The 72,089-nt window shown below is 43.9% G+C and overlaps 3 protein-coding genes across 3 annotated transcripts; 1 reads left to right on the top strand and 2 right to left on the bottom strand.

Moving 5' to 3' along the window:
• Positions 1–29,980: 29,980 nt before the first annotated feature.
• On the bottom strand, positions 29,981–32,581 carry LOC123113962 (phenylacetaldehyde reductase). Its single transcript, XM_044535301.1, has 6 exons — positions 32,308–32,581; positions 32,026–32,201; positions 31,739–31,927; positions 31,229–31,391; positions 30,444–30,630; positions 29,981–30,328 (listed from the first exon to the last, which is right to left on the bottom strand). Exons 1-6 carry the CDS (start codon positions 32,438–32,440, stop codon positions 30,184–30,186), a joined length of 993 nt encoding a protein of 330 aa, XP_044391236.1. The 5' UTR covers positions 32,441–32,581; the 3' UTR covers positions 29,981–30,183.
• A 5,267-nt stretch (positions 32,582–37,848) lies between these two features.
• LOC123117456 (ubiquitin-NEDD8-like protein RUB2) lies at positions 37,849–38,777 on the top strand. Its single transcript, XM_044538204.1, has one exon. It carries the CDS (start codon positions 37,903–37,905, stop codon positions 38,704–38,706), a length of 804 nt encoding a protein of 267 aa, XP_044394139.1. The 5' UTR covers positions 37,849–37,902; the 3' UTR covers positions 38,707–38,777.
• Positions 38,778–44,803: 6,026 nt separating this feature from the next.
• Positions 44,804–50,437, bottom strand: LOC123113959 (multiple inositol polyphosphate phosphatase 1). The gene is made up of 11 exons (XM_044535300.1): positions 50,221–50,437; positions 49,948–50,032; positions 49,359–49,658; positions 48,662–48,820; positions 47,680–47,820; positions 47,545–47,601; positions 46,623–46,761; positions 46,166–46,270; positions 45,839–46,056; positions 45,366–45,407; positions 44,804–45,260 (listed from the first exon to the last, which is right to left on the bottom strand). The coding sequence occupies exons 1-11, from the start codon at positions 50,349–50,351 to the stop codon at positions 45,087–45,089; spliced, it is 1,551 nt and encodes a 516-aa protein (XP_044391235.1). The 5' UTR covers positions 50,352–50,437; the 3' UTR covers positions 44,804–45,086.
• Between the last annotated feature and the right edge of the window lie 21,652 nt (positions 50,438–72,089).

The raw sequence follows: 72,089 nt of genomic DNA, 5'->3' as shown, positions 1-72,089 counted from the left end.
GGATGGATGGTTGGACACCGCCTCGGGGGCTGCAACCTCTACGGTGATAGAGCCGAACACTGACCTTGTCCCTCATAAAGCTCGTGACTCCGAGGTGCCGGACTCCTTGCCGGACTCCGAACCTCCCGCGCCCCCTCCAATCGAATCCGATTGGGCGCCGGTCATGGAGTTCACCGCTGCGGACATCTTTCAACACTCACCTTTCGGTGACATCTTGAGTTCGCTAAAGTATCTCTCGTTATCAGGAGAGCCCTAGCCGGACTGCGGTCAGGACGGTTGGGATGCGGACGACGAAGAAATTCAAAGCCCACCCACCACCCACTTAGTAGCCACTGTTGACGATCTAACCGACATGCTAGACTACGAATCCGAAGACATCGACGGTATGGACGACGATGCCGGAGACGACCAAGAACCAGCGCCTACCGGGCACTGGAAAGCCACCTCATCATATGACATATACATGGTGGATATCCCAAAGGATGGGAATGGCGGAGGAACAGCGGAGGATGACCCCTCCAAGAAACAGCCCAAGCGTCGGCGTCAGGGGCGCCGCTCTAAATCCCGCCACAGCAAGAATGAAGATTCTAGCACCGGAGATAATAACACCCCAGACAGTGCCGAAGACAACCCACTCTAGCAAGATTCAGCACAGGAGGACGGAGACGTCAGCCCTCATGAGAGAGCGGCAGAAGAAGAGGTAGAGGATTATATGCCTCCCTCCGGAGACGAGGCAAGCCTCGACGATGACGAATTCGTCGTGCCTGAGGATCCCGTCGAACAAGAGCGTTTTAAACACGGGCTTATGGCCACGGCAAACAGCCTCAAGAAAAAGCAGCAACAGCTTAGACCTGATCAAGATATGCTAGCCGACAGATGGACTGAAGTCCTCACGGCCGAAGAGCATGAGCTCGAACGCCCCTCCAAAAGCTACCCTAAACGCAAGCTGCTCCCCCGATTAGAGGAGGAGGCATATGAACCCGCATCACCAGTAGACAATACGGCTGACCGACCACCCCGTGGTCGCGACAGAGAGGCCTCTAGGCCCTTCACTAGAACCGTACCCCGGCATCGCTCGAAAACCACAAGGCCACAGGGGAACGCTCTGGACTTGCGAGATATATTGGAGGATAAGGCAAGACAAGCAAGATCGATCTATGGATCGCGTGGGCGCCCCATGATACGTGATGACAACCATCGCGCCGGACACAGTAAGTCCGGCCGGGCCGAACAAAATAGACAAAGCTCTTTTGAGCTCCGTCGTGATATTGCCCAGTACAGAGGCGCCGCACACCCACTATGCTTCACAGATGAAGTAATGGATCATCAAATCCCCGAAGGGTTTAAACCCATGAATATTGAATCTTACGATGGCACAAAAGACCCCGCGGTTTGGATCGAAGACTATCTCCTTCACATCCACATGCACTAGTAGAAAAAGGGTCAAACGTGAAGCACATTAGTGCCGGTTTGTATTTGAGCCGGCACAAATGTATACATTAGTGCTGGTTCCAACGGCTAGCCGGGCCGCTCTCATTAGTACCGGTTCGTGGCTAATCTTTAGCACCGGATCGTGCCATGAACCGGTACTAATGAGAGTGGTGGCAGGATGTTGTCAGTCTGGGCCCCCTCCAGCACCTTTAGTACCGGTTCTTGGCACGAACCGGTACTAAAGGTCATCCTACATAAACCCTTCGTCCACCCGAGCTCGCTCTGTTCTTCCCCTTTCCCCTCTCCTCTCTGTTCTTCCCCTCTTCCTCTCGAGCTCATCACACATTTTGCCCAAAATTTGTCAAGATTTGAAGGCCCCCATCCATTCAAATGATCACAAAGGTTAGCAACTTTGTCCTTTCATCTCTCATTGCTATATTAGCTCTTGCAATGCTTTATATAGTTATTAATTTGTGAATTTAGTAATTTGGGAGGAAATATATATATGTGCTAGTATTTGATTTATATGCAATTTGAGGTTAAAATAACACTTAGTTTGCACATGTAGGTGTGGTTTACTTAGTGCCTTCTAAATCTCCGTCGTAACCACCATCGATCACCCGCACCGTCCCGTCGCCGGCACCACCTCGTGGTGAGCCTCTTGTTCATGAAATTTTATATAAAAAATTGATGTTTGTGTGATTTCGATATATAGTTACTCGTATAATAATTATCTTACCCGTACGTAGTGCCATGGTTTTGATATCCGTCCCCGTCGGCCCTCGTCCTTGTTATGATTCGGATGTGGTATATTCTCTTTTAAAACTATTTGTTGCATTTCGTGTTTATGACAAATTATGCCCATCAAGTTGACATAGATATTTTTATCTAGGAGGTATGTGAACCGGAAATTCCAACCGACCCTATTGTCGAGAGGTTAAATTTAGTTGAAAGAGAAAACGAGTACTTGAAAGAAAAATTGAAAAGAATTGAGGGGAGAAGATGGAATTGGAGTTGCATGTTGCCGATGTCATCGATGATCACAAGATCAAGAAGGAGAAAATGCGCTTGAAGATTAGAAAGATTAGAAAATATGCCATCGATAGTGAGGCTTGGTATCATTATGTTGTTGGATCAATTGTTACCTTAGTTGCGATCTTGATCGCATTTGTTGTTGCATTTAAATGCTTTAGCTAGAGAGTTATTTGTTTGTTGCATTTAAGTGTTGTATGAACTTTATGTATGAACTTGTATTAATTTGGTCTATTCGGTGTTGTGTAATGAAGATGATCCGGCAATGGATGTACGATGACCGATGCTCTCCCCAGTTCGTTGAGGGCGTGCATACTTTTCTGCTTGCGGCTGAGGCAAACAAGCGGGCCGATGGTTTTATGCCTTGTCCATGTGCTGGCTGTAAGAATGGTCGCAATTACTCTACGTCAAGAACCATTCACGTCCACCCGTTTGAGTCCGGTTTCATGCCCCACTATAATGTTTGGACCAAGCATGGAGAAAGAGGGGTTATGATGGAAGACAATGAAGAAGAAGAGGACGACGACAGCTATCCTAGCCATGGGTTCCCTGAATACGATGATACAACAATGGGGGAAGAAGCTGAGCCGGTAATGCGGGAAGAGCTGAGCCGGCAATGCGGGAAGAAGCTGAAGAAGAGGCATTAGATGAGCCCGTTGATGATCTAGGTCGGGCCATTGCCGATGCAAAGAGAAACTGCGCAAGTGATTTGGAGAAGAAGAAGTTGCAGCGCATGTTAGAGGATCACAAAAAATTGTTGTACCCGAATTGCGTAGGTGACAAGAAAAAGCTGGGCACCACACTGGAATTGCTCCAATGGAAGGCAAAGAATGGTGTATCTGACAAGGGATTTGGAAAGTTGTTGGTAATGATAAAGGATATGCTTCCAAAGGACAACGAATTGCCCGAGAGTACGTACGAAGAAAAGAAGGTTGTCTGCCCTCTAGGGTTAGAGGTGCAGAAGATACATGCATGCCCTAATGATTGCATCCTCTACCGCGGTGAGTACGAGGATTTGAACGCTTGCCCGGTATGTGGTGCATTGCGCTATAAGATCAGCCGCGATGAGCATGGTAATGTCGAGGGCGAGCGCCCCAGGAAGAAGATTCCTGCCAAGGTGATGTGGTATTCTCCTATAATACCACAGTTGAAACGTTTGTTCCAAAACAAAGAGCATGCCAAGGCGATGCAATGGCACAGAGAAGACCGTAAGAAAGACGGAAAGTTGAGAGTACCCGCTGACGGGTCGCAGTGGAGAAAAATTGAAAGAAAGTACGGGAAGGAGTTTGCAGATGACGCAAGGAGCGTATGTTTTGGTCTAAGCGCAGATGGCATTAATCCTTTTGGGGAGTAGAGCAGCAACCATAGCACCTGGCCTATGACTCTATGTTTGTATAACCTTCCTCCTTGGTTGTGCATGAAGCGGAAGTTCATTATGATGCCAGTGCTCATCCAAGGCCCTAAACAACCCGGCAACGACATTGATGTGTATCTAAGGCCATTAGTTGAAGAACTCTTACAACTGTGGAATGGAACAGGTGTACGTGCATGGGATGAGCACAAACAGGAAGAATTTGACCTAAAGGCATTGCTGTTCGTGACCATCAATGATTGGCCTGCTCTCAGTAACCTTTCAGGACAGACAAACAAGGGATACCACGGATGCACGCACTGTTTGGATGATACCGACAGTATATATTTGAATAGTTGTAAGAAGAATGTGTACCTGGGACATCGTCGATTTCTTCCGAGCAGGCATCCCGTAAGAAAGAAAGGCAAGCATTTCAATGGTGAGGCGGATCACCGGACGAAGCCTCGCCACCGTACTGGTGCTGATGTACATGATATGGTCAAGGATTTGAAGGTGATATTTGGAAAGGGTCCTGGCGGACAATCTGTTCCAAAGGACGCTGACGGACGCGCACCCATGTGGAAGAAGAAATCTATATTTTGGGACCTGCCATATTGGAAAGACCTAGAGGTCCGCTCCGCAATCAATGTGATGCACGTGACGAAGAATCTTTGCGTGACCCTGCTTGGCTTCTTGGGCGTGTATGGGAAGACAAAAGATACACCTGAGGCACGGGAGGACCAGCAACGTATGCACGGAGAAGACGGCATACATCAGGGTCATGCAAGCTACGCTCTTACTAAAGAAGAGAAGGAAATCTTCTTTGAATGCCTGCTCAGTATTAAGGTACCGTCTGGCTTCTCATCGAATATAAAGGGAATAATAAACATGGCAGAGAAAAAGTTCCAGAACCTAAAGTCTCATGACTACCACGTGATTATGACGCAACTGCTTCCGGTTGCATTGAGGGGGCTTCTACCGGAAAACGGTCGATTAGCCATTGTGAAGCTATGTGCATTTCTCAATGCAATCTCTCAGAAGGTAATCGATCCAGAAATCATACCAAGGTTACAGAATGATTTGGTGCAATGTCTTGTCAGTTTCGAGTTGGTGTTCCCACCATCCTTCTTCAACATCATGACACACGTCCTAGTTCACCTGTGCCAAGAGATTAATGTTTTGGGTCCTGTATTTCTACACAATATGTTCCCCTTTGAGAGGTTCATGGGAGTCTTAAAGAAATATGTTCATAACCGTGCTAGGCCAGAAGGAAGCATCTCCAAGGGCCATCAAAATGAGGAGGTCATTGAGTTTTGTATTGACTTTATTCCTGACCTTAAGCCGATTGGTGTTCCTGAATCACGGCATAAGGGCAGACTGGATGGAAAAGGCACGCCAGGAGGGGAACAAATAATATGTATGGACAGACATTCTCTCACTGAAGCACACTACACAGTTCTATAGAATTCCGCCTTGGTGGCTCCGTATATGGATGAACACAAGAATTTGCTACACTCCAAACACTCGGAGCGGTCTGATGACTGGATTACACGTGAACAAACTAGGAGTTTCGCCAGCTGGTTGCAGACACGTACCATGCATGACACCTCTATTGAAGATGACCTGTACTTGCTGTCCCAGTTACCATCTTCGAATATAATGACTTTCAAAGGGTACGAGATAAATGGTAATACATTTTACACGATCGCCCAAGATAAGAAGAGCACCAACCAAAACAGTGGTGTCCGCTTTGATGCAGAAACCAAGACAGGAAAGGAAACATATTATGGTTATATACAGGACATATGGGAACTTGACTATCGACGTGGTTTAAAGGTCCCTTTGTTTTGGTGCAAATGGGTCAATATGACACGAGGCGGGGTAACGGAAGACCCGCGGTACGGAATGACAATAGTGGATCTCAACAATCTTGCGTATGCAGACGAACCATTCGTCCTAGCCAATGATGTGGCACAGGTTTTCTATGTGAAGGACATGTCTACCAAGCCAAGAAAAAGAAAACATAAGGAAGCGAATGCATCATACGATGAGCCAAAGCGGCACATAGTTCTTTCTGGGAAGAGAAACATCGTGGGAGTGGATGACAAGACAGACAAGTCATAAGATTATGAAAAGTTTGATGAAATTGCTCCATTCACAGTGAATATTGACCCGAGCATCCCGTTAAGTGATGAAGATTTTCCATGGTTACGGCGCAAAGGGACACACCCGAAGAAAAAGTTTCACGCCCAAAGATCTGGGATGTGATCGGCTTCACTAGCTATCATCACTTTCTTCTGTGTTTCGCACCGAGAGGGGAATCTCTGTAATAGTTAGGGTAGTTATGTGTTTTGGCATTTGAAACACGAAGAAATTTTATGTGCAAACAAATTCTTTCATGCCTTTACTGATTTTTAAAGTTAAGTTATTCACAAACTAGTGATTCACACTAATTTCAAATGATTCAAAATTTAAACTATTCAAATTTGAAAACTACGGGCACTAACAGAAAGTTTGTAATTTTTTGTACCTAAAACAAAAATGTTCACAAAGAAACTCTAAATACACAAAAAAACACAAAAATAAATAAAGCAAAAAAATAATATAAAAAAACCCTAACAGAAAGTTTGTAATTTTTTGTACCTAAAACAAAAATGTTCACAAAGAAACTCTAAATACACAAAAAAAAACAACACAAAAATAAATAAAGCAAAAAATAAAATAAAAAAGCCCGCCTACTAGGCCAGAGTGGCCTGCATACGACTAGAAACCCAACCTGTTGTTGGGCCAGGATGCAGGCCCGCAAAGGCCAAGTGGGCCCACAGGGCTGCAAAGAACACGTAGGCCCAGTAAGCCTGCTTTGGAGAGGAGCTCGAGAGAGCGACCGCACGGGGGTTTATAAACCAGTGCGGTCGCCCCTCGGCTAGCGAGGTGGGACTAAACTTGCCACACCGCACCTGCGCCAGCGCACCCCCTTTAGTACCGGGTCGTGGCACAAACCGGTACTAAAGGGGGGGCCTTTAGTACCGGTTTGTGCCACCACCCGGTACTAAAGGGGGTCACTTCCCGCCGCTTGGCCTGGCCAAAACAGGCCTTTAGTACCGGTTGGTGGTTCCAACCGGTACTAAAGGTGCCTTCTATATATACAACGGCTACGAAAATTTCAGTTTCCCTCTCTGTTCGTTCCTCTGTTTCCGTCTCCGTCGCCGTCGCCGCCGCCCTCGATCGTCGCCGCCGCCCTCGATCATCTCCGTCGCCGCTCGTCTTCGTCGCCGCCCCCGTCCCCGTCGCCGCCCTCGTCTCCGTCGCCGCCCCGGGCACGTCCCCGTCGCGCCGTCCCCGTCCCCGTCGCGCCGTCCCCGTCATCGCCTCGCCATCGCCTCGCCGTCCCCATCGCCTCGCCGTCGCCTCGCCTCGCCGTCGCCGTCGCCCGCTGTGAGCCCTCCCCGAGCCCGTACACACACACACACAAGCATGTTTAATTAGTTTAGATAATTAGTCTTTAATTAGTTTAGATTATTTAGATTATTATTTTGTATGTTTAATTAGTTTAGATAATTAGTGTTTAATTAGTACACACACACACACGTATTTTGTATGTTTAATTAGTTTAGATTATTTAGATTATTATTTTTTCACTATTATATATGTATGAATGCATGTTAGATGGATATAATTAGTGTTTAATCAGTTAGAAATTAGTGTTATATAGAAATGTTAGAAATTAGTGTTATATAGAAATGTTAGAAATGTTAGAAATTTTAGTGTTATTTAGATTATTTAGATTAGCATAATTAGTGTTATATAGAAATGTTAGAAATTTTAGTTATCAAAATCCAATCATTGAAAAAATGTTACTTTTTGCGGGCATATAGCTAGTATTTGTTCTCGACGATGCCCGGCCCGCATCCTCGCCGTCGACCCGTCCGCGACGTCGTCCAGCCGACCCATGTCCGGGACTGGGCTCCGCCGGGCTGGCACTGGGAGATGCTGCCTGGAGGGGCGCGCCGCTTGATGAGGAACTCGGCCCCGGGTCCCGTTGTCGACCCTGATCTCGTTTGGTGGCGTTCGCGTGGGCCAGTTTCGGTGCGGAGGGGCCCGGCCCCGCCGGAGGTGGTACGTCGCCGTGTCAGGGAGGAGGACGAGCACGTCCATCGCTACATGGTTGCGTTAGAGGGCGGCAGGTTCTCCAATACCTGGCAGTATCTTCCGGGAATCTCACTTCAGCTATGATCCTGTGAGGGTTCCTTCTCTTTGGGTGTCCACCGCCCGCGCCGCAGGAACCGTGAGTGTCCTAGATTCTTCTGTAGTATTCGATCTTTAATTAGCTAGCCAGTGATGTACTATTCAATATTATATATTATTCGAGACGATGTATTCGAGATTATATCTATTATTCTAGATGAAGTATTCGAGATTATATCTATTATTCGAGACGATGTAATTTGAATACTAAATTGTTTTATATTTCTTTTGAATTAGTTAAATAAAAGCTATGGCAGACAATACCGACAGAGAGGGAGAACAGACCATGTTCGATATGATACGCGGGCCAAAATGATGATCAGAATGAAGAAGATTATGACGGCTCCGAATTTCTAAACAACACCGGAGAGGGTGATATGATATTCGATCGCGACGACCGAATTGATGAATTCATGAACTACGATTATGACGATGACGAAGAACATGTTGATCCTGAAACAACAAAGACCGGCGAGGTATATACATTTATATAAGCAGGTATCTGGTGATCATCACATGTTTTAAATGACTTGAAGATATATTAACGAATCGATATTTGTTCTTTCAACCATCCAGATCGAGCAAATCTTCAGGCAAAAGGACGAAACAAGGCCCGAACAAAAAGTTGAAGGAGGGCGTAAAGTACAATATCGAGGCAGTCAGACCTAATGGCGAACCATTAGCGCCTAAGAAGATTGCGGACAAGTTCATTCGTCAGTGCGGAGTTCTTGTGAAGGACCAACTCCCGATCTCCCTTCAAGAATGGAGAGAGCCAGGAAAAGACAAAAGACAAAAAGGCAAAGAGGACGCTGCTCCATGTTCAGATGTTACTTTTGTCGACAAGAATCAAAAAGATCTGCTTTGGGATACTCTCATGGAACATTTCACCCTACCAGATCATTTCACAGAAGCAGATGTGAAGAAAGTCAAGGACGCTGCTCTTAGGAGGATGGTGGTTGCATTCAAGAACCACAAGAATCGTGAATGGGAAAAGTACGTCAAGGGAGGAAGGAAGACTCCAGTATTCGAGGGAACACTAGAGAACCAACATGCTCATTGGGACGATTTCATGAAATTCAAGGATTCGGAATTAGCTAAGGAACGGTCGAGAATAAACAAAAAGAATGCCGAAAAAAAAGGATAAGTTCCATAAGCTGGGGCCAGGTGGCTATGCGGTGGCAATGCCTAAGTGGGATAAGTCTGAGAAAGAGATGGAGGATGCAGGTGCCACTCCGGTTACTAAGAGCTGGCCCCCAGGGTCAGGACTTGGTTCTATGCGCATGGGGGGGAGTTGGACCCGAAGACAGGCAATGTTTCGACGAGGGCAATTCTGAAGGGAGTCGACGATGCGATACTTGTTGCAATAGAAGAGGAACGATCAGGGGTGTTCCAGCCCAACAGAGAGAACGACGAGCTTACGCGTGCCCTGGGAAATCCTGAACACCCGGGAAGAACACGAGGCAAGGGCGCTATTCCGTGGTATGAGGGGTTCTCAGACTGGAACACCGACTACAGAACCCGTGCGAGAAAGAAGATTGCGGAGGAGAAGAAGAGGAATATGGAGGAGGAGCAGAGGAAGCGGGACTATGAACGCCTTCAAGGCCTAGAAGCAAGTCAAGCGGAATTGGTAGTCAAATTCCAGCGGCAGCAAGAGCAGATCGACTCACTTACCCAGCAAAGGGGGTCTCAGCAGCTGCAGCAGCTAGCAAATGATCCAGCATTGGATAGCACCGCCCCATCCATGCCGAGAAGCAGCGTGGGTTCCACCCCGGACGATGCAATGCTGGGTAGATACCCCGTGGATGACATCACGGAGAACACTAGCTGCGAGCTACACGTCAAAATGAAGAACATATCCATGAAGGTGGCGGACGCCGTTGCTTTTACAAATCCCCCCGAGGCAACCTTCCATTGCAACCCGATTCCAGCAGGCTATGCTCGTGTCTTGGTTGATGAGGTGGTGGACCCATATTCGGAGCTAGAGCTTGACTATCCTGGAGGTGACGACGAGCGCTTTCTCGGAGACGCCAAACATCGTATCATCCTATGGAAAAAGGATTGCATCATCATTCGAAGGCCACCGACACCGTGTCAGCCGACTCCTCATCGAAGTCCGCCACCGAGTCAGCAGTCTCCCGCTCCTGCAAGTCCACCGAGTCCGGCAAAGTGTCAGGCCACTCCTCCTCCAAGTCCGGCAAAGTGTCAGGCCACTCCTCCTCCTCCAAGTCCGCCACAGCGTCATACATCCACTCCTCCTCCAAGTTCGGCACAAGCTTAGGCCACTCCTCCTCCAAGTCCGGCACAAGCTCAGGCCACTCCTCCTCCAAGTCCGGCACAGCTTCAGGCGGCCACTCCTCCTCGTCCAACTCAGCCCCGTCAGCTGTCTCCGCCGCCTCAGCAATCACAGAAGAGACACCCCGCAGCTATGGTGCGTAGCGGTACGAGTCGAGGTAGTACAGGAAGTACAGGCGGAGGCAAGCGATATAAATATGGTCCAAGCCTCACGCCTCTTCCGCAGAGGTCTTATGACAGGTCCGAGGAGGAAATCGCAGCCATATCCAAGTCCGAGGTGGAAGCCCATTTTGCACCGAAACCGCCAACACCGCCAAGGGAGAAAGTGCCTGAGGAAATGATTGACCACTTCATTCGTATGGCTCAACCACCAGCTCCCGAGCCTGTTGACACAGACTATGAGCGCCACATCAGGAAGTTAAATCGAGCATGTGTACGTAAGGAGGCGAGCTCGGGATCGAGCAAACAAGAAGCAGCTGTCAAAAAATGCGGGAAAACCATTCACCAGCTGGGAGAACAGGCGGCGCAATCGATCCCCTCGCTTGTTGTGCCAATAACATGTGATAGTACGCGCGCCCAATATTATTGTGGGCAAAAAGTTTACGTTCCTGAGGTGGGCAATATGGTAATAACGGAGGAGCATATAATGCAGGCTGAAGTTCTCAAAATCACTGTTGGACAACTCCTCGAGATCAAGCCCATGCCTGTGCTTAGAGAGGATGAAATAAAACGAAAATATGTCCGGGGCCAACCTTTGGTCGAGCCAGACAAGGTCAAGAACCTCCCAACGAGAATGTATGAATTGCATCAATGGTACATGAACATTACCAAGATTTCCGATCGATTGTCCCTCATGGTGAATGTCAAGAAGGATCATTACTACCATGAGAAAGCTGTGTCCGTTGAGTATTCTGAATTGTTTCAGTTATACAATCAAGACGCACTCGACAAATCTATCGTCAGTTGCTACTGTCTGTAAGTGATTTCTTTCTGTAATTTAAGTCTCAAGCTAGCTGTAGTGATCCTTATCATTACCTGTAATTATCCTCACTATATTCTTTTCTGTGGTATTATATGCAGGATGAAGATGTATGAAATGAGAAAAGGTGGACGCTATGGCATTGGGTTCATTGACCCAAACACCGTTAATGAATACACATGGAAAATAGATGAACGTCATCAAAAGGCCGTAGAGGACAGCATGCTAGAGTTCTTGAAGCGCCTCAAATACAATGAAGATATACTACTTTCTTACAACTTCCAGTGAGTCACACTGTCTTGTACTACAAATTCTCTGTTTTTGCCTACTAGCTAGCTACATGTTTTTGCTTACATATGCCCGCTTAATTAAGCCATGCAAACATGTGTGCATGCAGATATCACTGGGTCTTGTGTATCATTAAAGTTGACGCCGGAACAGTTGAAATACTGGACTCACTACTCAAAGAAAAAACTGACTATAACATCTTGTTTGGGATAGTCAACAGGTAATTTCAATCATTATTAACTATATATCTCGGCCTATTTAGTTCGTCATTTCATGATATGAACTATTTAATAACCCCTTTATTCATTTTCTTTTTTGGCGGGCAGGGCTTGGGCAAGGTTCATCAGGGTCACGGATGGCGAATGGAAAGAAAAGCTTAAATGGGGAAGACCCAAGGTAAGTAATTAAGTAGTACTAGCTAGCTAGCTAGCTGCCATCTCTTTAATTATCATTCTTGATTAATTATTATCTGATCAAATTCCATTCTCGTAAAGGCCCTGAAGCAGGCGCAGGGGACTGATCTGTGTGCATTCTGCGTTTGCGAGAACATTCGCATGATGGCGTCCGAAAGGAGCAGATCTCAAAGACAGGAATGGGTACGCTTGTCAAAACACTATTCACAATTTTTACACCATTATCGATATCTAGTCACACAACTAATACACATGCATATTGATCTCCTTCTTAACAGTTCAGAGAGGTGCGGGCGAAGCTCCTAGAAACGGAGCGCGTAGAAGCACTTCAAGAGGAAATAGCGGGTTTTTTGCTCGACCAGGTCATAAATCCGAAGGGAGAATACTATTACCCGCTACCGCCCCCATGAAAACCACTTCCAATTGTCATCGTGCTCCGAAGGCACCAATTAGGCTAATGCCACTGGCTCCGAAGGCAACATGCATATGTAGGAGAAATTGTATATAGCTATACATGTGTGTATGTGTGAATTAATTAATATCATGGTTTGTGAGACATTGATGATATATATATGCATGATTGGTTCTACTAGAAATTCTATTTATATATATATATATATATATATATGCATAACGTGTACAATGTGTAGTATCGTAAAATACCAGAAAACGAAAAAGAATTAAAATGGAAACACAAAATTAAATGAAAAAGAAATCATAAAACTAAAAAAACCAAACCTTATAGTACCAGTTGGTCTTACCAAGCGGTACTAAAGGGCTCCAGGCCCCTGGAACTGGCTCGTGCCACGTGGTTTCCCTTTAGCACCGGTTCGTGCTGAACCGGTACTAAAGGGGGGGCCTTTAGTGCCCACACTTTAGTGCCGGTTATGGAACCGGCACTAAAGGGCCTTACGAACCGGTGCTATTGCCCGGTTCTACACTAGTGATGGCCCGAGGTGACGATCTTCACGCCATCAAATATCTCCCACTCAAGCTTAAAGGACCAGCCCGGCATTGGCTTAACAGCTTGCCAGCAGAGTCAATTGGGAGTTGGGAAGACCTGGAAGCCGCATTCCTCGATAACTTCCAAGGCACGTATGTGCGACCACCAGACGCTGACGACCTAAGCCATATAATTCAGCAGCCAGACGAATCGGCCAGACAATTCTGGACACGGCTCTTAACCAAGAAAAACCAAATCGTCGACTGTCCGGATGCGGAGGCCCTCGCGGCCTTCAAGCATAACATCCGCGACGAGTGGCTTGCCCGGCACCTGGGACAGGAAAAGCTGAAATCCATGGCAGCCCTCACATCACTCATGACCCGCTTCTGCGCGGGTGAGGACAGCTGGCTAGCACGCAACAACAACCTCAGCAAAAATTCTGGCAGTCCGGATATCAAGGACCGTAATGGCAGGTCGCGCCGCAACAAAAATAAACGCCACATTAACAGCGACAATAGTGAGGATACGGCAGTCAATGCCGGATTCAGAGGCTCTAAACCCGGTCAGCGGAAAAAGCCATTCAAAAGAACTACTCCGGGTCCGTCCAATTTGGACCGAATACTCGACCGCTTGTGCCAGATACACGGCACCCCCGAAAAGCCAGCCAACCACACCAACAGGGACTATTGGGTATTCAAGCAGGCAGGCAAGTTAATTACCGAAAACAACGACAAGGGGCTGCATAGCGATTACGAGGAAGAGACCCGACCGCCGAACAATAGAGGATAGAAGGGTTTCCCCCACAAGTGCGGATGGTGAACATGATATACGCAACACACATACCCAAAAGGGAGCGGAAGCGTCCACTCAGGGATGTATACGCGTTGGAGCCAGTTGCCCCGAAGTTCAATCCATGGTCCTCCTGCCCGATCACTTTTGACCGAAGGGACCACCCCACCAGCATCCGCAACGGCGGATTCGCCGCATTGGTTTTAGACCCAATCGTCGATGGATTTCACCTCACCAGAGTCCTGATGGACGGCGGCAACAGCCTGAACCTGCTTTATCAGGATACAGTGCGCAAAATGGGCATAGACCCCTTAAGGATTAAACCAACCAAGACAACCTTTAAAGGCGTCATACCAGGTGTAGAAGCCAATTGTACAGGCTCAGTTACACTGGAAGTGGTCTTCGGATCCTCGGATAACTTCCGAAGCGAGGAGTTAATCTTCGACATAGTTATGTTCCGCAGCGGCTATCATGCCCTGCTCGGACGTACCGCGTTTGCAAAGTTCAACATGCTGCCGCACTACGCATACCTCAAGCTCAAGATGCCAGGCCCTCGAGGAGTCATCACGGTCAATGGAAATACTGAACGCTCTCTCCGAACGGAGGAACATATAGCGGCTCTCACGGCAGAAGTACAGTGCAGCCTCTTAAGGCAATTCTCGAGTCCGGCCGTTAAGCGACCGGACACGGCTAAACGCGCCCGGAGTAACCTAAAACAAGACCACCTGGCATGTTCCGAGCACGCGTAGCAGTGCGGCCCCAACCCCAGCCCCTGCAAAACGTCAAGACAGGTCCTTCGCGTACACCATTACGCTTTGGAGATACCATGGGCATGGGGAGAGGGGCACGACCACGATAGGCCCAGAATGCGGCTCAACCACACCAGGGGCTCTCAAGTGTGTCGTTCTTTTTTTCTTTTTTCTTTTTATTTTTACCCACAGGACTCCGTTCGTTAGAGGCCCTGTCCGGCAGCAGACCTGCCGAACTCACGATGCAACAGCCAGGGAAGGAGAAAGGCTACAACGAATATCCAGGTGGTCTCCATTACGAGCATTAAATATGTTCTATACACCATTCCGCAGCCTACCCCCTGGAGGGGGACATGTTTAATAGTCCCATCCCTTGCTTATCGCACCATTTGTATCGTTCTGCATTCACAATAGTCTTTTCTTGAATAAGTAATGCAGCACCTTTTTGCTTCCAATTGCATTTCTTTCTTATACATATGTTCATTTATGACATGTTGCATCCGTACATTTTGGTACGGCTAAATACACCAGGGGCTTATGTTTCCCGCATCATGGTGTGATAAGTCCGAACACTTTCACAAGTGCGGCACCCCGAACTTATAGCATTATATGCATCGGCTCCGAATCATGTCTTGGGTCAATAGTTGGGTTTGCCCGGCTCCCATGTTTTGGTACCTTACATTCCGTTGTATCGGCTAAGGTAGCACTGGGAGAACCACTACGATTGCGCCCCAGTTGAGCTGGGCGAGCGCCTCAATGGAGAAAGCTAAAACTGACCATCATGATGAGGCGAGAGCCGGTCGCTGTTCGAGAGGTTTTTTGCGAGTCCCTAAAGACTTATGCTGCTTAGAGCGAGGAGCCAGCTTTGTCCGGCCCAGGCGTGGATAGCGCCCCAAATTCGGCCTTCCGGAGACTAGGGGCTTCGCCGAAATTTAAAATTATAGAATTCTATGGCTAAGTGAGAGTGTTCAAGCATTATAAGTCCGGTTGCCTTGTTCGTTGTGTTGAGCGCCTCCCTAGATGGACCCAAAAATGGGAACAAGAGTGCTCAAGTTTATCCCGAACACCCCAGCACTCGTGGCATGGGGGCTGAAGCCGACGACTTGCCATCTCTCAGATTTGATAAACAGCCGTACATAAGGTAATATTTTAAATTAACAAGCGTTGCTTAGCGCATATGAACTAAGTTTTCAGCGCACGGGATAACAAAATGCGAGTCTACTCAAATATTACATCTTTGGATCACTCACCCGCAATAATGTGGGCACCCTTCAGGACACTCTTATAATACATCTCAGGCGTGCGATGCTCCTTGCCCTGCGGTGGCGCGTCCGTCACAAGCTTTTGGGCATCCATCTTGCCCCAGTGCACCTTTGCGCGGGCAAGGGCCCGACGGGCACTTTCAATACAGGTGGAGTGCTTGATGACTTCAACCCACGGGCACGCATCTACCAGCCGCCGCACGAGGCCGAAGTAGCTCCCAGGCATGGCCTCCTTAGGCCACAGCCGAACTATGAGGCCCTTCATGGCCTATTCGGCCACCTTGTGGAGCTCGACCAGCTGCTTCAGCTGGTCGCTAAGGGGCATCGGATGTCCGGCCTCAGCATACTGAGACCAGAAGACCTTCTCCGTCGAGCTCCCCTCCTCGGCCCTATAGAAAGCAGTCGAGTATTCGGTCCAAATCGGACACGCTGCGGGGCAGATCTGCGAACGCTCCTGGAGAGCTCCGAATTCGGGTAAGTGATATGTAATTCACACTCACATGCTTACTTTGCATGAAAAACGCCTTACCCGTCGCTATTTTCTTCAACGCCTCGACTTCCTGGAGGGCTTAGCGGCTTTGGCACTCTCAAGAGTCGTGCAAGCTCGGACTCTCGAGTCTTTGAGTCACGCTCCAAACTCTCATGTTTTTTCATGAGAGCCTGGAGCTCTTGCTGTACCTCCGCCACCCGCGCCTCCTGCTTCTCTCCCTTGGTGCGTTCCGCGGCCGCATTACGTTTGGCCGCGGACACCGCCTCCTTCAGGGTCGCCACCTCGTTTATGGCCCCTGCTATATCCACGTTATCCTTGTCATTTTTTCTTGCAACCAAATCCTTTTCTATAAGGTACAATTTTAATAAGGTATTACTCACCTTCCTTGTCCTCGAGCTGCTTCTTGGCACGGCCGAGCTCGTTCTCGGACCGCTCAAGGCTTTCCTTTAAAGTATTGACCTCCGCAGTCAGTGCGGCAGAGGTCAGCAGCACAGCCTGCAATCCCATATTGACATATTTTTTATGACTCCTGCGTATATCTTTTTGGATCCTCAGTCCGGCTTTTCTTTCCGAACACCGAACCGAGCATCAGGGGCTACTGTCTATGCGGTACTATTTTACATATATCAAAATTCTTACCTCAAAGCCTGTTAGAAGGCTGCTGCAGGCTTCGGTCAGCCCGCTCTTGGTGAGCTGAACCTTCTAAATCACCGCACTCATACCAGTGTGGTGTTCCTCTTTGATGGAGGCGTCATTGAGCGCCTCCAACAAGCTATCCGGCGCCTCCGGTTGGACGGAGGCTGCCGGCGTCACGGTCTTGCCCTTCTTACGAAGGGGCCGCCTGCCGGACTCCGGAGCCACTATGGGTTCCGGGGCCGAGTCCGGTGCAAAGTCCGGGAGGTTGTTCTGCGACACCTCCGGGGCCTCCTCCTCCTGGTGGGTCCCTTCCCGAGATCCCACCTCGGCCTCATCCGCATCACGGGGGGTGGAGGCGGTCGGGAGAGAATCCATATCCGACGCACCTAAGGACCCGCTCGACGAAGTGGGAAGATCATCCTTGGGCGGACTGCAGGTTGTATGCGGCATTAGAAAGACATTATGCGGCGAAAAGAAAAACCATGAAGTTATTCGGGAGTCCGGATACTTGCGATCTCGCCAGGGGCTTGGCCCTTGGGGGCCAGTCCTCGTCGTCGTCACTGGTGTTGGCGGAGTAGTCCGGGGAAAGAGTTTTTCCCTTCTTGGGCCCTTCGGCCTCTCTCGTTGGGGAGGCCTTCCTTTTCTTCCCTCCCCCCCCCCCTATGCTAATACCTCTTCTATCTTCAAGAATGCTTGGTGGCAGTATCAGAATTACCTGAAGAAAACGTACTTCACCGGCAAAGAAACTCATCAAATTCCCTTACGTTCTCCTGAGACACATTTACTGGATGATGATTGGGAACCCCTTGTTCTGTACTGGTCCGGAACCAAGAATGTGGTAAGGTCTATGAGCTCATTTTATATTTTTAAGTACTATATTCTTGTGTCTTACTGTACTCTGTTCATGTAGAACAAGTCCCTAAACCTGAAGAACAACTGTTCTAATTTAAGATTCCATTGTTATCATAGTTCAAAAAAGCGCTAGGTGTTAATTGTGCGTTTTGCCACCGCCTTGCGCTTTACTGACCAAAGCGCATGCTTATGCGCAGTTATGCACAGATTAAGCATAGTTATGCGGAATGTGTTTTGCCAACGCCTAGAGCCTAGGCGCGCTTAAGCGCTCGCTTAGGCGCGCCTTTTTTAACCATGATTGCTATGGTGCATACTGCTTTGCTCTTGTATCACTGTATTTACTCATACAAACTTATTTTGAAATTGAAGGATCCAATCGAAACTTCAATGGCACAGCAGGTATGTTCACTCATGTTTCTTTAACAGGTTTGCTCTTATCAATAGCTCTGTTGATTTCAATTTCAATTGTGTATACAGTTGACTTCTCATATCATGCACATTACTAGCATCACAACAGAGCCAATAGTGTTGTTGTACATGTAGACCCGTGGTACCCATCTGAAATCTTGTTGTGCCATGTAGTTTCCCATGCTTTGTATTCTTTCACTGCTGCTTTGTCTTGAACTGATATGATTTAAACTGTGTCTCTATTTTGATTTGGCAAGACAATGCAGTGAACATAGGACATAGATATATTTTTGTTTGATGCTTTTATTATGTACTAGTACATGGCAATAGAAGACTTGGTAGTTTAATCATGTCCATCTTAGTAATGAATGGGTTCACCAAAATGAGTTTCATATACTAGTACATGCTAAACCTGTTATGTGTCTGCTTGTTTCTTCTTTTAGAATGCTGATAGAATATTGGGGAAGAGTGCCGTATTAAGCAATGGTAAAGGAAGTAATGCAGATAAGGTTCAGGATAGTGACACATCCTTGTTGGTCTCCAACAAAGCTGATAAAACAGCTAAGGGAGACTATCTTGAAGACAGTGAGACAACCCCAAAGTCCTGTCTTGGTTTAGTGTTCGAGTTACTGGCCACTACCGCTTGCACAAGCTATTCAAACTCACTGCCAGAATCAGTTCGGTTTCTTGAGTCTCGACTACAAGCTGAAAGACATCGATCAGCTGTGCTGCGACAAGAAGCGGAAGGACTGCAGAAGTCCCTGGAGCATTCAGATGCATAATTTCTGGTGCAACAACAAGTGTTGGAGGATTTTAGTGCCAAACATGATAAAGCTAATAAGCTTGCTAAGCTTATTGCTAGCATGGTGGATACCCAGGATAACATTTCTTGAGCTCTTCTGAAGTTGTTTCAGTTATGCTCTTGTTTTGCTGTCGCGTTTATTTGCACTGGTGGCCAATTTTGATGGCCAGTGTATGTAATATGATGCTTTGTTCCCTATATTTGCACTGGTGGCGAACTTTGATGCCCAATGGATGTAATATGTGTAATAGCGGTAATAGGCTAGCCTTAATTGCTTGCTTATTTATTTCCTTATGCTCTTGTTTAGTTGTTTGCTTGTAGTCACTGTAGTTCTTTTTCTGTGTTTTTCTAGTGGCCACAGTAACCTATTTTCGATAACTAGGCCAAAATAATCATGGCAACAAATGGACTGTTGTAACCATAGGCCTCCTGCGGGCCGTATGATCGATGGGCCTTCTACGGGCTGTAGGATCCATTGGCCTTCTATACAGGCCGTAGGATCCATGGGCCTTCTACGGGTCGTAGGATCCATGGGCCTTCTATGGGTCGTATGATCCATGGGCCTTCTACCGTCCATATGATCCATGGGACTTTTACGGGCCCTAGGATCCATGGGCCTTCTACGGGGCGTATCATCATTTCTCCAATCATGGGCCATACTATTCGTGGACCATAACAGGCCGTTAATAGGCCGTATTTGATAACTCTATGAAAACAGCCCAACGGGTTTTTTCTGACATGAAAACGGCCCAACGTATTAACGGGCCACAAACGGGCCGACTGTAACCACGGGCTAAATTTGGCCCACAAGCAGAAAATGACAGTAACGGGCCGTAAGTAACCGAATGTTGGAAATGAGCCCAAGAATAAATGGGCCCTGAGAAGGCCAAAAGATATATTGGGCTGGAAACGGCCCAATGGAATAATGGGTCGTTAATGGGTATAAAGTGATACACTGTTCATTACGGGCCAGTTTCACCATGGGTCGTTAATGGGCCAAGAGTTACAAAGGGCCTCATATGGACCGAAATACGTCATGGGCCATACATGTGCCAGAAGTTAAAATAGGTTGGAATCATATTGGACGACCCAGATGACACTACTGGGCCTAATTCGGAGAGGTCGTAACGGGCCCTGGGTTAGCGGGCTATAAATGGGCTATATGCGAACAGGCCGTTAACAGGCTTTCCGTGGGTCGGCCCGCCACCTTTTGACCAAGTCAAACGGGCTGGCCTTTTCACAGGAATGGGCCTGTGTTGGGTCGTGCCACGTGTCGACGTATTATAGGCGCCTTGGGTCCAATGAGTGGATGACATCTATCCCAACGGTGACTGACACGTGTTTCCTTCAGCCAATGATGATTTTACACATGGAAAATCCCCATTGGTCGGGGCTGTTAACGGGTTATCGGAACCAAAACCGGACCGATAGCTTAACTGCGTTCCGTTACGGTGGATGCCATATGTCGTTCACCCTTGACGAAAGCACTTCTGTGACGCTTGATTTATCGGCATGGAAGTGGACACTTCCGTGATGATAATTTTGGTAATGTCATGGAACACTTCTACGACAGCACAGGTATGACTATCTTGATTCTGTCATAAAATTGTCATGGATGTACATGCATCACAGAAAACGTGACCTACTGTGACAAACACGTATCATCACGGAAGTGAATTTTTTTTTGTAGTGATGACTCACATATCATATCGTCATATCTCAAGACCATTACTAAGAATCAAGTTTATTTTGTCCAATGATCTTCATGAAAGTTCTTATTATATCTTCCTTGGATATCTATCACTTTGGGACTATTTTCATATCTTGCTTTTGATAAGCTAAAACAAATATAAGTGAAGATCATGAGCATAATTTTTTTCTTTCTCTCAAATTAATCTAAGTGAAGCAAGAGAGAATTTCTTCAAAATGTATGAACTCCCAAATAAATCTAAGTGAAGCATGAGAGCATTTCTTCAAAATTAACAAAGGAGACCATGCTCAAAAAGATATAAGTGAAGTACTAGAGCAAGTCCATGGCTCTAAAAATTTAAGTGAAGCATAGGAGCAAGCATAGCATAATTTGTGGCTCTCTAAAAAGGGTGTGTCTAGCAAGGATTCGACACTTAAAAAACAAAGCAAAACAAGCAAAGACTCATATCATACAAGACACTCCAAGAAAAACTCATATCATGTGACGAATAAAAATATAGTTTCAAGTAAAATACCTATGGTCGTTAGAAGAAAGTGGGGATACCACTCGAGGGCATCCCCAAGCTTAGTTGCTTGCTACTTCTTTGAATATTATCTTGCGGTGCCTCGGGAATCCCCAAGCTTAGCCTTTCGCTTATCCTTATTCCTTCATCCATCGTAAGATAACCCAAAACTTGAAAACTTCAATCACACAAAACTCAAACAAAACCTTCATGAGATCTGTTAGTATAAGAAACCAAACCACTACTATAAGTATTGTAGCAAACCTATTCTTATTTTATTTTTTTTGCATTATATCTACTATATTCCAACTTTTCTATGGCAAAAACTCATTAAAGAAAACCATAGAATCATCAAAACAAGCACACAACGCAAAGAAAACAGAATCTGTCAAAAACAAAACAGTCTGTAGAAATTTGAAAATTCCGAATACTTTTGTAACTCCAAAAATTATGAAATAAATTGTTGTACGTGAGGAATTTATATATTAATTATCTTCAAAAAGAATCAACTTAACATCACTCTTCTGTAAAAAAATTACAATGAATCTCGTGAGCGCAAAAGTTTCTGTTTTTCAGCAAGGTCAAATAAACTTTCACGCAAGTCTTCCCAAAGGTTTTACTTGGCACAAACACTAATTAAAACACAGAAAACACAATCATAACAATAGCATAATTGTGCTAACACTCAAGAACAGAAAGCAAAAAGCAAAAATAAATTTTATTCCTTGGGTTGCCTCCCAACAAGCGCTATCGTTTTACGCCCCTAGCTAGGCATAACGCGTAGGATCTAAGTTTTGTCATCTTTGGTTCTAGATCCATAAGTGCCCTCATGATTGATTCATATGGTGGCCTAATTCTTATTCTAGGGAAGTGTTCCATTCCCTTCCTTGGTGGAAATTGAAATTTAGTAGTGCCTTCTTTCATATCAACCACGGCACCAATAGTACGCAAAAACGGTCTACCAAGAATAAGTGGACAAGACGGATTGCAATCAATATCAAGAACAATAAAATCTATGGGCACATAATTCCTATTTTTAGAATAAGAACATCATTAATTCTTCCCATAGGATTTTTAATAGTAGAATCTGCTAAGTGCAAATTTAAAGAGCATTCTTCAATATCGATAAGACCAAGCACATCACATAAAGATTTCAGAATTCTAGAAACACTAGCACCCAAGTCACATAAAGCAAAACACTCATAATTTTTGATCTTGACTTTGATAGTAGGTTCCCATTCATCATGCAATTTTCTAGGAATTGAAACTTCTAATTCAAACTTTTCTTCAAAACCTTTCATCATGGCATCGAAATATGTTTACCAACAGCTTTATTTTGTTCATAGGCATGGGGTGATTTTATCCTGGATTGCAACAAAGAAATACAATCAATCAAAGAGCAACTATCATAATTAAAGTCTTTGTACTCCAAAATAGTGGGCACATCACTTGTTAAAGTCTTGACCTCTTCAAAACCACTTTTATCAATTTTTTCAACAAGATTTTCACCCTCCGAATCATAGGGACGCCTTCTAACTAAAGTTGACTCTTCTCCAATACCCTTTTCATCAATCTTAAATTTACTAAACAAAGAATTAATATAAGAAACTCCAATCATTTTAACATCTTCATCACTTTTACAAAAGAAATCACTAGAAAATGCTTTTTCTAAAAATTCTCTTTTAGCTCTAAGCATAGTGGTTCTTTTCTTACTTTCATACATAGAAACATAAAGAGCTTTAATTGATTCATCTACTTTAGGCACAAAAAAATTCATCTTGAGATTTTCCACATCATGAGCAATTCTATCAACACTTCTAGACAAATCATCAATTTTATTCAACTTTTCTTCTATGGAAGCGTTCAAAACCTTTTGTGTGTTGATAAATTCTTTAACAATATTATCAAGATCAGAGGTTTTTCTATTATTATTGTAAGATTGATTTCCATAGGAATTACCATAATTATTAGAGTAATTACTAGGAAAAGGCCTAGGATTAAAATTACCTCTATAAGCATTGTTGTTGACATTATTGCGTGAAATAAAATTCACATCTATGGCATCACTATTTTGCTCAATCAAAATAGACAAAGGCATATCATTAAAATCAATAGGAGCACTTTTACTAGCAACCAATTTCATAAGAGCATCAACTTTTTCACTCAAAGAAGAAATTTCTTCAACTGAATTAACTTTTTTACTGGTAGGAGCCCTTTCTAATGTCATTGTGAATAATTTGCCATAATATTACCAAGCAATTTGGTGGATTCACCCAAGGTAATTTCCATAAAAGTACCACCTGCGGCAGAATCTAAAAGATTACGAGAAACAAAATTCAACCCGGCATAAAAATGTTGTATGATCATCCAAAGATTTAACCCATGAGTTGGGCAATTCCTTAGCTTCATTTTCATCCTTTCCCAAGATTGTGCAACATGCTCATGCTCATGTTGCTTGAAATTCATGATCTGAATTCTAAGGGAAATAATTTTTGTGGGAAGAAAATACTTAGTGATAAAAGCATCTTTGCACTTATTCCAAGAATCGATACTATTATGAGGCAAAGAAGAGAACCAAATTTTTGCAGAATCACGCAAAAACAGGAAATAATTTCATCTTGACCACATGATTGTCCACATATTTTTTCTTTTGCATATTGCATAATTCCATGAAGGTATTAATATGGGATGCGACATCCTCATTAGGAGTACCAGAAAATTGGTCTTTCATAACAAGATTCAGCAAAGCAGTATTAATATCACAAGTCTCCGCACTACTGGCGGAAGGAGCAAGCGGAGTGCTAATAAAATCATTGTTATTGGTATTTGAGAAGTCACATAGTTTGGTGTTCTCTTGAGTCATGATGACCACACAACAAGATTGCACTCAAAAAAAATCCGGCAAGAAAACGACGAACGGAAAAAGAGAGGCGAATAAAATGGCAATTTTTTGTGAAGTGGGGGAGAGGAAAACACGAGGAAAATGGCGAATAATGTAAATTACAAGGAGATGACATTTGTGATTAGGAACCTGGTTGATGTTGAAGATCTTCCCCGGCAACGGCGCCAGAAATTCCTATTGATGTCACTTGAAGCTACGTCGGTATTTCCCCAAAGAGGAAGGGATGATGCAACACAGCGGCGGTAGGTATTTCCCTCAGATATGAAACCAAGGTTATCGAACCAGTAGGAGAACCAAGCAACACAACATAAACAGCCCCTGCACACAAAGAACAACACCTCGCAACCCGACATGTTAAAGGGGTTGTCAATCCCTTTCAGGGTACGGCGCCTCAAGATAGGCAAAGGACGTGAGGTAAATTTGTAGAAGATTGATAGATCGAACGCCAAATAAAATAAATAAGAATAAATTTCAGCAAGGTATTTTGTATTTTTGGTTTAATAGATCTGAAAATAAACGCAAGATAAAATAGATCACAAAGGAAAATATGATGAAAAGAGACCCGGGGCTGTAGGTTTCACTAGTGGCTTCTCTCGAGAAAAATAGCAAATGGTGGGAAAACAATTACTGTTGGGCGATTGATAGAACTTCAAATAATCATGACGATATCCAGGCAATGATCATTATATAGGCATCACGTCCAAGACTAGTAGACCGACTCCTGTCTGCATCTACTACTATTACTCCACACAACGACCGCTATCCAACATGCATCTAGTGTATTAAGTTCATGAGAAAACGGAGTAATGCAATAAGAACAATGACATGATGTAGATGAGATCCGTTTATCTATTGCGGCAGACATAGATCTCATCTTGTTATCCTTAGTAGCAACGATACATACGTGTCGGTTCCCCTTCTGTCACCGGGATCAAGTACCATAAGATGGAACCCACTACAAAGCACCTCTTCCCATTGCAAGATAAATAGATCAAGTTGGCCAAAAAAAACCAAATATCAAAGAAGAAATACGAGGCTATAAGCAATCATGCATATAAGAGATCGAAGAAGACTCAGATAACTTTCATGGATAAAAACATAGATCTGATCATAAACTCAAAGTTCATCGGATCCCAACAGACACACCGCCAAAATACTTACATCATATGGATCTCCAAGAGACCATTGTATCGATAATCAAGAGAGAGAGAGAGAGAGAGAGAGGAAGCCATCTAGCTACTAACTACGGACTCGTAGGTCTACAAAGAACTACTCATGCATCATCGGAAAGGCACCAATGGAAGTGGTGAACCCCTCTGTGATGGTGTCTAGATTGGATCTGGTGGTTCTGGACTCTGCGGTGGCTGGATGAATATTTCATCGACTCCCCTAGGGTTTCTGAAATATTGGGGTATTTATAGAGCAAAGAGGCGGTCCAGGGGGCACCCAAGGTGGGTACAACCCACCAGGGCGCACCTGGGCCTCCTGGCGCGCTCTGGTGGGTTGTCCCCTCCTCGGGACTCCCCCCAGGTGCAACCAGGGCCCAACTTCTTCCTTTTGGTCCATAGAAAATCATCGTGAAGTGGCGTGGCATTTGGACCCTGTCTGATATTGATTTCCTGCGATGTAAAAAAACATGCAGAAAACAACAAGTGGCACTTGGCACTATGTCAATAGGTTAGTACCAAAAATGATATAAAATGACTATAAAATGATTGTAAAACATCCAAGAATGATAATATAACAACATAGAACAATAAAAAAATTATAGATATGTTGGAGACGTATCATATATCAATCTTTACCTCTCGACCATTTCGAGACTCCTCGTCATGTCTGTGATCTCATCCGGAACTCTAAACAAACATCGGTCATCAAAAACACATAACTCATAATACAAATTGTCATCGAACGTTAAGCATGCGGACCCTACGGGTTCGAGAACTATGTAGACATGACCGAGACACATCTTCGGTCAATAACCAATAGCGGAACCTGGATTCTCATATTGGCTCCTACATATTCTACGAAGATCTTTATCGGTCAAACCGCACAACAACATACGTTGTTCCCTTTGTCATCGGTATGTTACTTGCCCGAGATTCGATCCTCGGTATCATCATACCTAGTTCAATCTCATTACCGGCAAGTCTCTTTACTCGTTCTGTAATGCTTCATCCCGCAACTAGCTCATTAGTTACATTGCTTGCAAGGCTTATAGTGATGAGCATTACCGAGAGGGCCCAGAGATACCTCTCTGATACACGGAGTGACAAATCCTATTCTCGATCTATGCCAACCCAACAAACACCTTCGGAGACACCTGTAGAGCATCTTTATAATCACCCAGTTACATTGTGACGTTTGATAGCACACAAGGTGTTCCTCCGGTATTCGGGAGTTGCATAATCTCATAGTCAGAGGAACATGTATAAGTCATGAAGAAAGCAATAGCAATAAAACTTATCGATCATTATGCTAAGCTAATGGATGGGTCTTGTCCATCACATCATTCTCTAATGATGTGATACCGTTCATCAAATGACAACACATGCCTATGGTTAGGAAACATAACCATCTTTGATTAATGAGCTAGTCAAGTAGAGGCATACTAGGGACACTTTGTTTTGTCTATGTATTCACACATGTACTAAGTTTCCGGCTAATACAATTCTAGCATGAATAATAAACATTTATCATGATATAAGGAAATATAAATAACAACTTTATTATTGCCTCTAGGGCATATTTCCTTCAGCCTCGTCCCCGCAGGTGAGCGCCAGGAGGTGCTCCATCTCGGCCTTGTCATCTGCGCCACGCCAGCAAAATCCTGTCCCTAGTCAACATAACGTAATGGCGGTGCATGGTGGGATGGAGGGTGGCATTGACCAGGGTTGAGGACGGCGGCGTGGACGGAGTAGCCGCAGGCGAGGAGGAGTCGCACGGTCCAGGAGCCGATGAAGCCGCTGGCGCCGATGACCAGCACCATCTCCCTCCTGGCCTCCCCAACTCGTGTCGCCATCTCCCCTGTCCTGGTGGACGACGACAAGGTTCGTGCCATTGCAGGCGAAATTGATGTCGAGGGTCGGCTTGAGCAGCACCTCCTCTGCCGGCAGTGACACCTCCTAGCTCCCGTTAGGGTGGTCATAGAGCAGAGGATCTCCTTATAGGCGAACACATCAACCAGCCGATGACGGCGCTGCTGATAGGTGGGGTGGCACTCGCCGCCCGATCCACCCTGATTCATCTTCTCCCATTGTGCACTCTCTCTCATATGCCCTAGCTTTCATGCCTCTCCCCACCTAGCCCTCACACCTCCTGGATTCGCCATAGGATGGGTTGGGATGCTAGATCCATACGCCGACGTTGTGTTTCTCGCGCGCTCCAGCTTTCGTTATCGCTCTTCACCAATAGTGCACCGTGGTAAGTGCTTGATGAATCCATTTATTTCCCAGATCATGATTATGGCAAGATGGGTGCATATGAGCTCAGCGAGTCAATGACTATTTTTTTTCTTATTGTTCACCTTCGAATCCATAAGTTTAATTATTACATGCAGTTACACATTTATGAATATCTTTTCATTCTCACTAAAACATTGTTTCAAAATACCCTCACCACTGTTCACTTTTATAACTCCTTATTGCTGGTGATAATAAATACAAATTTGATCGCATGCCATCTATGTCGTGAAGGGTTGACTTCCCACTTATGTAAGTAAAGTCTTGTGCACATTGCACAAAAATAAGGGACTTTTTCTCGCTCAAAAGTATGGCTAGGCATGATTCTCGCTTGTGGAGAATTGACCCCAATGCAAAAGCGAGAGGATTTTGATCATTTTTCTTAATCCTTGATCATGTAAGGCGACTCTACTGCCAAGTCAATCTTGCTTGTGAAGGGTTGACTTCCCACGAACACGAGGAAAGTCTTGTGCATATTGGACAAAAAATTTCCTAGGTCAAATGGTAATCCTGAAGAATTGACTCCCCAAAAGTAACGAATTTTTTCTAACTCTGCTCAAACATATGGCTAGGCATGATACTTATACCAAACTTTTATATTTCTTTACAATACATTTTCTTATTAATTTATTACCTCCATCTGGGTTTATTGGGCCCCGTCTTTTTTTGGCTAAAGTTTGACGTAACTAATAAAATTTAAAATATATGTCACATAATTATACTAGGGGAAAAATCTTTCAAATACGAATCCAACAATATATTTTTTATCATATAATTTATATTTTGTTAATATTATATATGGTCAAAGTTTGATCCAAAATACAAGTGGGCCCAATAAACATTGACGGAGGTACTAGTATGTTAACTTATATATTTTAAATATTTTATTGACTCAGTTAGCATCACATAGCAATGCTGATAATTATTGATGATGTTGTTGTCCTTATATTGTACTTAATATATGTCATCAAAATATGTTTGCGCCATGTTAAATTTGATGTTCAAGGCATCGTTCCATTTGAGGAATTTTGTGATCAAATGCGACAATATGTAAAAGAATAAAATCTCATCAATGTGATATCTTTTTTCATAATGTATAGATATTCGTGCGCGTGTGTGTGTGTGTGGGTGTGCGTTTGGTGTGTATATATACATACATATATAAACAGTGGTTTCTAGTGTATGATTACATATAAAAAAATAGAAATTCTAGAGTACATAAGGTTATGAGCTAGCATACAATCACTTGCATGTTGATTTTTACTGGGTTTTTTTTTATTTTGCTTCAAATGTGTGACATTTTCCGATCATCCGGTGTATTCAATTATCAATCCACTCATATCGTTTGTGTTCTTTGTGCTAGATAATGATATAAAATCGATTATAATAATCATTAATGAACATCAAATCAGTTATTTGATATGCTTGTTGTAACGTGTGAGGTACAACTAGTATACATAAGTGCTCGTAGCATTTCTCAAATAAAATTCATCATAATAAATTAAATACGAGAGTTAAACCTGTGGCACATAAAGCATAAGAATCTCACTAAGATGCATGTAGAGCAACCATTAGTGTAGCAACCATCACACTAAGTTCCTTAATAGTAATAGTAATAGTAATAGTAATAGTAATAGTAATAGTATTACCCTAAAAAATAGTAATAGTAAGAATCATTTATGTAATTTACATGGGCGGTATTATGTTGAAATACTTTAACAGCTGAATCTTGATAAGGGATCCCATGTATGAAGATATAGGGGATACCTACTTGTGGCGAGAGTGAGACGGGTAGATAGTGTCAGGCAGATCGAGGACTACTCCGGATCTCCTCTAGTCAATTTGTGTGCAGTGGCTATAAAAGTTGCAAACATGTTCCTCTTGCTATGTTCTTCTTTGTTTTGTCGTGTCTTTAGCTTTCAATTCAAGGAATGTTCGGTTCGCGAGATTCTAAAAACGTAGTAACAGAAGAAAAAAAGCATAGGCATATTATATCAAGTGCATGTGCAAAACAGAGGGTTGACGAATTTTGTAAACTTCGGTGTTTAGTTCGCAGAAATATTAAAAATATAGAAATCCTAAATAGGCATGGGAAAAATCAAAGTTAAACCATATGAAAAAATTTAATGTTATTATACACTAAGAATATCAGTCTCGTTCTTCGTGCATGGGAATCTAAAAATGTTATTATACACTAAAAATTGAATGTTATTCCCTTTTATCCATTTTGATGACAAGTATTTCCGGACGGAGGGAGTACAGTACAAGCCATGAAAAGATTTGACACGAACATAAAGCCATGAAACTGAATTTGCGCAAAGAAATCCGATTTTGTGGGCATTTTTAGTTTCATTATTGGCTCAGTTTCGAGAGTACTGTTTTCTTCTCTCTTATCATGGACAATTATTCATCGGTGATCTTCCTCCTCGCAACACGCAAAGATTTGTAGGAACAATCTAGCAAGAGAACCATTACAGTGTACCAGCAGATCAACCAGCCGTTATTGCACAATCATACAGCAGGCAACAATAAGGTCTAGCACTGGGCTGGGCACAACACATCTCAGAAGCAAGGTTTGATCATGAGCCAGCAACAGAGGGGAAGGAAGGAATACAGTGCACCTAATAATAATCCAGCCATCACCATCAGGCGATGCATCCTCTGCTCCGGAGGCTCTCCACGGCGTCCCTTATGATCTTCTCCAACGGAGTGAACTGCAGGCCCAGCGCCTTCAGCTTCTTCGGCACCGCTTCCGCTCTCACCAGCCCCGGCTGCGTGTCCTCGGGGAATCTGCCGACCAAACCGATCAAACACGAAGAGATTAACAGTCCATTTATGTTGCTGCTTGCTATGAAATTATTGTACTCCAAACATGTGAAGTATGTGTTCAGTGTGTGTTGCTTACTTTGGGACCTTGTAGTCAGGGTAGAGCTCGGCGACTTTCGACGCGAAATCGCTCCAGTGACAGATGGGCTCCACGCAGAGGTGCCTCCCGGACGCCGACGGGTTCTCGAACAGCGTGATATGGGCTAATGCGACGTCTTCCACGTGGACTGGCCCAATGAAGAAATCCTTATACTCCTCAGTGCAGCCTGTGTGTGCAGAGAGATGTGTTTAGGAGGTGTTTCCTTATCATAGCAATCACACACATAACCGGACAAGAAAAGTCTTGTGCATAGCAAGTGCAAGTAATTTACGTTGCCAGGTTATGAATGCCAATGCAGGATGATTTTCAAATTATGGTTTTTATGCCAAAGCAGAGGAATTGTTGTGTAAAGTATGGAGCAGAAAAGGGTTCAGATATGACAAACCTTGCAGTTACTCTCTAGTAGTACTAACCACTGCAGAATATGAAGTAGTACAGCGTAAGTAGCATCATTTCGGCCAGTTCTCGTAAAGTACAAGTACAAATTCGATCATCCATTTGCTGATGCTTAAGGTTGTGAATTTAGATGTTATATGAAGGTTTCATCAGGAAAAGAATGTGTTCAGTTCGTACAAGTTCATGAATTGCCCCTGCTTCAGTCTGTTACTCATGATATTATTGCTAACCTATCAGCAAACATTCTAGAGGTACTAAGCAATGATTAAAGAGTAGTACTATATAAATTTCTTTATCTGGCAAATTATGAAAAAGATCTTAAACTATGAACAGAGAATTATCAAGACTGCATGATCGTAATAGCGTACCTTCAAGTAAGCGAAGAAACATGGCCATGCTAGCATTGATCCTTGGCGGAATCATCGGGCCCAAAACAGTCCCTGGATTGACAACAACTACATCCAGTCCATTCTCCTCTGCAAACTTCCATGCTGCCTTCTCAGCCAGTGTCTTTGAAGCAGGGTACCAGACCTGTCCAAGAAAAGATAGAACCTGAGATAACCGCGTTTCATCTTAACAATTTTACAAGATGCCCTCTATGTGCAAAATTTCTGTCCATTGATTCAATAGAATCAAATCAGATTGGGGGGGAAGTTGGATCATTCTGTCATCTGCACAACTGAGCCATATGTGATTTCATCCTTTTCTAAAAAAATACAGTATGTGATTTCATATTTTCATCTCATCAAACAAACTATGCACTTCTGCAGTAACAAACTGTACTGCACTGCAGGTTGCAGATAGCATTTCCATGCACTGCAGGTTGTTTTTGGCATGGTTAGTAACTGCACTTTTGTAAGGTGGTCGTATCATCTCACCCCGTTCTTCTCGCAGTAGTCGATGTCGGTCCAGCAGCGCTCGTCGAGGACCTCCCCGGCGGGCCACCCGGGGCTGGGCACAACGGCGGAGACGGACGAGGTCACCACCACCCGGCGCACGCCCCCGGCCTCCTTGGCGGCGCGTAGCACGTTGAGCGTCCCCTCCACGGCCGGCACCACCAGCTCCTTCTGCGGCCACAAAACGCCACCCCGTACTGAGAGGACTGAACTCTGAAGCAACAACGGCGGGACGGTCACGGGGAGCACGCGGGGCAGCACAGCGGTACCTGCGGGTCGAGGACGCGGTCGACGGTGCAGGGCGAGGCGAGGTGGAAGACGCCGGAGCAGCCGCGCGCGGCGGCGAGCATGGCGGCGCCGTCGAGGAGGTCGCACGGGAAGAAGCGGACGCGGGCCTCGTCGCCCCCGGCGAGCGCCAGGAGGTGCTCCGTCTCGGCCTTGTCATCTGCGGCACGCCAGCGACAAAATCAAACGGTGGCCTCCGCCGCATCGCAGGTCCGTCTCTGGTCAACGTAATGGCGGTGCAGGGTGGGACGGAGGGTGGCACTGACCGGGGTTGAGGACGGCGGCGTGGACGTCGTAGCCGCGGGCGAGGAGGAGGCGCACGGTCCAGGAGCCGATGAAGCCGCTGGCGCCGGTGACCAGCACCGTCTCCCCCCTGGCCTCCCCCACTCCTGTCGCCATCTCTCTCGCTCCCGGTGTGTGTGTGGCGTGGTGTGTTCCTTGCCAACTGGGGACTGAGTAACTGACCACCCCACGTGGGTGAGGACTGAGGACTGAGGAGACGATGAAGTGCCCGAGTGCACGGCTATCGAGTGGTGTGGGAGGTGGCTACCAGTTTTTTTTTTCTTAGGATAGAACCTAAAGATTTTATTGATTCGCTTGGTGCCAGTTCCAAACTGACAAGATAGCTACTGTTTTGGATCTTGTGCAAAAATCAAATTGGTGCTCCCAAGTGGGGTAAGGCTGTCTGCTTGATTCAAACGTCTTTCATTCCATTTTCAGAGTCTCTTTGCTTCAGACGAATATCATACCACTTCCAGAGTCTCTTGGTTCACAGGTTATTTAAAAAAAACAGAGTCAATCCACTAATTTAGCTGAAGAGAATTGCGCAGTTAATCAGCGAAAAACCAAGGAAAACTGACACAATCCGCTGAGCGGCACACACTGAATACCCCAAACACACCTGATCTACAAAGAGTGCCTCGTCAATATTAAAGCAGCATTATTCTCTTGAATCCTATAGAATAGAAAACTAAAATAAAATTAGATTAAAAAATATGTTTGGTAACACCGGAAAGCAAAAAAAATGTAGGAAGATGTTCGAGTGGGTGAAACTTTCTTTCAAAATAGTGCAAAGCAATCCTTGTAAAATTATAATCCTATGAGTCAGATGATTTATGAGGAGAGATTCATAAGGATTTAAATCCTCCAAAAAAATCCAATAAAATTCGTTTGAATTAAAAGTGCCCTAGGCACTGGGGGGTTACTGGGTTGAATCCTATATAAAATTTGCTAAGAATTATTACCTCCGTATCAAAATGAAAAACGTTTTTGTAGGCTAATTTTTATGCGGAGGTACTACTTTGAAAGAATCCTTTATTTTTCTAATGCAATCAAACTAACAAAAATCTTAGAGATATGAATAGATATGATACCGTGCTTTCAAATTTGGGTCGGTCATTTTTGTTTCGAAGGATGGCTGCCAACGACGTGTAACGCCCCGACCACAGTGACATGTCCTGGCTGTTATGCCTGGTAGGATCTAGACTGGACCGACACTAGTCTTTCCTACACACTTGGTCCTCACTCATGCACATCCGGGGTTAACTTTTCAGTCGGCCACCCATTCTTAAATCGGTCCAAGCTCCAAGCCAAGCACGCCTAATTTTGAGGTTCCTTTCGGATGGGCTCCTGGATAAGAAAAAAAATTGTTGATATGAGTAGTCTATCATCTATCATTCATATTAAAGCAGGCTCTCACATACACCCCATTCAAAGGAACCGGCGTCCCGGGCGGCCCATAGCAATGTTCCCTCTTGGGCCTGTAGTGATATTTGTTTTTACATCCATCCTTGTAATCTTTAACAAATCCTCTCATGAAAATGCTGAAAATAGTCACTCCAGCCTGCCCGCGAGGGCTAGTAGCCCCGAATACTAATAGATCTTGAATATCAACATGGTGCCCAATATAAATATTTGCTCTATAACATCAGCATGGGTACTTAGACTCAAGAAAAGGTATGATTTTGCCTACATTGCCAGTTTCTAGAATTTGTGCAACATGTGTCTACCACTTGCTATTTTAAGTTCTATTAGTCAAATTTGCATTCTTAAGAATCATAGAAGCGGCAACAAGTAATGAATGTGAAAGTGGTTTGCATTTTTGCACACCATCTTCTTCTGAGCCTTTCCACACAAGGTTGTTAGCTTGGTCTAGCGATAATAGTGTGGTTGGCTTCCTAGACCGGGTTGAACTTTGGGGTGCAAGTTGTATCTCTGGGTATATTTATCCTATATATGGTTGGATTCCATGTTCTATTGATATAGACCAAAATTGATTTAAAAACTAAATGATATCATTAGCCTACCATTGTCAATGTTTACAATTTAAGGAGTGTGTATCTATTAATGTCGTTAAGCTCTTCAGCGTCAAAACATTTATTCTGTGGCGCATTTTTTTCTACACATGAACTCTTCAGTTTGGCGATTCTATCAGGACCATACGTAGCAGAGCCAAATCAACCAACGTTCCTACTTTTAGATTGGTAGGACTATTAGCATTTATTTCAATAAAAGGCAGAAACCGCCCCGTCCAAAACTGATAGAAAGAGAGAGAGAGAGAGAGAGAGAGCAAGGGAGAGAGAGAGAGAGAGAGAGAGAGAGAGAGATGACCACACCGAATTCGGAGCCACTTACTGCGACCACCACCCCATGCTCATCTTTGTCCTTGCCGTTCTCCTTCAAGACCAGCCCCTCGTCCCTCTTTTGGTTGATGAGTGGTAGGTGGGCGATCCTAATACCAGTGGATCTTGTCATCCCCTTGTGCCACGGGTGAGGTGTTGCTGCATCGTCCACTGGGTGAGGTCCTTCTCCTGCTCCGTGAGATTCTTCTCATGATGGGCGGCCTCCCCCGCTTCTCCCCCTCTACGTATGTGGTGGTGATGTGCATTCTTGTCATTCTCTATAGAATTGACAGAGTTCCTCCCCTCTTTCCTTGCTCGGGCCAAGGGGCGAGGTCCCTATATTGGAATTTAGATAATGGATCAAAATCGAAGTTGTGAAATCTACTTGGTATCTATTGGTTCATCTTATGCATCTATGTTTCATTAATTGCTGAAAAGATGTATTCGGCTTGTGAATTCTGTGTGAAACATATGTGTTTCATTAGTTTCTGTTATGTTCAACATGTGAAATGTGTGAAATGAAGTCAACTTTCTAATATGTGAAATTTGGTAATATGTCATAGGGGTTACCGCCACTTGCAAAATATGCTTTTTGATATGTGCGATTTGTAAAATATGGATTGTGATATGTGAAAGCAAGTGAAATTGTCATAATAATTGTTTCTAAAATTAGTGCACTAACTAAAATTATTGAAACAGTTGTCCCTGGAAAAAAAAACTGAAACTCATGTGATATTATTTTTTCAGAATAGCGAAATTATTGACATAGTTACTGACATTAAAATATGCATTCCGTAAATATTTGAAATGTCACTGCAGTAAAAATCATGTTTTGAAAAATTAAATTATATGTTTCAGAAAAAAATTCGAAATAATTAATAAATTGAATTGTGTTGACTTATTATTTTATCTTTTGTAAATAGCCTCTCAAGTAATTATTTTGATTCTTGAAAAGGCTTTCAATTATATTTTATTTTTCAAAAAATATTTAAAATATACATAATATATTAGGAAATTGCACTTACGATTTTGATATGATGCTTTTATCAGCCACATAGATTAGAAAATTGATGTGATCCACTGATGTGCTTGATGTGTCGTACCAATTTGGAACGTGAAGTATCATACACATATCATGGCTGAAAATATATTATTTGATGTTTCTAGCCAATACCGAAAATTGTAATGTCAATATGAAGAAAAAATACCCATCACAAAAACAAAATATGAAGAAAAAATACAATACAGTATTTCTAGCCTGCTTTGGTACGTGACTACCCCTTAGAGCAACTCTAGCAGACCCCGCAAAACGCCCGGCCCGCAAATATTCCGGCGAGTATGCGGGCTGGGGCCAATTTTCCGGCCAGAACAGAACTCGCATACTCGCCCGGCCCGTAAATTTTTTTGCCGCAGCCCGCAAACCGCACGCCACGAGCACTATAAGTGCGGTTCCGCGACCCTTTTGCGGGTCGAAACCCTATCCCCCACCGCCGCGAGCCACCCGATTCCCCTTTCTCCTCGCCCAATTTCTCGCCGCCGGTGACCCTCCGCCCTGCCTCCAGCCGCCATGTGGGGGCGAATGTGGAGCTCCGGACGCGGCTCCGGCAGCAGATCCGGACGTGAGAGGGACCCGGAGCGCGAGCGGCGCGTCCGGTCCGATGACGCGAGGAAGCGCGGCGCCCGGAAGGGGACCAACCACGGGCTGTCGCCGCCGGCGAGCTTCGAGCGCCGCGAGACGGAGGAGTACGACCGCCGGCGCGCGTCCTTCTCCTCCACGAGGTCTTCCTATGCCGGATCCTCCTCCGCCGCCGCCGCGGGTTTCCTCCCCGTGAAGAGGGAGTGGTCGGACGAGGAGGAGGAGCCGGAGCCGCCAGCGCCGTTCGTCCCGGTGAAGGAGGAGCCCGAGGAGCCCGCTCCGCTCGGCCGCCACGGAGTCCTCGGGCCCGAGGACTTTGTCGCGGACTTCGACGCCGTCGCCGCCGCCAACGCCGAGCGGAGCGTGCACGAGGAGGAGGAGCACCGGCGCCACGCCGAGGAGCTCGAAGCCCTCGAGTGGCGGCAGGCGGTTGCCGACAACGTTGCCGCCAACGAGAAGGCTGGCGAGTGGCGCCGCATCTGCGCGGAGCAAGCGGAGAAGTACGTCGATCTGTGCAGCTCCGGCGAGGAGGATTGAGCGTCCGGCTCCTCCACGGCGTCGTCCAGTTTGCCGCGACCTCGCCGCCTTCAGATCGGACCCCCTAGTACTAGTTTAACGTAGTATGTAATATAGCTATGCTTGTAGTTTGTTGATCATGTGATGAACTATGTAGTATGTGAACTATGTTTGTGCAGTTTCTCTCGCGAAATTATTTTTTCAAAATATGCGGATTTAGATACGGGTTCTGCTCGGCCGCACATGTTTTTGACCCGTAAACGCGACCTTCATCAATCCGCAAATGTGTTTTGCGGGTCGTATTTTTGCGGGGTCTGCTAGAGTTGCTCTTAGTACCGAGCGGGAGAAGGACTTTGGCATCAACTCTTCAACTAAACTAGGGCATTACTTGGGCGGGTTATATAAAGCCCGACCGCAAAAACCCGAACCCGGTCCTGAACAATTAAACTGTGCACTTTTCCTATTAAATAAAATTATTTAAATTATTTTTGGGCAGTATAAATGTAGATAAACTAAACTCTGTTTTTGAGGTAATTCAGACCTCTGGGCCAGGCCATCGAGCCTATACCTGGAGCTCATCCCGACCGTCCGGCCCGGCTGCCCATGCTCAGGTTTATCTTAGAGAGATCTACCCCTCAAAAAAAAACTGAGAGAGATCATGTGTCATCATGCATTTCCCTCAAAAAAAAAACAATTGTGTCATCATGCATGGATGCATGCACATATCTCAGAATATTTTCTTATAAATGCTTGCTCAATAATTTTTGCAGATATGAGAATAACATCGCGTATTACCATGGATGGAAATTTTGTTGTAAAAGCCCGTACATTAATTTTACACGTATGGTATGCTATCTGAGAATATTTGTTATAAATGCCTATATATTGTACCTCTACTGGCGAAAAATGTAACCTTAATTTTAATGAATACGTAGGCACTTTAAGCGGTAAAATAACAAATCTGAGAATAATAAATCGAGTAATAATTAAATTAAATGATGGATGGGCAATGCATATATTGTGTGTATAAATAAAATGGAAATGCCCAGCCGCACGTTTTCACAAATCACACAAGCGAATCGCGCGCGATGGAGGTGACGTTCGAGACGACGCAGGGTCGCCGATTCACCGTCGAGATCTGGTACTTGTCCACCGTGCGGAGGATCAAGGAGTACATCCTGAAGCAGGAGGGCATCCCCGTGGAGTCCCAGCGCCTCTTCTTCCATGGCCAGGAGCTCGAGGACGACCGCGACACCCAGCACTACCCCATCGTGGAGGGATCCCACGTGCTCATCGTCCTGCCGGACGACTCCCCCACTGCCGCCGGCGCCGTCGTCCACGTCGTCGCCTCCGGGCCGGCCCTCGGCCAGGGCCGCCGCATCGCGCTCGAACTGGACGCGTCCTGCACCATCGCCCGCCTCAAGGAGATGCTCCAGGAGCGCACAGACGGGGCGGTGCCGGCCACAAAGGTGAGCGTGTTCTTGGAGGAGGCGGAGATGGAGGATGACAAGGAGCTGGCGCAGTTCAACCCGCCGGCCGATGGGACGGAGATGGAGGTGCGCGTGGTCGTGCGCCAGCCGCCGCCGCCGCCGCCAGCGTGCGACAACGGGAACGGGGCGGCCAAGGTTAACAAGCCGCAGCAGCGGATGTCTGTGGAGGTGAAGTGGGGCGCCAAGGCGGTGACGTTGGAGGTGAGCGACATGGACGCCGTCAAGGAGCTGCGGGCGGAGCTGGGCGGCGCGGCGCCGCACCTCCTCCTGCCCGACGACGGCGCCTACTTCTTCATCTACAAGCAGAATGTCATGGAGGAGGAGCGCACGCTGCGCTGGCACGACGTCAAGAGCGGCGACACCATCGAGATCTTCAACGGCAGGGTCACCGGAGGCGCTTGATCCATCACACATGCATGTTCCGTCCATCAGGTTTATAGATCTGCATTGACCATTGTTGAGTCGTTGTGTTGCATGGCACTCTTATCATTTCTTTCGTGCAAATTGGTGTAATGTTGAGTTAATGATCCTGAAAAAAAAGTGATTGCACCTGAAGATCCTATTTGTTGGGTTCAGATGTTAACAAGAGGACCTATTCCTTTGCTCCTAACTTTGCGTCTCTGATTTTGGGCAATTATCAACGGAACAATCGGGCAACTCCAACGATCGGTGATACTTCCATTTATTTACAATAATAATGTGCCCGTGCTTTGCTATATACTCCGAATATGAGCAGGGGGAAATGGTAAGCTCTCCACGTTTTTTTAGGGGGTAAGCTCTCCACTTAAAGAGGATTATTTGATCTCAACCGTCAAACTGCTCAAGGGTAAGCTGGGCTATGGATGAAAATGAGCGGAAACTTTCCGCCTTTCCGGCCGAAAAACGATAACATAGAGGAAAAACGGAAATGAAAACGGAAAATAGAATATATTTTGTGCGGAAACGGAAATGCAAACGGAACATCGTTTTCTGGTGAAACAGATGCGGAAACCGAATTTTCTGTTTCCGTTAATACGAAACCTTGCATTTTAAAAATGAACATATGGCTATTTTGCAGTCCAATAAACACATAATTAGTCCCTACACATAATGAGCAGAATGGACTATATGCCCCAACTTCAACTGTACTACTACTACATCACGACAGCCTAATACCTAATCCCTAATCGAGCCCATATGGCCCAACTTCAAAATATGTCGCTGGTATGAGCACTATTGTGATTTGAGCTGCAATGTTTGATTGTTTGATGCCTTTCAAATTTTTATGCTGCCAAAGTTGAATATTTATGCACAAATGAATATCTTATTATATATTTATATATCAATGATATATATTAAGATTTTGTAATCATTTTATCCACTAAATAAATTTGTTGGTTTCATTGTGTTTTTTCTATGGTTCGAGGTGTCTTTTGTTCCGGTGAACATTCGCTTTCGTTCCATGTCTTTGTCGTACATTCTGTTTTCGTTTGCGCTAGTATTTGTTTCCAGGGTTATCTATTCGTTTCTGTTTTTGAAAAAAAATATAAAAACAAATGTGGAGCTTCCGTACGTATTCGCACTGTTTTCGTTTTCAATAGTATTTGTTTCCAGGGTTTCTGTATTCGTTTCCGTTTTAAAAAAAATAATATAAAAACAAATATTGGAGCACCCAGTTTCATCCTTTTTCGCACTGTTTTCACCCGTACTCTTGGCCCTCTTGGCACACGTTGCGTCTCCCAAAAAAATAATTCCTTATTGATATGAATAGTTTATCATCTCTACCTGGGTCTGTCTAGGAGTTGTGACATAGTTATGTCACATCTAAGCTGATGTCCACTCTATTAATGCTCTTTTCTTTTTTTGTCCATCTTTTTTTATTGCTGCATTACATACTTATGGGAGCTTAGATGTGACATCCTTAAAAAACATTTAGATGTGAATTAGACAAACTGTTTCTACTAATCCAGACAAATTGTTTCTACTAATCCAGACTCTCGAGCCGTAGTCGGCCAAGCCAGCAGAGGGGAGTTTGAAGGCCGACTATTCAGGATGTGGAGGATGCAGGCTCGCCGGGGAAATCTGCTGGTAGGCCGAAGGGATAGCAGGGTGGCGTCAACACAGCGATAAGGGGGGGGGGGGGGCGAGGCTGACGGGGAGCGCCGCCAACCGCAAGCAGCGGTTTGGCCGACGATCATGGGCTGTTTGGGAGGACAATGAATAGTGCCCCTTGATACCGACCCAAAAAGAATTCAGTCCGACTGACCCCTGACCAGGCCCATCTTAGGAGTTAGGACACAGTACACCGATTTTTGGGCATTGAACATTGAACATTGAACATATAAAGGATGAAGGAGTCGACACAACGGATGGCTCGAGCGCACCGCACCACGCGAGGGAAAAAATCCACTGCACCGCGCTGCGCGTGGGAAAGAAAAACAGCGAGGGCGCATCGCACCACGCGAGGGAAAAAACCACCGCACTGCGCGAGGGACGCGCTCGACGTGCAGGCCGCCCGTCAGCTTTCTCCTCCAGCCCCGTTCCCTCGTCTCAACTGGCCGCCACTCCATCTCCATACCCTCCCCTCTCTTGCCGCCGCCCCGCTTCTGCTCCCCCTCTCCCTCCCCGCCGCCCGCTTCGCCTACTTCGGAGGAGGCGGGGCCCTCGGAGGAGGATAGCCTTCCCAGATCCAGCGGGCACGGGAAGCCGCCGCTGGCGCGCAACCAGAGGATTGGAGGCATCAGCAGCAGCGGGGAACAATGCCGGATCCGGAACCTGGATGACGGCATGGAGTTCGAGCTCGGGAAGGTGCACGAGGAGGTCGTCCGCGAGGAGGTGCTGCTCGTTGGCGAGCAGATGAGGTACGATGTTGGAGGCGACCAAGGGGTCGTCTCCCCGGCAGCGAGCTGGACGCGCGGCGCACCCTCGTTCCTCCCTCTTTCCTGCTTTAGGTGAGCATCTCCACCCTTCTGGGAAGGTGAGCATTTTTGCATTTCTTGCTTCTTCTTCATCCTCTCTCTCCACTGTTTTAATCTGCTTTTGATTGCTGCACTGCATCTCTGAGGGCAGCCCCAGTGCATGTAGCTCCCGCTTGCGCAGGGTCTGGGGAAGGGTCCGACCACTTTGGGTCTATTGTACGCAGCCTTTCCCTACATTTCTGTAAGAGGCTATTTCCAGGACTTGAACCCGTGACCTCATGGTCACAAGGCAGCAGCTTTACCACTGCGCCAAGGCTCCCCTTCCTGCACTGCATCTCTGAGATATATGAATTTTGATTGAGACAGTCATCATCACATAAATAAAATGCTAACATCCTCTAAATTCGTTAATGTACTTGTTAAATTGCTCTTCTCTTGCTGGATTGCATCCCTGATTTGTTTATCCTTGAAGCAAATGCCATAACGTGAGCTTGAAGGTTTCAACTTGCTGGATTGTATGTGTTAAATTTAGATGGATTTACGCTTAAATTTCACAGTTGTCTTTACCACACTCTTTGTATTTTGCTGGGTTTGTTGGGTGGACTGCCGTTCTGAATTCGTGTCTTTTCGCCATGTCTGCAGGGTCGTCGGATTGGATGCCCTCGGTGACTTGTCAGGGTTGTTGCAGGAGCACCAGAATCTGGGATAGTTCTGGCAAGTATCACCAATCCTCAGCAACCTACTGAGTCAAGATGGGAGGCTCAATTCACTACTTGGCTTGCTGGCTCCGTTGGCTCCGTGATTGCTCGCTAGCTCTGTTTTGGTTCCATGATAACCAGTGTCATGAAGTTTACCACCTTCTTTCCTTTTTCCTTTTCTATGGGTGGATTATTTGTTTTCTTCAGCTGCAGTTTTGATGGTCAGTACTTAGTCCATGTTGAGGTAGGAAAATTTCTCGCATGTTTCTTGCTATACATATCAATTAAGAAATATTTGGCAAAAGTGTGCTCTTTAGTATTTATTTTGTTAAGATAAAGTCTTTAGTATTTATTTTGTTAAGATAAAGGAACAAATCCACAACAATGGTGGTGGAGATCTATTTTAGCAAACTTCTCATTTTGGTTCTGAAGTTGTTTTCCCTTTTCAGTGAAGGAGCTGGTTTTGCGGCATCAGTTGAACTTAGTCAAATTAGGTGTGCTGTGTATGTACGTTCGAGCTTAAAATGTACCATTAGCTCTAGAACTGGTTGCCTATACTGAAGAAATACAGGTTGGTATTTTCATCCCACTACTTTACAATTTATGTTATTTTGATACTCAATTGGGTATTTGGTCTGTTATATTCAACTTCATTTCTCTTCACATTATTGCCATGACAGGTACATATATAGACTGAGGCTTGTGTCTCCTGGGTGCATTTCCTATAAAATTAGCTCTCATCACCATAACAAAGGTATGCTGTCCATTCTTATCTTTTTTTTCCAATGGCATTATGCTTATAACCTCTCTGATGAAATGGACAAGCGAATATTTGTAGTTGATATAAATCATCTTGATGCATAATAGAAGAGTTGCTGGGTTTGGACATGAGCATGATCAATTATTGTGGCCTTGCTGTTTCTTGAAAGATAGTGTGCAAAAATCTTATGGGTGTACGACTATCTCAGTTCATAGTGGTGTGAGCTTTGTAGGAGTGGGATATCATATACAGTATGATAGATATGGAAGACAACAAGCAAAAATTCAATTATGAGGTGATGGTTGCGCTGATCAGTACAACGTTGTCCCGAATTTTCTTTCGATTCTGTTTCTTCTTGGTTTGCATATGATCAGCTGTTTCAATCTTTTTCTTCTGCTTACAGTCCACCAACAGGATTGTTGATGCCCGCAGGAGGGGGACATCGCAGTAGATGGGCTGAAGTAGGAGGCTGAGAGAAATGGGAAACAACGAATTCTAGCACATAGTAGATGCCTAAGATGTCACTGATGTGCTATTGAGGTACATTCTGATAACTACAGTTCTACTGGACAACACTAGCCTCTATAGCAACATATATGGTGTGAGATTTTTCTAAGATCAATCCTCCCAGGTGATTACAAACCTGGTCATAATGTAGCATAAGCTAAATCAAATCCAGATTTTCTTCGTTCCATCCAAGGCCACCAGTTAGTTATAAGTACTTCCAAATAGTGATCTCTCAATCTTCTGTAGCATGTATATACTGATGGTAGTTTCTTCCAATGAATATGTGAACCTGGAGAAGACTCACTATGAAGGTCTCCTGACAACTAAAGTTTTACCTGCTATTAAAATGGCCGAAGCAGAGTATGCAGATCTTTAGTAGCTTCGCAGATTTTTGTTGAACTATGATTGTTTCTTTATGCTTCTTCTCTAAGAGAAAATTGTGTTCTGTTGTAGTTACAGTCAGTGGGGGCCTGGAAATTCACATCACCAAAAGAATTGTAGAATTTGATAAGAGAACAGTTTCTTAATAAGTAAATAAGACTCAAATACAGTGTGTAACATTCTGATGAATGAACCTGCTGCAAGAGGCAATAAAAGTGACGATGCTTGATTTTATTAATTGTCGGGATGAAATATAAAGTAGTAAGATAAGTGTGAGTGTTCACCTAATTTGTTTTTTACCTATTAAATGGCCAGTTGGCGACGTACTGTCAACTTGGTACATTCAACATGCGTGTTCAGGTTTTAGGATGAAATTTAATCCAAGATCATGTTCATTGCACTCTATTGGGCTTGCTTTTGACCCAAGTACATTGCCGTGCAGTTGTGTGAAAAAGCATTGGGGTTGCGGTGAAAGAAGTTCCAGAAAAATACTGGCCTTCTGAAGCAACAATTGACATGGCTGTACATATAAGTTTCTTTCTTGGATGTCTATCATCTGTTTTTCTGCTAGCTTCAATTTCTCTTTCTGGTCAGTTGAAGCGGTTATTCTTGATAGGTCGACCACTTATATTGTTTTGAAGGTTCAATGAGCATATGGTAAAGAAAGGTATCAATGGATTCACCAATGTAGATTACAAGAGTAAAGGTTTATCTAATGAGGCCTTGTCGCGGCGCTACAAGTGTTGCCCCCCTCCTCCCTAAGGGCAAGGTGAAGGAAGGTGCCTGTGTGGTCCTTCTGCAGCTCGCAGCGAGGATTGCCGTGTCCAACCTGCACAAGAATGCCAAGAAGTCCTTCTCGGAGACGTAAGCCACGACACATTTTTTGGCATGATTTCCTTCGGTTGGATTTCGTGAATTTAAATGTTGAAAAATTATGGGCTGTGGATGCAGCATTAAGGACATGTACCTGCTCTACAACGAGAGACCTGGGCTGCTTCTTTGTGGCTTCCAAACTTGAAATGTTTGTTTGAAAGTTAGTTTAGTTTTTTGTTGTGGATTCATAGCTTCTCACATGTACCGTCCTCTTAGACCTTTAGATTTCCAAAGAAACTAAATGAAGATATGGTGGTATGATCTCGATAGTACAACTTAAAGCCTTCCATGCTTTAAATTTTCTTTGAGATTTGCTCTTGAAAAATCATGTATCTATGTTACCGGTGAGAAAAGGCGGCTTCCAAGCAGAGGATGCAGGAGTGTTGGGCACATTTGGTTTTCGATTTGGGTGTCTAAATATTCTCATAATACTTGGCTCCCTCTCGGCCTTCGCGCCATTGGCGCAACGAGTCATCTAGTTTAACTAACAGCTCAAAGAAGATACACGGGAACACAGGAGTTTCACTCAAGAAAGTCTCTCGTAAAAACCAAGAACATCAGCAAACCTCGCTCACAAGTCACCAAGCCTAGGTACAAAAACACCCAAGGTTAGTGTCCACATGTCAGTCCTGATCCAAGGTCGTCGCGGCACAAGGCGCCTGTACTCTACAGCTCCGTCTTAACGTCTTGCCCCTTGATACGGTAACCTTTCCGCGAGAGCAGATCCAGGAAGAAGTTGAGCTTGGAGCTGAAAGAGGATGGCTCCTCCTCTGCTGCCGCCGCCGGCTTCTTGCATAGCATATCGTAGTCGTGCTTCAGATGCGGCTTCACTATCTTTTCCTGCGGGCACATAACCGGGGACGTTCATCAGATCGCTGACAGGGGAGATGCAGAATGCATCTTCAACGTGGTATTCGGAAGAACATAGGTCAGCGTTATATTTACCTTGAACTCCTCGAATGGGCATAAATCCTTGTTGCCGCAGCCCTGCATTAGTTAGTAGCCCACCAAGGGTAAGAACATATAGTCGATTGGGGTACTTCCCGGTATCAAGCGTATTATAGAGAAGAAAACAGAGCACTAATCAGCCAGATGCTTCTAGGCAACGGCAGCCATAAATATTGTTTAACATAATAAGCCATTTTATTAGTTCTTCAAATAGTTAGTTCATGCCTCATTGGTGTGTATTCTGTGATTTCATAATATGGCTAGATAAAAATGGCCAACTGCATTTGTTGGATCAATCCATTAAGTTTACTAAAGCAATTCAATGCTGTGGTTGGTAGGTTTGAAACTTGAGAGGCCCTAGAGGGCCCACAGGACATTACAACACAGCATAGCTTGTAACACCATTGAGCAAGGCAACTTAAACAATCAGGTTACAGGATAGAGCACAGAAATTGCAGAAGTAGTCTTACCGGCATCGAAACTGGGGCTTCATTGTGTAGAACTTGCACAAAATATGAGCTTTTCTGGTCCTGAGATACTTTTTTGCCATCAGTTTTGCTAGGGCATTGGTATAAAGCCAACATATTGTTGCTAGCAAAAGGTGCTACAAGAGCGCCCTTCCAATTTCTTCTCTGTGGTGGCATTGGAGGTAGATCCAGTGGTTCCTCCCGCTGTATCTTCTCAAAATCTTGGTGCAAACAAAAAAAGTTGAGCTATGTCACATGGGCAATTGGTTCTTTGTATATTGTTCATGGAAAAAGATCATGCATGGAAAGGGTGCAAAACAGGAACCATACCTGATCCTTCAAGAAAAAGGCCGAGTAGACATGTGAAAGGAACAAGAGTTTCTGCGTGTGCAAATCGGAGCCTTGCCTTCTCATACGTACCATCAGGGAAGTTCTCTACAATTCCAAGAATTAGATTTCAATCTAGAGTTCTGATCATCATCGTTATTCATAATCTTATCTTCAGTATTGAACTGTTGGTTACTACATTATTCACTGATTTAGAGTGTGTGCATGTTCTTTTCTGTTTACTGTTCTTTTCTCTGTTTACTGTGCGAGTATTGAATGTTCTAGCTAATACACACTAGTAAGCTACCACAAGAGACTTATCAAATGATGTGTATCTGGTGCTAAGAAAGAATTCTAGATCATAGTGGCGTCACAAAGGGGCAGATGTAAGAAGGTAGGAAGCAGATATTTTTCCAGCAAGAAGCATGTTTTTTTCTAAGAACATGGGAGATAGTGTTACCTTCTTTAGCTATGATTGCTTCTTCCATTGACTGGACAACATCCTTGAGCAATGGCAGTCCCATTTTGTAGTTTATTGACTCACCATAACCTTTAAGCACAAAACCCTCCAAATCATCTGTCCACTCTAGCAAATGAACCTAAACAAATAAGTTGGGCATTAATAGGACAAATTAGGGCCCATTGTTAATTCTGAGAATTACAGCTGCCTAAAGAGCTACTCCCTCCGTCCCAGAATATAAGAGCGTTTTTGAGTGTCAAAAACGCTCTTATATTCTGGGACGGAGGGAGTAGGTAAGAGTCTTTGCATGAAGTATGGCAATGATAATACTTTCCTTCAAATTTAAAAGGCAGTAACTATTTGACAAAAAAGGCAGCTAGCATGAAGCTACTCCCTCCGTTCCAAAATAGATGACTCAACTTTATACTAACTTTAGTACAAAGTTGGGTCATCTATTTTGGAACGGAGGAAGTAGTAGCTAACTGAATTCAAACTAAGAACAATTAAACTAGAGTTGCATGTCAGAAGCTTGCAATCCTAGCTGTGAAAATACTTCTTTATGGTTGATGTAGATTCCCAACAGGATGTGACCAGTGAGAGGCAACCACAAGTACATAACTGAACTGATAGTGTACCTGCCTTAATAGTTTGATTGTCGAACTATGACAAACTTAACCAACTTCATTAACTGGGATGTATCATTTTCTTACCAGATCAAGGTGACTGAGGTTATGGTTCTCATGAAATAACTAAAAAGGAACCATGTCCATGGAATCAAATTGTATACAGATCATATACTTCCTACAGAAGAGTAATAGGATGTGTGCCGTCTGACTGAATACAGGCAGGGCGTACACTAGTATGGCGTAGAGTTTTAGAGGTGAAATTGCTTAAGAAAAGCTGAAATGTGAAAGCAACCTACCTCATCTTCATTGAAAAGTTGACAGGCTTGATTGGTAATATTCAGTAAAGATGCTTCCTGCAAAAAGAACAGACAACTGACAAAATGTCCAAAGTGTGCCACACCGAACTCTAGCTCCCAAAGGCAAGTAAATACCTGTTTGCAGAGGAACCAGAGGGAAGAAACATCCTGTGTTGTAAACTTGAGGTGATAACGGTTGACTAAAGCAGATGTGACATGTTCTAGAATTGGTTCCTTTTGCTTGTCAACATCAGGCTCCTTTCTTTTCCTGTAGTCCTGAACATATTATTGTGGTTATACATTTTTAGCAAAAATAACACATCAATAGCGCCATAGCAAGGCCACAGTTGTACAGAGGAAGAAAAGATACAGCGCATAGCATGCCGAACTGCAAGCTACCACTGATAGTTTAATAGAAATAAGAACAAGATTACATATAAAAACTAGGTGTGCCTAGGAAATTATTTGCAGGAGTGAATGCTAGAACACAACATTTATTTAATGAAGAATGAAGGAACAAAAACTGCTATCCAACATAAAACTACCTAACCAACAGGTGGAAGAACAAGGAATACAGCAAAGCATGAGAGACTAAGCGCACACTCGTATAAGTACATGTGCAGATTGATCATACATCTATGTGCTATACTATGTGATGTTGAGTACTCCCTCTGTCCGCGAATAATTGTACATCTAGCTTTTGTCTTAAGTCAAGTTTTAAAATTTTGACCAACTTTCTAGGGAAAAGTAGCAGCATTATGGCACTAAATTAGTATCACTAGATACATTTTGAAATGTACTTCGATAATATACCAATTTGATGTCATATATGTTACTACTATTTTCTATAAAGTTGGTCAAAATTTTAAAACTTTGAGTTAGAACAAAAGCTAGATGTACACTTGTTCGCGGACGGAGGGAGTACTCAGTTAAAGCAACATGCCAAACACAAAAGTACCATTTGCATCACAACTGACAGTTTTAGTCTTTCTCTTTCAGCTACAAAACGTGAGCAACCAAACCAAAAGGAATAACAATGCCAAGTCGCATAAGCATTTTATATTCTTAAAGTGTGTTCTTCATTTCTCAACGATGTTATTGCTACCACGAATAATACCTTGTATGTTTTACAGCTATCAAAGAATCGCAGACAAATATCACTTGCACGACTCTCGCTCAGAACAGAGAAGGCACGATTATTTCCTGCTCCAAGTTTTCCTTTCCCAGAAAGTAGCCCCAAACCAAATGCCACTGCACTAGCTGATGCTCGAGGAACCTGCATCTCAAACATACAGCAATAGTTAGCCATGCTGAGCGACAGTCAAACTCAATAACATTGTAACTGAACTGGAAATCATCAACAGCAACAGCAACAATGTTCAATTCTAAACTACTCCCTCTGTATTAATATAAGACGTTTTAGGCCACTAATATAAGACGTTTTAGATCACTACTTTAGTGACCTAAAATGTCTTATACTCCCTCCGTTCCTAAATACTTGTCTTTTTAGAGATTTCAAAGAACTACCACATACGGATGTATATAGACATATTTTAGAGTGTAGATTCACTCATTTTGCTTCGTATGTAGTCACTTGTTGAAATCTCTAGAAAGACAAATATTTAGGAACGGAGGGAGTATTAGTTTACAGAGGTAGTACTTGGTTTGCAACACATGAGACTCGGTAAACTGAGTTTCTCCCAAATGCTATATATTTATTCCTGTTTCATCTGATAATGAACAGAGCACAACCAAGAATCCTAAAATCTGTTGATATGAACGTGTTAAGTATGGCGAGTACCTGTTGAGCTTACCTGGGTTGCTCTTATTGAGTAGACGTCTGGATGATATTCCTCATCAAACAGGTCCTGAAACCTCTCCTTCACTCGGTTAGCAAAATTGAACAGCTCTTCCTCACCTTCGCTAACCAGTTCACCCCCTTTGACCCTACCCTTCCAACGTGACTCCCACCCCTTCATCCATGACGGAATTTTCTTCAGAGAAGCAGTGTCAGGTCCTTGTTTTGCCTCATCTACTAAAGTCCCCAACCGAACCGACAGCCTATCCAACTCCTTGATTCTCTTTTTGGTAGGAGCACGAGTCCCATGTCTTGCCTGGCGAACAAAATTATCAAATGAACTCAGCCAATTTTATCCTACACATTTACACAGTGGGGAAATAACAAGCAGACTCCGGAGAATATTGTTCCATTTCAGGTCAGTCATCAACATATTATTAATTGCTGAACTATGGCGATGCTTAAATAACTCAGGAGAACAGACTACCACTATAAGCCATATCACCAACACGACTGCAAGTACTACCTAGTTTCAGTTTACACTGGAACTGGGTGGCGAAATGTTGGCACGGAAATGTGTGGAATGCAGGGGAAATGAAACTCACGACGAGATTGAGGTGGATCACGCGGCACTCGTCGGAGATAGCCGGCGCGGCGTCCAAGATGTTGGACTCCCTGGCCACATCGTACCTGCAAATATCACCACCAAAGGGGGTTAAAGTTAAACCCTGCCATCTCCATCCCCAGCACCACGGCCTGGGCAGCCACCTCGCTCGCATCCGAGAACTAACTCGAACCCCGCTCCACCGCGAATCGACCGGCGAACTAGCCGGGGATCAGGCGGCGGTTGCACAGCCGACAGAGAGGGGGAGGGGTACCTGGTGACGGTGGAGAGGTGGCGGCGGACGTCGAAGGCCTTGGGCTCGGCCGCCGCCGGCGGCAAGAGGGGGGCGGCCGCGAGGAGCGTGGCGAGGAGGAGGAAGGGGAGAGGCGCGGCCGGAGGAGCCATGGCGAGTCGCGATTTGCTTCTCTCTCCTTCCGATTCGGTGGGAAGAGGGCTGGCTCGAGTCTTTTTGGACGGCGACCGCGCCGAGCCGAGCCGAGCCGGCCGGTTATACACGTGGCGGGGCAGAGGGGCGCACGGGACACGTCCCCAAGGCCATCTGGACGGTCGGCGTCGCGCTGGACGGCCGGGATTGCGTGCGCTTGCTTTTAAAATCCGGATGCGTCTCGGCGGGGTGCCACGTTCTGCCTGCTTTCGAATCACGTGTGATCATGGGCTCCTGGTTTTCTTTCTTTGTTGGTTTGTAGACTGCCTTGAGCAAGGGTGAAAACTTTGCCACACTTTTTAAGTAAAAAGGGATCTTAAATATGTACATGCGTTCCCCAAAGGAAAGGTAATATATACTGAAAAAGACGTCGATAACTACCGAACGACTAGTTTTTCTTTTTTGAGGGATCCCACACTTTAATTAATTCGAAGCAAAATTCAAAGGGATACAAAGGGATCATAAGGAGTTAACAGCCACAAGTGGCGACCCTGAGGAAGCGAAACAGAAAAATTTACGAGGTTATGTGCTTCACAAAACTAGCTCTTCTTTTTTCTATCTCCTTGACAACTGTGATATGAGTGCCTCCCAACCTATTTTTTATGTCATCCACAACTGTCTTGCAGTCGCTAGCGATCGTCAAGCGCTCCAGAGACAAATCGGCAGCTAGAGTGATGCGGAGAATCCTACAGTTGAAAGATCGTGGATGTCGCCTAGAGGGGGGGGTGAATAGGTGTTTTAAAATAATTACGCTTTAGGCTTGAACAAATGCGGAATAAACCTAGCGGTTAATTTGTCAAGCACAAAACCTAAAACAACTAGGCTCACCTATGTGCACCAACAACTTATGCTAAGCAATATAAGCAACTATGTGATAGCAAGATATATGACAAAGAACAATATGGCTATCACAAAGTAAAGTGCATAAGTAAAGGGCTCGGGTAAGAGATAACCGAGGCACGCGGAGATGACGATGTATCCCGAAGTTCACACCCTTGCGGATGCTAATCTCCGTTTGGAGCGGTGTGGAGGCACAATGCTCCCCAAGAAGCCACTAGGGCCACCGTAATCTCCTCACGCCCTCGCACAATGCAAGATGCCGTGATTCCACTAAGGGACCCTTGAGGGCGGTCACCGAACCCGTACAAATGGCAACCCTTGGGGGCGGTCACCGAACCCGTACACTTTGGCAACCCTTGGGGGCGGTCACCGGTACCTGTCAAATTGCTCGGGGCGATCTCCACAACCTAATTGGAGACCCCGACGCTTGCCCGGAGCTTTACACCACAATGATTGAGCTCCGAACACCACCAACCGTCTAGGGCGCCCAAGCACCCAAGATGAACAAGCTCAAGGGCACCAAGCACCCAAGAGTAATAAGCTTCTCAACTTGTAACTTCCACGTATCACGTGGAGAACTCAAACCGATGCACCAAATGCAAGGCAAGGGCACCACGGAGTGCCCAAGTCCTTCTCTCCAAATCCCACCAAAGCAACTAATGCTAGGGAGGAAAATAAGAGGAAGAACAAGAAGGAGAACACCAAGAACTCCAAGAACTAGATCCAAGGGGTTCCCCTCACATAGAGGAGAAAGTGATTGGTGGAAATGTGGATCTAGATCTCCTCTCTCTTTTCCCTCAAAAACTAGCAAGAATCCATGGAGGGATTGAGAGTTAACAAGCTCAAAGAAGGTCAACAATGGGGGCAAAAACGAGCTCAAGAGATGGGGAACCATTGGGGAAGAAGACCCCCTTAAATAGGTCCCCATGAATCTGCCCGTTATGTGCAGAAACCTGTAGGACTGGTACAACCGGTGCACGAACCGGTACAACCGGCCAAAGCAGAGGAAAAACCAACCCGGGAAAAGCTCTAAGCGGTACAACAGCCTGGGGAACCGGTAGTACCGGTTAAACCGGTCAACAACCGCCCAAGAACCGCTCCAAAACAGAAACTAGTCCGGTGGTAGAGCGGTACATGGCCGGTACAACCTCCGAACCAATTCTGGAGCGGTACAACCGCTCCAAACACCGGTTGTACCGGTCAACCGGTACAACCTCTCTATGGGGCGGTACAACCTCTCTATGTAAAACAGGCAATATCAAAACAGCCACAACTTTCGCATACGAGCTCCGAATTCGATGAAACCAAGTTTGTTGGAAAGCTAGCAACAAGGGCTAACACAATCTTGATAGAAATATCAATAAGAAGCAAATGAGAAAAGGCCCATAAGAAAATGGTGAGAACCCTTCCTTGGATAAGACCGGTAAAACCTCCAACACCGAAAACATCATAGAAGACGCATGCGAACTCCATTTTCGATGAACTCGAGCTTGTCATCAAGATGACCATAAGCTCTAAGACTCACAAAGAGAACCAAACAAGAACAAAGAAACATGATGCAATGATGCAATGGTTTGAGCTCTCTACTAACGATACGATCAAGCTACCAACTTGAGAGCCCCCCTTGATAGTACGACAAACGATCCTATAACCCGGTCTCCCAACTACCACCACGAGACCGGTAAAATAGAAAACCTATCAAGGGCAAACCTTTGCCTTGCACATGGTCCACTTGAGCTAGATGAAGACGATCTTGACTCCCTCAAGTTGGACCACCTTTCTTGATTGCGTTGGCTCGATGAAGACTAGATGATTGCTCCCCCATAGTCCACTATGGGTGAGCGACTCTTCGGCACATCTTCACAAGTCCATTGACACCACAATGGATGGCAAGATTCAAACTTGATTGCTCCCCCATACTCCATTATGGGTGAGCCACTCTTCGTGTTGCTCCACTTGAACTTGCACACAGCAAACTTGATGACGATCACCACTTGATGTCATCCTCCATGGGTTGTATGGGATCTTCCTCTTGACGCAAGACCATGGAAACATACCTAACCCCACAAAGAACTCTCACGTAGACCATGGGTTAGTACACAAAGCGTAATGAACAATGCTTACCATACCATGGGAACACTTGGTCCCTCTCGGTACAACTTGTGCGCTTTGTGTGTTGATCAACTTGAATCACTCTCTGTACTTAGGCTAGATCAACCTTGAATCTTTCCAACTCTCTTCATTTGGATGATGTCTTGAAGGTAAACATGAATGATCACATAATCTTCTTCTTCAAGACATGCTTGCAATAAGCTCAACACTCACATGACCAATCTTTGGATAATTCCTTAATAGCACCTTGGTCAACTCATAAACTCCTTGAAACCAACACATGGACTTCAAGAAAAGCCTATGGACAAAACCTTCAAATATAACTCAAGGCAACCATTAGTCCATAGAGATTGTCATCAATTACCAAAACCAAACATGGGGGCATCGCATGTTCTTTCAATCTCCCCCATTTTGGTAATTGATGACAATCACTTTCAAGAGAGTTTATATAAGGAATTATGCATCACCATGCAATACAACAACCAATAGTGCATGCAAATGAGATGCAAATGCTAAGGAACAAAACCAAAGCAAGAGGAGACAACTCTCTAAACTTCTCCACACAACTCTCTGAAACTTCTCCCCCATTGGCATCGATTGCCAAAATGGGCTAAAAGCTTAGAAGGCCAATATAAAATGTGTTCCTCCATAAATTGTGTATTTCTCAACAAGAGAGTGGAATGCAATACACATATCCAACGGTAAATACTTGGAGGAAGACAAACTATATTGAGGCCCAAAGATTGCAAAAGGAAGATATGCCACAAAGACATAATCAAAGAGAGAAACACGCAATCAAGCAATCAAAAGATACCAATTGAAGCAAGCTATCAAAAGATACCAATTGAACCAACTAGGCCAATGATCCTACGAGCTACATGAATAAAGGATATTATGATAAGAGCGGAGTAGTGTTCCAAAGAAACTAGAGAAGCTCCCCATGATTTATGCACATCAAGAATTTTTGTATTTGGATACAAAGTGCACAAAATAGGATCATATCTCCCCCAAAATCAATAGAAACTTACAACAAGTGCAAAGAGAGCATATAGGAAACTAAGCCTAGTACTTGCAACAAACACATGGTTGAGCAACAAGTAAGAGAGGCAACTTAAGAGTGGGCTCAACCAAAAAGATGTGTGTGACTTAAGGCAATGCACTTGAGAAGACTAATGTACAGAAGAGCATTAAGCAACAATAAAGTCTTCAAAGAATGAGGCACACGGTGCAAGGCCTATCATTCCCACACACAACTAGCAAATGGGTTCACAAGCTTACTAATAAGCAGAAGAGAACCTATGCTTGTGACAACCCGTGGTGAAGATAGAAAATGAAAGCCTCATCAAGAGGAGGGATACCAATTAAGATGGCAAAGGCCTCGTCAAGACAAGCATGAGGAAAAAGATCTTCACCACAAAAGAGTTCATCAAGATGCAACGAGATAAGACCCGCACTCAAGACAAGATCTTTCACGGAGCCACCAAAGAAATAACAAAAGAAAGACAAGGTGGACGTGAAAGAAAGGATACCATCTAGAGATGTAATTTCTCTCAGGTGTATAAGGTTCTAGGTAGACGAAATCATGATGATATATGTCTACAAAGAAGGATGTACACTCGACATAGTTACAACATGAAGGAATAAGATATCCAAAAGGAAGTCATACATATACCAATAAGATATTTGCTTGGAAGCATAGCACAAGGCTAGATATGGTCTTATTGTATATAAATGAATTCCTACCACACAACCATCAAAGACATCACAACTAGCAACATGAGATCATTGTTGGGATGCTTTGAGAAAGGAAACAAGTATCACAAGAAAGAATGAATACATGCCATGATACAACCTACACAAGGTTGATGCAAGAAATGTGTGCATGAAGTAGATGATGATACTTATTACCGAGATACCATTGGAAGGATGTAGTAGATACCAATTGAAGGTAGATGGTAGTTCATTGATCATCCTAGCTTGACTCCAATAAGCACATGGTGGAAACACCTTCCTTGTGAATGAGCCGAGCATCCAATGCATCTCCAAATGTTCCTAGAAGAACAACACAAACTAAACGGTACCCAAACTCATCGGGACCAAATAGTTAGAAACACCAATACATAGGACAAACTCCACATAAATATGTGCATATAGATATGAAAATGAATTTCATGCACATCTCATCCAAATTGAGACTAGGTGGAGTTTCCCCTATATATTGAGTCAAAGAAAGAAAGCATGCCAAATGAAATACATGAAGTAAACATGCATGCTCAAGACTTTCAAAACCCGAAACCAAAAACAAAGAAATGCCAAGTGAAAATGATACCAAATGGAGAAATCATCACTTGGAAGATATCATTAAAGATACATCAAGGAATGAGATATCCATAGATACACACTAAATTAAAGATGTCAAACTCCCAAAGAGAGGATGGTTCCAAACAAACCAAGCTCTCAACAAAGTTTCATGATGGCACAAGGTACCAAAAAGAAATGGCTTGCCTTCCACCAAACACACACTTGATAAGGATCACAAGAAGAGTGTTCTAAAGAAAATAGAATAGGCCCCCCACGAGTTGTGCACTAGAGAGAATTTACTTTTGAATACAAAATGCACAAGGTGGGATCACCACTTTCACTATATCTAGAAAACACTAGACAAGAACAAGAAATTAACAAGATCCACAAGTGGTATGGAAGACAACGGGAGTTGACACAAACCTTGGCAAGAGAAAAGGCAAATAAAAACAAAAGCCAATGTAAAGATGATCAATAAATTCTACCACACATAAGTGACTACCACTTGTCAAAAGACAAGAAGTATTTGGAAATAATTCCCATTGGTAGATAGCAAGGATATCCAACATCATCTTCACACCAAACACAAGCAAATTGCAACTTGTAGAGCTAACATGCCACCTAGGAACAAGATAATCTACAATATCAACTCTAGGTGACAATATCTCAAATTTACACATTTTCTAGGCTTGTAATATGCACTTAGCATATTACTCCCCCATAATGTGATACCGATAAGAACTTAACAAGAGGAAATAAGAGGATCCAACAAGAGATAATTAATGGACTATTTAGAATTTGAATTTCTCAAGAGAAGACATACCACATAGTGACTAGATAATCTTGTAATATCAATACTAAGTGGTATTCCCCATGTACCCACCTTTATAGGATTGCGAAGTGCACAAAGCACATCACTCCCCCATAATGGAATATTCCATTAATCTCTCACAAGAGCCAACTAGGGTACAAACAAGAAGCATAAAGGCTCAACGCACGACACACACGTACATGATGTGCAAACCAACACACACATACTTGATTGCTCAAGATAAGCAAGTTGGAATCACAACATATACAAACACATGCAAGGAACAAAACCAAAACATGCAAGGGGGCAAGTAACTTTTAATGTAAACAATTTTAAGTACAAGTTACCCCAAGGAGGCACATTGGATATAAGCTAGAAACTTGATAATCCAATTGACTTGGCTTGAGACAATAAGAATGATGAAGTCCCCTTAATTCTTCATAATGTAGCCAAGTCTCCAATGCCCTCCAACAACACATATTGATCAAGTTTGAGCTAGTTGGTCCCCAACCAAGTTGGGTCCTAAGAGGTTAGTCACAATAGGCTTGGCTACCCAAATGGTTCTTTGCTTCAAACCACTTTGAGTACCAACAAACTTGGCAAACACATTGCCAACCTTATCCTTCCCAAGAGAATAGAATCATCAATAATAATTGGGTTGGATAAGTTACCACTAGTGCATGAAGAAGCGACGTGACCTTTCTCACGACATAAGTAGCAACGTCTACTCTTCACTTTCTTCTCACTTGATTTCTCAATTTGAGAAGCATTAACTTGAGTCTTCTTGGGAAGAGGCCTTTCTTCAACTTGAGGTTGAGCATGAGATTGAACTTGTGCCCTCTTCCCTTGTTGCTTGACACTAATGGCCTTCTTCTTCAATGGGCAAGATCTAACATGATGCCCTTCTACTTTGCACTTGAAGCAAACAATCTTGGCCGAATTCTTGACTTGTTCTTGGCCCTTCTTTTGTTCATCTTGGACTTCTTCTTCTTATTGGAGTTGAATCCAAGTCCACCTTTGTCATTGGGGGATTTTTGCACACTCAAGATATTGTTGAGTGTGGATTTCCCTTCATGACACTTTTCCAAGTCTTTCTTCAAAGAAGTGACTTGGGCCTTGAGCTCTTTGATTTCCTCTACATGGTTAGTCTCAACACAAGTACTAGAGGAAGTATAAGCTTCATCGTTAGAGCAACAAGGCAAGGAAAGCAATTCATCACAAGATGTACCAACATTGTGAGTAGATGAATTACAAGGACTAGCACATGGCAATATACTATTTTGACTAGAAGTAGTGCTAGTATCCACATGAGGCTCACTAGATGTTACCTTAGCAATCATGGCCTCATGAGCTATCTTTAGCACACTATGGGATACTAGAAGATCATCATGAGAGCTTGAGAGCTTTTCATGACTTTCTTCCAATTTCCCATAATTGCTAGATAGCACCTCAAGTTGAGCCCGTAGCTCAACATTCTCCTTCAAAATGGATGCTTCACAAGTAATAGAATTAGTAGCACAAGCATCATCATTAACAACAAGAGGAGAAGGCAACTTGGCAAGCTCTTTTAAATAAGAAGCTTCAAGTTGGGCATGAGACTCGGTGAGTTTGATGAGCTCACCCTTGATGACCCTTGAGCCATTTTCGAGGTGCTCAAAATCCTCAAGGAGTCTAGCATGAGAAACTTCAAGCTTAGCATTTTTAGTTTTGAAATCATTGGCCACCTCAAGAGCTCTATCATGAGATTCCCTCACTCTAGATAATTCTAGAGCAAAAGTCTCCTCAAGAGATTCGGAGGTGGTTTGTTCATGTTCAAGAGCTTGAGATAGCTCCGCGATCTCATTTGCGTAATCACGCCCATGAGCTTCCATTTTCTCAATGGTGACCTCATGCTCCTCTAGATGAGATTCCAACTCCTCAATGTATTTCTTGCCATCAATGGCAATGGACATTATTTCCATGAAGTTGGAACGAGCAATTTTATTTTTATGAAGAGCTTTAAAAATCATTTCCCCCTTAGTTTTTAAGGAGGCAACATTATCATTCTCTTCATCATTATCCTCATCATCATTAGCATCAACATCATCATCAAGAGACATATTGGGGTACAAAGTAGGAGATACCTTTGACGCCTTAGCCATAAGGCAAAAAGCAATAGATGATGATGTAGGATCCCTTGAGGCACCATTAAACACCACATCTTGTTCCATGGAGTGTTCGGTTTCCTCTACATTGTTAGCACAACAATTCGAGGAAATAGATGCATTTTTATCATGGCAACAAGACATAGCAAGCATATCATCATGAGATTTAGTCAAGCAATTTCTACATGATATGCAAGGACTATCAACACAAGCATGTGAAACATTTGGAGTGCTCGAAGTGTTAAAGCCCAAAGAAGGAGCATTGCAATAATATAGTGATGAAGGATCATCCACAATAAGCATACTATCATCATTGCAATGACCAACACTACTCACCATATCATTACCTTGTGGCAAACCACATGTAGGTGAAGTAGAAGAAGTTGAGAAGACTATACGACCGGAGGTGGAGGGAGAACAATCATCCCCACAAATCTTGGACACACCATATTTATCTTGAAGCTTTGTCCACAACTCATGAGCATCCCGGAACGGCATGAGTTGAAATATAACTACATTGCTCAAAGCATCGAAAAGCACATTAGAAGCTTGAGCATTGAGATAAGAGTTTTTCTCATCCTCTAAAGATAATCTTTGGGGATCCTTTGGAGGAGAAAAACCCATATCTACAATTCGCTCTAAATTTGGGTCCATGACCCTAAAGAGATTAAGCATGCGAATTACCCAAACATCAAAATTTGTGCCATCGAAACTAAGAGTGTCAGAGAATCCTAATCCCCTAGTCGACATCTTTACTCTCTAGGCGGTTAAGCCTAACAAAGAGAGACGAGGCTCTGATACCAATTGAAAGATCGTGGATGTCGCCTAGAGGGGGGGGTGAATAGGCGTTTTAAAATAATTACGGTTTAGGCTTGAACAAATGCGGAATAAACCTAGCGGTTAATTTGTCAAGCACAAAACCTAAAACAACTAGGCTCACCTATGTGCACCAACAACTTATGCTAAGCAAGATAAGCAACTATGTGATAGCAAGATATATGACAAAGAACAATATGGCTATCACAAAGTAAAGTGCATAAGTAAAGGGCTCGGGTAAGAGATAACCGAGGCACGCGGAGACGACGATGTATCCCGAAGTTCACACCCTTGCGGATGCTAATCTCCGTTTGGAGCGGTGTGGAGGCACAATGCTCCCCAAGAAGCCACTAGGGCCACCGTAATCTCCTCACGCCCTCGCACAATGCAAGATGCCGTGATTCCACTAAGGGACCCTTGAGGGCGGTCACCGAACCCGTACAAATGGCAACCCTTGGGGGCGGTCACCGAACCCGTACACTTTGGCAACCCTTGGGGGCGGTCACCGGTACCCGTCAAATTGCTCGGGGCGATCTCCACAACCTAATTGGAGACCCCGACGCTTGCCCGGAGCTTTACACCACAATGATTGAGCTCCGAACACCACCAACCGTCTAGGGCGCCCAAGCACCCAAGAGGAACAAGCTCAAGGGCACCAAGCACCCAAGAGTAATAAGCTTCTCAACTTGTAACTTCCACGTATCACCGTGGAGAACTCAAACCGATGCACCAAATGCAATGGCAAGGGCACACGGAGTGCCCAAGTCCTTCTCTCTCAAATCCCACCAAAGCAACTAATGCTAGGGAGGAAAATGAGAGGAAGAACAAGAAGGAGAACACCAAGAACTCCAAGAACTAGATCCAAGGGGTTCCCCTCACATAGAGGAGAAAGTGATTGGTGGAAATGTGGATCTAGATCTCCTCTCTCTTTTCCCTCAAAAACTAGCAAGAATCCATGGAGGGATTGAGAGTTAGCAAGCTCAAAGAAGGTCAACAATGGGGGCAAAAACGAGCTCAAGAGATGGGGAACCATTGGGGAAGAAGACCCCCTTAAATAGGTCCCCACGAATCTGCCCGTTATGTGCAGAAACCTGTAGGACCGGTACAACCGGTGCACGAACCGGTACAACCGGCCAAAGCAGAGGAAAAACCAACCTGGGAAAAGCTCTAAGCGGTACAACAGCCTGGGGAACCGGTAGTACCGGTTAAACCGGTCAACAACCGCCCAAGAACCGCTCCAAAACAGAAACTAGTCCGGTGGTAGAGCGGTACATGGCCGGTACAACCTCCGGACCAATTCTGGAGCGGTACAACCGCTCCAAACACCGGTTGTACCGGTCAACCGGTACAACCTCTCTACGGGGCGGTACAACCTCTCTATGTAAAACAGGCAATATCAAAACAGCCACAACTTTCGCATACGAGCTCCGAATTCGATGAAACCAAGTTTGTTGGAAAGCTAGCAACAAGGGCTAACACAATCTTGATAGAAATATCAATAAGAAGCAAATGAGAAAAGGCCCATAAGAAAATGGTGAGAACCCTTCCTTGGATAAGACCGGTAAAACCTCCAACACCGAAAACATCATAGAAGACGCATGCGAACTCCGTTTTCGATGAACTCAAGCTTGTCATCAAGATGACCATAAGCTCTAAGACTCACAAAGAGAACCAAACAAGAACAAAGAAACATGATGCAAGGATGCAATGGTTTGAGCTCTCTACTAACGATACGATCAAGCTACCAACTTGAGAGCCCCCCTTGATAGTACGGCAAACGATCCTATAACCCGGTCTCCCAACTACCACCACGAGACCGGTAAAATAGAAAACCTATCAAGGGCAAACCTTTGCCTTGCACATGGTCCACTTGAGCTAGATGAAGACGATCTTGACTCCCTCAAGTTGGACCACCTTTCTTGATTGCGTTGGCTCGATGAAGACTAGATGATTGCTCCCCCATAGTCCACTATGGGTGAGCGACTCTTCGGCACATCTTCACAAGTCCATTGACACCACAATGGATGGCAAGATTCAAACTTGATTGCTCCCCCATACTCCATTATGGGTGAGCCACTCTTCGTGTTGCTCCACTTGAACTTGCACACAGCAAACTTGATGACGATCACCACTTGATGTCATCCTCCATGGGTTGTATGGGATCTTCCTCTTGACGCAAGACCATGGAAACATACCTAACCCCACAAAGAACTCTCACGTAGACCATGGGTTAGTACACAAAGCGTAATGAACAATGCTTACCATACCATGGGAACACTTGGTCCCTCTCGGTACAACTTGTGCGCTTTGTGTGTTGATCAACTTGAATCACTCTCTGTACTTAGGCTAGATCAACCTTGAATCTTTCCAACTCTCTTCATTTGGATGATGTCTTGAAGGTAAACATGAATGATCACATAATCTTCTTCTTCATGACATGCTTGCAATAAGCTCAACACTCACATGACCAATCTTTGGATAATTCCTTAATAGCACCTTGGTCAACTCATAAACTCCTTGAAACCAACACATGGACTTCAAGAAAAGCCTATGGACAAAACCTTCAAATATAACTCAAGGCAACCATTAGTCCATAGAGATTGTCATCAATTACCAAAACCAAACATGGGGGCATCGCATGTTCTTTTAACGGTCATCCCCATGGACACTACTTCAACTACTCAAGCTCCAAGTGGACCCATGACAAGAGCTCGAGCACGTGCTATTCAATCCGAGGTTAAATCTCTCCTTGTTGAACTTCCCTTTGACCCACTTGAGACATGGCTACTACCTCAAATGGAGATGCTTTGTGTGCTTAGGTACCAAGAAAGCAACCAAGGAGAAGTTACGATGCAAGATGAACATCAAGAGCATGGAGAGGGATTTTCCCAGCACAGAGATAGAGGTACTACCTGTCAACTACCGGTCCATTGGTACTACCAGTCAACTACCACTCAACTACCGGTCAATCTTTTGTAATCAAAATGATACAAGGCCGGTATCGCCCCGTTTATACTGGTAACTGCCAAAAGACCAGTACTACCGCCCCAACCACCGGTACTACCGCTAATCCCCTTCGAGAACACCTCTAGGAAGCAGCACTTGAGCTCCTAGCGGTACAACCGCCCACAAGACCGGTACTACTGGCCTGCCTGCGCGCAGTGAGAGGGATTTCACCCCATGTACCTCCCACTTACCCCTTGGACTATATATACTTGTCTCCTAGCTTCGTATTAGGATTAGCATTGTGATAGCTCATTTGAGATAGACTTTGCTCATCCATCCGGATCTACTCCATCGCGAGGGACCGACACCTCTTTGGAGAAGATCCTCTTGGATTCAAGACCTCCACTCGGAGAAGACCATCTTCAAGACCTCCTCACGGAGAAGAACCGGTTACCCTTTGTATCGTCCCTTGTTGGATTTGGATCTTGTACCCTTTTGTGATCCGAGGATCTAGCACATGTGTGACTATCTTCTTGTTGGTTGAGTGTTTTGTCTTGTGTTTTCCTCGTGTTCCCCTCGTTTCCCCTCCCGTGTTCTTCTTGTTCTTGGTAGGATTCCCCTCCAAATGTGAAAGATCGGCCTCTTGGGTTCTACCCTACATCATAGAGCCAACGCCTCATGACATGCAATAGCTTCAAGAGTTGTCGGGTGGTATTCATTCCAGGAAGAACGATCGTTGAAGAACCAAGATAGTTACCTCGATCGTCCCTGTAAACTGCAGCTGCTGCACCCAAGCTACCATCATGAGACAAGCCTCCATCAACATAAATTTTAGCATGGCGGCTTGGAGGTGGCTTCCAAGTGTTGGGTGCCCTATTGCATGTACTCGCCTTCGAGATGTACCGGAGCTAGCAATCTTTCTTAGTCCATCCAGTTCGGATATGAATCTTTCAACATATAGATGTGTCAACATTGGGCTTTGATATATGGCCTCATGAATAGCCTTTCTACGAGTAGTCCACACCGCCCAAAGAGTGACCGCCATCTTCACAAAATCAACATGCGAAAGTGTGTCCATCATGTTGAAAAGCCAGTGTTTTGCATTGGGTTCTTGCATCTCTACTATATGGTCAGTCAAAGCCTCATCACCCAATGCCCAAACGCACCTAGAGGCGGTGCAATCAATCAACGAATGTCTCCAAGAATCAACACCACCAGATATTTGGCAGTTGTCTGTGTCACACATATTCCTATGGTATCGAACATCCTCCAACGGTAACAAGTGTTGGGCCAATCTCCATGGAAAGGTTTTGATCTACCCCGGAACTATGAAGATCAAAGTTGTCCAACAATTTCTTCTCCATGGGAATTAGAAGCAGCTCCTCTATGGCCAATAGATCTTCCCTCTATTTCTTATACTAACAACATACGGTACTCCCGCGATCTAACAGAGAACTCCTTCTTCTCGAATTGCCACGCCCAAAAATCTGACATTGGACTCATGCAAAGGGGTGTGTTCTTTATAGATGTTACATCAGCCGGAAGGAAGTACTGTTTATCAATGAGTTCACTAATGAGGACAGGAGGATCACTCGCCATAAAAAAAATTGGCCTCACCAATGCATCTCTTGAAATCCAATTATCTGCCTAGATTCGTGTAGTTGAGCCATCTCCGATGCGCCTAATGATGCCATCTAAGAGTATATCTCTGCCCTTGCTATGTCTTGAGCTTGCGTTGGTTTTCCTTGAAGAGGAAAGGGTGATGCAGCAATAGTAGCGTAAGTATTTCCCTCAGTTTTTGAGAACCAAGGTATCGATCCAGTAGGAGGCTCCTCAAAAGTCCCACGCACCTACACAAACAAACAAAGAACTCGCAACCAACGCAATAAAGGGGTTGTCAATCCCTTCACGGCCACTTGCGTAAGTGAGATCTAATAGAGATAGTATGCTAATATAAATATATTTTTGGTATCTTATAAGATAGATGCAAAAAGTAAAGATGCAAATAAAAGTAGATTGGAAGCAAATATGATAAGAGATAGACCCGGGGGCCATAGGTTTCACTAGAGGCTTCTCTCGAGATAGCATAAGTATTACGGTGGGTGAACAAATTACTGTCGAGCAATTGATAGAAAAGCGAATAATTATGAGATTATCTAGGCATGATTATGTATATAGTCATCATGTCCGCAACAAGTAGACCGACTCCTACCTGCATCTACTACTATTACTCCACACATCGATCGACTCCTGCCTGCATCTAGAGTATTAAGTTCATAAGAACAGAGTAACGCCTTAAGCAAGATGACATGATGTAGAGAAATAAACTCATGCAATATGATATAAATCCCATTTTTTATCCTCGATGGCAACAATACAATACGTGCCTTGCAACCCTTTCTGTCACTGGGTAAGGACACCGCAAGATTGAACCCAAAGCTAAGCACTTCTCCCATGGCAAGAAAGATCAATCTAGTAGGCCAAACCAAACTGATAATTCGAAGAGACTTGCAAAGATAACTCAATCATACATAAAAGAATTCAGAGGAGATTCAAATATTTCTCATAGATAAACTTGATCATAAACCCATAATTCATCGGATCTCGACAAACACACCGCAAAAAGAGTTTACATCGAATAGATCTCCACAAGAGAGGGGGAGAACATTGTATTGAGATCCAAAAAGAGAGAAGAAGCCATCTAGCTAATAACTATGGACCCAAAGGTCTGTGGTAAACTACTCACAACTCATCGGAAGGGCTATGATGTTGATGTAGAAGCCCTCCGTGGTCGATTCCCCCTCCGGCGGAGCGCCGACGAAGGCTCCAAGATGGGATCTCGCGGATACAGAAGGTTATGGCGGTGGAAATTGTGTTTCGGTTTCTCTCTGGATGTTTTCGGGGTACGTAGGCTTATATAGGAGGAAGAAGTACGTCGGTGGCCGCCCGAGGGGCCCATGAGACAGGGGGGGCGCGCCCTCCCCTCTCGTGGCCGCCTCGGCTGCTTCTTGGGTTGCATTCTAAGTCCTCTGGATCACGTTCGTTCCAAAAATCACGCTCCCGAAGGTTTCATTCCGTTTGGACTCCGTTTGATATTCCTTTTCTTCAAAATACTGAAATAGGCAAATAAAACAGCAATACGGGCTGGGCCTCCGGTTAGTAGGTTAGTCCCAAAAATGATATAAATGTGTAACATAAAGCCCATAAACATCCAAAAGGGGTAATATAATAGCATGGAACAATCAAAAATTATAGATACGTTGGAGACGTATCAAGCATCCCCAAGCTTAATTCCTGCTCGTCCTCGAGTAGGTAAATGATAAAAACAGAATTTTTGATGTGGAATGCTACCTAGCATAATTCTTAATGTGATTTTCTTTACTGGGGCATGAATGTTTGGATCCAAATGATTCAAGATAAAAGCTTATAAAACATAAAAATAATAATACTTCGAAGCATACTAACAAATAATCATGTCCTATCAAAATAGCATAGCCAAAGAAAGCTTATCCCTACAAAATCATATAGTTAGGACATGCTTCATTTTCATTACACAAAATACTCCCATCATGTACAACCTCGATGACGAGCCAAGCAATTGTTTCATACTTTTTACCGCGCTTCAACTTTTTTTTCAGCTCTTACAAAATACATGAGTGTAAGCCATGGACATAGCACTAAGGTGGTAAAAGATGGTGGTTGTGAGGACAAAAAGAGGGAGAAGATAGTCTCAAATTAACTAGGCGTTTCAACGGGCTATGGAGATGCCCATTAATAGATATGAACGTGAGTGAGTAGGGATTGCCATGCAACGGATGCACTAGAGCTATAAACATATGAAAGCTCAACAAAAGAAACTAAGTGGGTGTGCATCCAACTCGCTTGCTCACGAAGACCTAGGGCATTTTGAGGAAGCCCATCAGTGGAATATACAAGCCAAGTTCTATAATGAAAAATTCCCACTAGTATATGAAAATGACAATATATGAGACTCTCTATCATGAAGATCATGGTGCTACTTTGAAGCACAAGTGTGGAAAAAGAGATAGTAGCATTGTCCCTTCTCTCCTTTTCTCTCATTTTTTTTATTTTTCTTCTTTTTTTTTTCTTTTTTTTTCTTTTACTTTTTTTCCTCTTTGGCCTTTTTTTGGCCTTTCTCTTTTTTTCTTTTGTAAAGTCCGAAGCCTCATCCCGACTTGTGGGGGAATCATAGTCTTCATCATCCTTTCCTCACTAAGACAATGCTCTAATAATGAAGATCATCACACTTTTACGGATTTACAACTCAAGCATTACAACTCAAAGCTAGAACAAGATATGACTCTATATGAATGCCTCCGGCGGTGTATCGGGATATGCAATGAATCAAGAGTGACATGTATGAAAATTATGAAGGTGGCCTTGCCACAAATACGATGTCAACTACATGATCATGCAAAAAGCAATATGACAATGATGAAACGTGTCATAATAAACGGAATGGTGGAAAGTTGAATGGCAATATATCTCGGAATGGCTATGGAAATGCCATAATAGGTAGGTATGGTGGTTGTTTTGAGGAAGGTAAATAATGGGTTCAATACCGGCGAGAGTTGCACGGTAATAAGAGAGGCTAGCAAAGTGGAAGGATGAGTGTGGCGTATTGATACGTCTCCAACGTATCTATAATTTTTGATTACTCCATGGTATATTATCTACTGCTTTAGGAAATATTGGGCTTTATTATCCACTTTTATATTATTTTTGGGACTAACCTATTAACCGGAGGCCCAGCCCAGATTTGTTGTTTTATGCCTATTTTAGTGTTTCGAGGAAAAGGAATATCAGACGGAGTCAAAACAGAATGAAATCAACTGGAGAAGTTATTTTTGGAAGGAAAGCCACCCGATGGACTTGGAGTGCACGTCGAGAAAGAAGGGAGGTTCTCACGAGGGTAGGGGTGCGCCCCCCTGCCTCGTGCCCCCCCCTTCGGTCCACCGATGTACTTCTTTCACCCATATATACCTACGTACCCTAAAACTTCCAGAACAGAAGATAGATCGGGAGTTCTACCGCCGCAAGCCTCTGTAGCTACCAAAAACCTCTCGGGAGCCCTTTCCGGCACCCTGCCGGAGGGGGATCCCATCACCGGTGGCCATCTTCATCATCCCGGCACTCTCCATGACGAGGAGGGAGTAGTTCACCCTCGGGGCTGAGGGTATGTACCAGTAGCTATGTGTTTGACTCTCTCTCTCGTGTTCTCTCTCGTGTTCCCTTTATGGCATGATCTTGATGTATCCCGAGCTTTGCTATTGTAGTTGGATCTTATGATGTTTCTCCCCCTCTACTCTCTTGTGATGAATTGAGTTTCCCCTTTGAAGTAATTTTATCGGATCGAGTCTTTTATGAGAACACTTGATGTATGTCTTGCATGGGATAACCGTGGTGACAATGGGTTATTCTATTGATCCACTTGATGTATGTTTTGGTGATCAACTGTGGGTTTTGTGACATTGGGAACCTATGCATAGGGGTTGGCACACGTTCTTGACTATCCGGTAGTAGCTTTGGGGCACTCTTTGAAGTACTTTTATGTTGGTTGGATGAATCTGAGATTGTGTGACGCATATCGTATAATCATGCCCACGGATACTTGAGATGACAATGGAGTATCTAGGTGACATTAGGGTTTTGGTTGATTTGTGTCTTAAGGTGTTATTCTAGTACAAACTCTTTTATAGATCGATCCGAAAGAATAACTTTGAGGTGGTTTCGTACCCTACCATAATCTCTATGTTTGTTCTCCGCTATTAGTGGCTTTGGAGTGACTCTTTGTTGCATGTTGAGGGTTTGTTATATGATCTATCTATGTTATTATTGTTGAGAGAACTTGCACTAGTGAAAGTATGAACCCTAGGCCTTGTTTCCTATCATTGCAATACCGTTTACGCTCACTTTTACCACTTGTTACCTTGCTGTTTTTATTATTTCAGATTACAAAAACCTTTATCTACTATCCATATTGCACTTGTATCACCATCTCTTCGCCGAACTAGTGCACCTATACAATTTACCATTGTATTGGGTGTGTTGGGGACACAAGAGACTTTTTGTTATTTGGTTGCAGGGTTGCTTGAGAGCGACCATCTTCATCCTATGCCTCCTATGGATTGATAAACCTTAGGTCATCCACTTGAGGGAAATTTGCTACTGTCCTACAAACCTGTGCACTTGCAGGCCCAACAACGTCTACAAGAAGAAGGTTGTGTAGTAGACATCAAGCTCTTTTTGGCGCTGTTGCCTGGGAGGTTAGCGCTTGAAGGTATATCTTTAGATCTTGCAATCGAATCTTTTTGTTTCTTGTTTTAGCACTAGTCTAGTTTATAAAAGAAAATTACAAAAAAATGGAGTTAAGTTTGTCTCATATGCTTCATCTTTTTAATATCTTTCGTGAGAATGATGGAAAGGAAAATTGTTCTCAAGTGCAAGAAGAAGAATTACATAGAATGCTTGGCATAAAATATGTGAATGATGAGCATGATTGCAATGTTGTTAGTATGAATTCCCTGAATACCCATGATGGTAATGATATGCAAAGCCACAAGCTTGGGGAAGCTATGTTTGATGGAGATGATATTTTTTGTCCCCCAAGCTTTGATGAGCAAATTTACTATGATGAAAGGATGCCTCCTATCTATGATGATTATTGTGATGACACGTATGCTTTAAAGAATAATGATAACCATGAAACATGTCATCTTGATCTTAATTTTCAATCACATGATAGTTATTTTGTTGAGTTTGCTCCCACTACTATTCATGAGAAGAAATTTGCTTATGTTGAGAGTAGTAAATTTTCTATGATTGTAGATCATGAAAAGAATGCTTTAGGTAATGGTTATATTGTTTAATTCATTCATGATGCTACTGAAAATTATTATGAGAGAGGAACATATGCTTGTAGGAATTGCAATAATATTAAGTTTCCTCCCTATTTGCTTAAATTCATGAAGCTATGCTTGTGTTACCTTCCTATGCTAGTTGATTATTGTTCCCATAAGTTGTTTGCTCACAAAATCCCTATGCATAGGAAGTGGTTAGACTTAAATGTGCTAGTCATATTCTTCATGATGCTCCCGTTATGTTTCAATTCTTATCTTTTATGTGAGAATCATTGTCATCATCATGCCTAGCTAGAAAGGCATTAAAGAAAAGCGCTTGTTGGGAGACAACCCAATATTTATCCTTACTGTTTTTGTGTGTCTACATGATTATGCTACTGTTGTAATCATGTTTTATAGCTTTTGTTTCAATAAAGTGCCAAGTAGAACCTTTGGGAAGACTTGGGTGAAGTTTATCTGATCTTGCTGTGAAAAACAGAAACTTTAGCGCTCAAGAGATTAGCTGCCATTTTTTACTGGAGAGTGCTTTTAGGTTGATTCTTTTTGAAGATGATTAATAGACAAATTTATAAGGTCCAGCAGTTTATTTCATAATTTTTGGGGTTACAGAAGTATACGTTTTATACAGATTACTACAGACTATTCTGTTTTTGACAGATTCTGTTTTCTATGTGTTGTTTGCTTATTTTGATGCATCTATGGCTACTATTAAGTGGTATGAACCAAAGAGAAGTTATAATACAGTATATATTACACCAATATGAATTTAGAATGAGTTCATTACAGTACATAAGTGGTGGTTTTATTTTCTTATACTGACAGCGCTTACAAGTTTTGTTTTGAGTTTTGTGTGGTTGAAGTTTTCAAGTTTTGGGTAAAGATTCGATGGACTATGGAATAAGGAGTGGCAAGAGCCTAAGCTTGGGGATGCCAAAGGCACCCCAAGGTAATATTCAAGGACAACCAAGAGCCTAAGCTTGGGGATGCCCCGGAAGGCATCCCCTCTTTCGTCTTCGTTCATCGGTAACTTTACTTGGAGCTATATTTTTATTCACCACATGATATGTGTTTTGCTTGGAGCGTCATTTTATTTTGTTAGTTTTTGCTTTCTGTTAGTTAGAATAATGTTTTGCATCTTTAGTTTCAATAAAAAAGTCAAGGATAGCCTTTGCCATGCTTATTTTGCTAGTATACATGTTGCTGTTTGAAAACAGAAAGTTTACCGCTGTTGCAAAAATTCCCTAGAAAAGTCAGAGAATGGTATAACGTTGAATCTTTTTGCATATTAAGATCTGATAAATTTATTACAGTGGGAATTTTAGTTCATAATTTTTGGAGTCAGGGAAGTATTGATACTCTTGCATTCTTTACAGACTGTACTGTTTTGGCAGATTGCTGTTATGGTTGCATTGTTTGCATATGTTTGCTTGTTTAATGATTCTATTTGAGGATAGGAGTATTAAATATGCAGAGGCATTTAGTATTCAATGTTGAATAATAATTTTAGTGATTTGTTACAGTAGAAAATGATAAGGTTTTGCATTGGTTTATACTAACCTATCTCACGAGTTCTTGTTGAGTTTGTTGTGAATGAAGCTTTTGATAAAAAGAGAAACCATGATATGAGAGGAATTAAGAAGACACAAAAGTTCAAGCTTGGGGATGCCCAAGGCACCCCAAGATAATATTTCAAGAAGTCTCAAGCATCTAAGCTTGGGGATGCCCCAGTAGGCATCCCACCTTTCTTCTTCAACAACTATCGGTTAGTATCGGTTGAGCCTAAGTTTTTGCTTCTTCACATGAGTTGTGCTATCCTTGCAATGTAGTTTTCTTTAGCTTTGCTTGATGTTTGAATAAAGTATCAAGATCTGAAATTATTAATTGGGAGAGTCTTCACATAGTTGCATAATTATTCGACTACTTATTGATCTTCACTTATGTCTTTCGGAGTAGTTTGTCATTTGCTCTAGTGCTTCACTTATATCTTTTAGAGCACAATGGTGGTTTTATTTTGAAGAAATAGATGAACTCTCATGCTTCACTTATATTATTTTGAGAGTCTTAAATAGCATGATAATTTGCTTAAATGATCCTAATATGCTAGGCATACAAGACTAATAAAAGAAAAATTCTTATGAGTGTGTTGAATACTATGAGAAGTTTGATGCTTGATAATTTTTTTGAGATATGGAGATGGTGATATTAGAGTTATGCTAGTTGAGTAGTTGTGAATTTGATAAATACTTATGTTAAAGTTTCCGATTCCCGTAGCATGCACGTATGGTGAACCGTTATGTGATGAAGTCGGAGCATGATTTATTTATTGATTGTCTTTCTTATGAGTGGCGGTCGGGGACGAGCGATGGTCTTTTCCTACCAATTTATTCCCCTAGGAGCATGCGCGTAATACTTTGCTTTGATAACTTGTAGATTTTTGCAATAAGTATATGAGTTCTTTATGACTAATGTTGAGTCCATGGATTATACGCACTCTCATCCTTCCACCATTGCTAGCCTTTCTAATACCGCGCACCTTTCGCCGGTATCATACACCCACCATATACCTTCCTCAAAACAGCCACCATACCTACCTATCATGGCATTTCCATAGCCATTCCGAGATATATTGCCATGCAACTTTCCACCATTCCGTTTATTATGACACGCTCCATCATTGTCATATTGCTTTGCATGATCATGTAGTTGACATCGTATTTGTGGCAAAGCCACCGTTCATAATTCTTTCATACATGTCGCTCATGAGTCATTGCACATCCCGGTACACCGCCGGAGACATTCATATAGAGTCATATTTTGTTCTAAGTATCGAGTTGTAATTGTTGAGTT

The sequence above is a fragment of the Triticum aestivum genome, chromosome 5B (assembly GCF_018294505.1).
Source record: "Triticum aestivum cultivar Chinese Spring chromosome 5B, IWGSC CS RefSeq v2.1, whole genome shotgun sequence".
In the NCBI taxonomy this organism is placed as follows: Eukaryota; Viridiplantae; Streptophyta; class Magnoliopsida; order Poales; family Poaceae; genus Triticum; species Triticum aestivum.
This window is presented reverse-complemented; position numbering and strand designations above follow the sequence as displayed.

Coding starts and splice junctions, on each gene's coding strand:
- LOC123113962 (XM_044535301.1), bottom strand. CDS start 32,440: ATGGCGACAGGAGTGGGGGAGGCCAGGGGGGAGACGGTGCTGGTCACC. Junction 32,202..32,307: donor CGCCGCCGTCCTCAACCCCG/GTCAGTGCCACC, acceptor GGCGTGCCGCAG/ATGACAAGGCCGAGACGGAG. Junction 30,329..30,443: donor CCTGACTACAAGGTCCCAAA/GTAAGCAACACA, acceptor TTTGGTCGGCAG/ATTCCCCGAGGACACGCAGC.
- LOC123117456 (XM_044538204.1), top strand. CDS start 37,903: ATGGAGGTGACGTTCGAGACGACGCAGGGTCGCCGATTCACCGTCGAG.
- LOC123113959 (XM_044535300.1), bottom strand. CDS start 50,351: ATGGCTCCTCCGGCCGCGCCTCTCCCCTTCCTCCTCCTCGCCACGCTC. Junction 50,033..50,220: donor CACCTCTCCACCGTCACCAG/GTACCCCTCCCC, acceptor TGATATTTGCAG/GTACGATGTGGCCAGGGAGT. Junction 47,602..47,679: donor TCTGGTTCCTCTGCAAACAG/GTATTTACTTGC, acceptor TTCTTTTTGCAG/GAAGCATCTTTACTGAATAT.